This window comes from Mus caroli, unplaced genomic scaffold (genome assembly GCF_978045245.1).
Source record: "Mus caroli unplaced genomic scaffold, Mus_caroli_1 scaffold_20, whole genome shotgun sequence".
Lineage (NCBI taxonomy): Eukaryota > Metazoa > Chordata > Mammalia > Rodentia > Muridae > Mus > Mus caroli.
In genome coordinates this window covers 54,031,866-54,103,954 of record NW_028227275.1, presented here as the reverse complement: position 1 = coordinate 54,103,954, position 72,089 = coordinate 54,031,866, and the positions used below count along the sequence as shown (strand labels likewise).

At 40.4% G+C, this 72,089-nt stretch overlaps 2 protein-coding genes and 2 pseudogenes across 2 annotated transcripts; 1 reads left to right on the top strand and 3 right to left on the bottom strand.

The window, feature by feature from the left end:
• Positions 1–25,600: 25,600 nt before the first annotated feature.
• Positions 25,601–55,310, bottom strand: LOC147000195 (solute carrier family 22 member 19-like). Its single transcript, XM_085833909.1, has 10 exons — positions 54,810–55,310; positions 53,654–53,757; positions 39,681–39,835; positions 38,645–38,813; positions 37,100–37,223; positions 29,839–29,954; positions 28,906–29,120; positions 28,006–28,114; positions 26,848–27,051; positions 25,601–25,949 (listed from the first exon to the last, which is right to left on the bottom strand). The coding sequence occupies exons 1-10, from the start codon at positions 55,209–55,211 to the stop codon at positions 25,892–25,894; spliced, it is 1,656 nt and encodes a 551-aa protein (XP_085690035.1). The 5' UTR covers positions 55,212–55,310; the 3' UTR covers positions 25,601–25,891.
• On the bottom strand, positions 41,973–43,341 carry LOC110285971 (tyrosine-protein kinase Yes pseudogene; annotated as a pseudogene).
• Positions 46,924–48,692, bottom strand: LOC147000196 (zinc finger protein 280B-like; annotated as a pseudogene).
• An 8,072-nt stretch (positions 55,311–63,382) lies between the features above and the next one.
• On the top strand, positions 63,383–70,616 carry LOC147000194 (phospholipase A and acyltransferase 5-like). The gene is made up of 3 exons (XM_085833980.1): positions 63,383–63,413; positions 68,307–68,566; positions 70,303–70,616. The coding sequence occupies exons 1-3, from the start codon at positions 63,383–63,385 to the stop codon at positions 70,579–70,581; spliced, it is 570 nt and encodes a 189-aa protein (XP_085690106.1). The 3' UTR covers positions 70,582–70,616.
• The last annotated feature ends 1,473 nt before the right edge of the window (positions 70,617–72,089 follow it).

Genomic DNA, 72,089 nt, shown 5'->3' with positions numbered 1-72,089 from the left:
AATAAAAAACAATGCTTTTCCCAAAGGCAGCCTAAGCTGGTGGAATGATAGACATCACTGTCCAATTTTAAGTCCCATTCATACTTGTATCTTTCTTCTGTGCCCTAAAATAATCCTCCTGAAGGTGCAGCCTCAGTTGTAGTTGATGGCCCAGGTCTGAGGGGGTCATGCAAAGAATTTGAGGCTTGGCACTGTGAAGAGAGCCTATGAGAGGTTATTGGTGAAGCCTAGTTGGAGTGGAACACCCCCGTGTATTGGAGATGTCAATACCATGGAATGATCACCAAGAATAGCAGCCATAGTGGTGCAGAGGGCAGAGCTGGAAAAGTGATGTCAGCCCTTAGGAGAAGTCCAAAAGATCAAGTGGAATCCCAGACACCATTGAAATTGCTTTGGAGACTCAAAGATGTTAAATATGGCAGAGCCATGGGATACATGCTGAGGAAAGCTGCTAACAGGCAGTGGAACCAGTCCAGAAGAAAGCAGTTTGTTGCAGTCAACAAAGATGAAAAAGGAGTGGAGATCTGAAGACTCCTTTGACATCAGCCATGGAGATACAGAGTTTTGAGTTTGCCTAGCTGGTTTGCTTTGGGGATTGCAGTAAAGTGATTGGATGAATCTCGGAAGAGTTCTTGAATTTTGGATTTTTAACATTGTTGAGACTGCTATAGACTATGAGGACTTTAAAAGTTGGAGTAAATACATTTTGCACTATGCTATGTTTAAGTATGCCCCCGCCCACTCATGTGTTTGAACAAGTCTATGGGGAACGGGGAGTGGAATGTGATGGTTTGTATAATCTTGGGCCAGGGAGTGGCACCATTTGGAAGTGTGGCCTTGTTGGAATAGGTGTGTCACTGTGGGCATGGGCTTAAGATCCTCACCCTAGTTGCCTGGAAGTCAGTCTTCCACTAGCAGCCTTTAGATGAAGATGTAGAACTGTCATCTCTGTCTGCGCCATGCCTGAATGGATACTGCCATGCTCCCACCTTGATGATAATGGACTTAACCTCCGAACCTGTAAGCCAGCCCCAATTAAATGTTGTTTTTATAAGACTTGCCTTGGTCATGGTGTCTGTTCACAGCAGTAAAACCCTAACTAAGACACCTCCTTTCAAATTTAAATGGATTTGTTATCTTAGTTAAAGCAAGCAGTATCAATTTTTAGTGTTCCACATATATATGAAAAGCCTGTTTGTTTAATAATGCAATAATCACCTTGTCTAAAATAAAATATCACCACATAGGTAAGTGGTGAATAGTTCTGTAATTAACATATCTTCTTACAGAAGCAATTTCTTGCCTTCAGAAAATGTGCTGGGCAAACCATTGTTTATGGAGATTAAAACTCCTTCAGACAATATTTTTTTCTTTTTCTTTGGTTGTTCTTGAGACAAAGTTTCACTATGTAGTCATCCAGGAACTCTATGTAGGCTAGGCTGGCCCTGAACTGACAAAGATCCACCTCCCTCTCAAGTGCTGAGATTAAAGGTATGTGCTATAATGTCTGATTTAAAACAGAGTTTAGCAAAGTTTAAGAGTTTGTTGAATAGCTTACTCTCTTGTTAATCCAACTCTCTCAAATTATTTAGACTCTCTTCACTGTCTTATAGTTCTGCAGTCTATCATTAAGAAAACAAATGATACCACTGGCAGTGATGTGGAGCCCTTATAATCTGGTGGTTTGATTGTAAGCTAGTGCAGCCAGTATGGATATTAGCATAGAGATTCTTCAAAATACAAACCAAAAAAGAACCCTGTGATGGTTTGTATATCCTTGGACCAGGGAGTGGCACCATTTGAAGGTGTGGCCTTGTTGGAATAGGTGTGACCTGGTTGGAATGGGTGTGTCACTGTGGGTGTGGGTATAAGATCCTCACCCTAGTTGTCTGGAAGTCAGTCTTCCACTAGCAGCCTTTGGATGAAGACATAGAACTCTTAGCTCCTCCTGCGACATGCCTGCCTGGATACTGCCATGCTCCCACCTTGATGATGATGGACTGAACCTCTGAACCTGTAAGCCAGCCCCAATTAAATGTTGTTTTTTATAAGACTTGCCTTGGTCATGGTGTCTGTTCACAGCAGTAAAACCCTAACTAACACAGAAGTTGGTACCAGGAGTGGGGTATTGCTGTGATAGGCCTGACCATGCTTTTATTTGAAAGAATGTAGATTTTTGGACTTTGGATTTGGAACTTGGTGGAATGCTGTAAATGGGACTTAATGGGTCATCCTAGTAGGAATATGGAAGACTTTGTTGCTGGGAGTAATTTGAACTGTGTTGACCTGGCCCAAGAGATTTCAAAGGAGAAGAATTTCAGTATGTGGCATAAAGACTGTTTTTTTTTTGGCATTTTGGTGAAGAATGTGGCTACTTTTTACACTTGTCTGAAAAGTCTGCCTGAGGCTAAGGTGAAGAAATTTGGATTAACTGCATTTCTTGCATTGACAAAGGAAGTTTCAAAAAAGCCCAGCAGAGACTTTGTTCTCTGGTTAAGTATCACAAAGAGAAGTTTGAACAAGCATAGCAAGCTTAGAAAGGCAAAATATAAAATATATGGTTGGAGTATGAAAGGCATACCAGGAAGTGAAATGGAGCAAAATTCTGTGTTCTAGGAAATAACATTAAGGGAGTGGGACCTTGGGGCAAGACCTACCCAGCTAAATTTAGAACCAGGCATGGCGGTACACACCTTTGATCCCATGAGACAGGCATGCTGATCTCTGCATTCAAGGTCAATCTATAGAGCAAGAACCAGGATAGCCAAGCTTAGGCAGTGAAGGATTTAGAAAACATAAAGCTAGTGATAATGTAATAGTACAAGGGGATCATATTCTAGTTCCTGTAAGCAGCAGAACTCGGTAGCTTCAGCCATGTGGCTCTGGCTCTAGAGTTAAGAATGGAAGGAACTACTGGGAAAATTGATGCTGGTTAGCTGGAGCTAAGGGATTAGCAGTGATTAAGAAGAGACCAGCATCACTGAGGTGAAATCTTCTGGAAATTGTTTTCTGGGAGCACAAAGAAGCTGTGTTCCAGAGATACCCAAGGTTGTACCTCATGCTGCAGCTGGACTTGGTAATGTGTAAGAGTCACTCAGGTGATACTGCTTGTGAAGGAATGAAGGGATCATGGAGAGAAGCTGAGGCTTAGCACTGTGAGAGGCCAGGGAAGGCCATTGGAGAAGGTGAAGCCTCAGCTGTAGTTGATGGCCCATGACTGAAGGGGCAATGCAAAGGATTTGAGGCTTGGCACCCTGAAGAGAGCCTATGAGAGGCTATTGGTGAAGCCTAGTTGGAGTGGAACACCCCAGTGTATTGAAGATGTCAGTACCATGAGATTATCACCAAGAACAGCAGCCGTAGTGAAGTGGATCAACCTGAGCTTTGAGTGCTACAGAGGGCAGAGCTGGAAAAGTGATGCCATCCCTTAGGAGGAGTCCAAAATATCAAGTGGAATCCCAGACACTGAAAGAAGAAGCTGTAACATTGAAATTGCCTTGGAGACTCAAAGATGTTAAAGATGCCAAAGCCATGGGATACATGTTGAGGAAAGCTGCTATCAGGGAGTAGAACCAGCCCAGGAGAAAGCAGTTTGTTGCAGTCAACAAAGATGAAATAGGAGTGGATCTCTGAAGAGCGCTTTGACATCAGCCATGAAGATGCAGAGTTTGGAGTTTGCCCAGCTGGTTTCCTGCGTTGCTTTGGGGATTACAGTTAATTAAGTTGAATGAATCTCAGAAGAGACCCTGAAGTTTGGACTTTTAACATTGTTGCTACTGCTTTAGACTATGAGGACTTTGAAAGTTGGACTAAATGCATTTTGCATTATGCTATGTTTCAGTATGGCCCCCATAGACTCATGTTTTTGAACAAGTCTATGGGGACCAGGGAGTGGAATGTGATGGTTTGTATATCCTTGGACCAGGGAGTGGCACCATTTGAAGGTGTGGCCTTGTTGGAATAGGTGTGACCTGGTTGGAATGGGTGTGTCACTGTGGGTGTGGGTATAAGATCCTCACCCTAGTTGTCTGGAAGTCAGTCTTCCACTAGCAGCCTTTGGATGAAGACATAGAACTCTTAGCTCCTCCTGCGACATGCCTGCCTGGATTGGTCATGGTGTCTGTTCACAGCAGTAAAACCCTAACTAACACAAACCCTTAGTTACTCTATGATCTAACTATATTACTCTTGGGTATACACATGAAGGAATCTATGTCAGCATCCCAGAGAAAAACTTATATATCCCTAGTTATGGAGACCATATGCACAATCCCCAAATACAACCAACCTAGGTAGCAGTTGACAGCTGAATGTATAGAATACATGTGGGACTGAAGAGGTGGCTCAGTGTTTGAGCACTTGCTGATTCTCCAAGGATCTAGGCTTGGTTCCCAGTACCCACATGATGGTTTACAACCATCCATAACTACAGTTACAGAGTAAGGAAGGGGGAGGGAACACGATTTCCCGTCAAGTAACTCGGGGTCCAGTAGCAGGACAAACACGTGTGTGCCTCCAAGCAGCAAAGCGACACGGTCCAGCAGTAGGCGTGGCAGGACGAATGAGCAGGAAGCTCCACCCTTGAGCAAGCAGGTTCCATGCTGGGGAAAGGGAGACCACAGAACGCAAGATGAAAGTCACCCAGGATTTTCCATGGTCCTTAACAGAAAAGAACCAAATGTGAAGCACAGCAGCTGCCGCATCTCTTCCACCTCTGGGCCAGGTGTTCCTCCCAAGGACACCAGAGAAAATGGATCAGTACTGTTTCTGAATGAGTCTGTTGGCTGAAGTCATTTATAGAAGATCTATGGGACTAAACAACTATGGGCTAAGAATGTGTTTTGGGAATTGCGTAATGGAGAGATTATGTTCAAGGATGACTCTTCGATCAGATTATACAGTATGTGCATTCAGGGGGCCATGATGAGATCGGCATAGATAGTGACACAGATAGTGACTCCTCCAACTCTTTTTTTCTATTTCTTGGTTTCAATTTTAGGCCAACCCCCTCCTCATAAAGGGGTGAAATCAGCCATAGTCCACATCCTCAAGATCTGGGTGGGCTCCAAAAGGAAAGCATGGGCTGGCCCACCAAGCCACACCCTGCTGAAGGACGCTGGCCTTCCTAGGTCATATGCTCCTGCTCCATCCTTGGTGATCTTGGCTAGATCCTGGTCGTGTGTACTGTGCTGACACCATGCACAACCACATAGGATATATTAAATCATCCCTAAACACTGGAATGCAGCAAATGGACACAACAGATGTTCACTCTAGATAGCAAATGTCAATGACATGAAGTGGCTGGGAAAGTTTAGAATCCTTAACATATTATTTTGATCACTTAACACAGTAGAAAGCCATCAGGGCACTAAATCTTCAGTGTGATTCTTGCCATTGAATAGAGTCACTATAGCTTCTATATTGTTCTGTAGTTCACTGGGGCTAAAGCAGTCAAGAACTGGGAAGTTCATTTGCTGTTTTAAAAGTATTTAAAGCTGTGAGAATTCACTGAGGTCTGCTCTATGTACTGCCCCCACTGGGAGTGGGAGGTACTGCACCCTTTTGCTCTGTGTACTGCCCCCACTGGGAGTGGGAGGTACTGCACCCTTGTGCTCAGTGTACTGCCCCCACTGTGAGTGGGAGGTATTGCACCCTTGTGCTCAGTGTACTGCCCCCACTGGGAGTGGGAGTACTACACCCTTCAGTCCTGCCACCTATGTCCCAAGTTTGGTGTCTGTGTGCAGTGTGGAGGAGTGCACCTCCTGCATGCTAGGTGTGGCTTCCCACACCTCCCACTAGTGCTTCAATTTCAACAGAGAGTGAAATGTGTTCGTATGAAATGTCTCCATTTGAGTAGATATAGCTTTATTTGGAAAAAATCACATGTCTCATAATTGGACTTTGATTTAGACAATCCCATGGAGTTTAGAGTGTTTGTGGAGCATGCAGCAGTCACCACTCTCTACTTCCAGAACAGTCTCATCCTTTCCAGAAATGTAACCACTGGTTAGCACTTTGCCCCCTTCCCCGCTATTCCAGATCTATTAGATGAGTGGAACTATATAGTCCTGTCTTTTCTGAGTCCTGTTACCAAAATCGACAGGTTTATTCACGTGTAGCATCAGTCTGCAGTGTAGTTCTGCTGAGTAACATCCACAGTAGACAGATGCTGTGTATTTCTCCATCGAGCAGATGAGCTCTGAGCTGTTTCTACTTTGGGGCTTTTAACTAATGCTATGAATGTTTCAACTCCAGGGTCGTATCATGACGGCCTCAATTATATTTTCTACAATGATTTTACCACATTTCATGCTGTCATGGGATCTAGGTTCCAGCACCCCTGACTATCACAACTGCTCATATTGCTGACAACCATTCTGCTTGTGATGAAGAGGCATCTATTGGATCTTGGTTGCATTTCTCTAGTGTCTAATAACCTGAGCATTTTTTCATGTGTTCATTGGCTCTCTATGCTGCCTTTGCAGAGTGTTTATCTAGTCTGCAGTCTGGCTTTCAGTTGGGTTATCTTTTTATTTTCCTATAAGATTTCTTATTTACTGTTGACTAAAGTCTTTTAAAGATTAATTGGCATTTTTTTCTCAACTTGTTTGTCCTTTTCAATCTCTTGATACTCTATGTAGCAAGTCTTTATTTTTATACATTGCCCTTATGTGTCTTAGCCCAGGCTGGCCGGGAATCCCTAAAGTGTGAGCATTTTCAGCGCTGCACTTCCCTGAAAGCACACACCGCTGCTCTGGACTAGAGCAGTTTTCATATTGGAAAATGACAATGTGTTTTTTCTTTCAGTGTACTCTAAGAAACTATTCCTAACCCAAACTTACAGAAGCTTATAAATTTTACCTCTTACCTGTAGGCCTGTGCTCTCAAAATAATTTTACACACCTTTATTCATGACCATATTTGAAATTAGTTAAATAGAAATAATAAATTTTAGTATGGTTAAAAAAAAAAAAACTTTATCTGCAAAGCCGAGAGCTGTCACGTGCTTCAACCAGGAAACAGACACATGGCATGAGGGCCCCTGCTGGAAAAACGGTTTGTTAAAAGAAAAGAGGGAGAGTCTACAGCCTCTTAGTTTCGGGGTAAAAAAGCTGATAAATGTTTTTTTCCTGGAGGGTTCTCTATAATCGTGATTAATGTGTTTGGCAAATGATAAAGTGCCTTTTATTCTATGCTTGTAGCTAGAAAGATTAATATTTTCTGATTGGTCTAAATGTAACTGCTTCATTTGGTTCTTTTTTATTGGTAATGTGCTTTGCGTGTTTTCACAATCAGCTCATAAGTTGTTGGTTAAGATTAATAATTGCTACATTGGTACCAGATGGTTAGTCTTAAAATTGATAACTCAAGTTTAGGGTCCTTCCAACACGTGGCATAAGGCAGGCCAAGGGGGTCTCTAAAGATATTTCTAGTTAAGATAATAATTAATGTGGTTCCTATCCTAGAAAGTAAAATTAAAGATAAGATTTAAAGCAATGTCTCTTTATTAAAGCATTAAAGCTTGCATGTATTCATAGGTACTAATTGGCAGTCAAACTTCGTAATATGATAGTAATGCTTCTAATATTAATTCTATAAGTAATAAATTGTTGTAGGCAGCCGGCGCCTAAAAGATGGCGCCGGTCTCCGGTACACTGTCGCCATAAACAACGTGCCACTGAGCAGGCACTAGCTCGAATCTGGCGCCAACTCCTCCCTAGCGGGTGCATGTAAATTAAAGTGCTGGCAGACTGACCAATCCCAGGAGGACACATAGCCCTCCCCAGTGCTGGGGTGTATATAAGCAGTCCTCCCTGGGTTCCTGGGGTTCCGTAGCATTGAGGTGTTCCTGCAATAAAGCTGTTGAGAAGAATCTGACCGTGTTGCAGTTTTTCCTTGCCGGATGAGGTGAGTGCAACAAATTGTTTTAAAATTGGGTTTTACCTTCCCAGAGTTAATGTTGCAAAAGGAACTTAATAATTCTTTACAGATCTAGCCAGATGCTGTTTTAATGAAGTTCAAATTCATAGTTTATAAAGAGTCAATCAGACTGTAAAATTTATCAAGACATTACAATCTGGTTTGCCTACCTTTTATATAGTTATTTTAAATCCGAAGGTTTGTTTCTTTTTCTCTCTCCTTTGCATCTTAATGATTGTAAAGGTTTTGCTTCTAGTGAGTTTGTAATAACTAAAATATTTTGCCTCTAATATGACTAAATATTGATCTACATTATGTAAAAATTTTTTATCATTTCTTCTTCTATACAAGAAGCCAAGAGTTTTAATCTTTCAATGTATATTTTTTCCTAAGTGAAAAATGTTTTATTAACTAATGCTTCTCAAGGGAAGTTTACTTTAAATCCTTGCTCTCACCCAAAAGATTCAGAGACAATATCCTTTTATTACTTAGGGTTTTAGTTTACTACAAAAGGTTTTACAAAAAAATAAAGAAAGCTTTTATAATTGTTAATTATATTCATTGGCAATTAAATATTAGCTGTGCCCAAGACAATTCCTTGGCCAGAAAAAACATTGTAAAGTCATTTTTCTCATCCTCCCAGCTGATCGTTGACCCACGTGCGCCCAACTAGCTGCTGGCTGCTGTGAGGCAGGGTCTTGACACACACACAGTTTCCCCCTGTTTCAGCACAAATAATCTAGTTGTGTGCTGTAGATGGTGTTTTAAAATGCTGAACAATCAAACCTTAACTTGTATATTAATAGTCAATGCTATATCTCAGAGCTCACAATTGCTTAAGATTGTTCGTCCCTCAGATGCTATTAATTCTCAAATTTAAAATTGCTTATGCGTATACAACTCATAAAAATAATGCTGTCCTTTTAAGAAGGAGGTTTTTAGACATTTATTAAATTGTTCTAAATTGCCTGGACATTTTAAAACAATGCCAGGCTAAATTTATATCTCAGATATATATATATATATAGGTTGTACAAATAAAGTAGATTAGATATATAACCTCATTCTTTGTATATTCATAACAGTTATGGTTTAAGATAATATTTTAGTATTCTTAAAAATTGTGCATGTATAATTCTTTCCTTTTAGTGTCCTCAGTTACTACTTGTTTCCACATGATAGTGTTAATTCTTGAGGACTTTTACTTAATAATTTGCTACAAATGACTGCTCTTATTTTTAGTTAATATATAAATAAATTACACACATGTGACTCTTAATAACTTTTCAAGCTTTCTAGTTACAACTGCTTCTTAAGAGAAATGATTGAAAGTGCAATTAGTCACTGCCCCTTTACAGCCAAGTATTTAAAATGTTTTGTCAACAAGTTATTAATTCAAAAGATTAGATATTGTAAAACTATAAAACTTTAACTTCCTAAAAGACAAAAAAGGGAGAAATTGTATCCTCGTACATACTATTTAGTGCATTCCCATGCACACTATTTAAATCATACCTTTATTTTCAAATTTTGAAATTTAAATGTCAAAAAATTTAATAAATGCTTTATAGTATCTTAAAAGGATCTACTTATTGGCTTATAGATTGATCCTAAACAGCTACCTCATTAGGGAAAGGGAAAAACAGGTTCTCTCCACAGAACGCTGCAAAAGCATGATGGTTAATTCGTGTAACTAGCTGGCAGGTAAGTTGACTCAGTGCCCTGATTGAAATGACTAAGAAACTAAATTAGATTCATGTTTTAGATCCATCCTTGCTTGCCATTTTCCCAGTTTGGACTAGCTTCAAACCTTTTAACTTTATGGCAAAAGTACATCAGAGACTGTATATTCTGACTTATTAATATTAGTCATTTAATAGAGTCATAATGATTTTTCTCTTTTCTTCAGTGTGACCAGTCATTCTAACTCAATCTTAGACTGGTCTAATATTCAGTCCAATATTAGAGATTCCTATTGTAGAACTATTATTCTTAATCACCTAACAAAGTTAATTCAGAGCACATCCCCCACTTCCATAGAGTCTCTGGCCTTTTTACTAATTCTAAAACTAGCCCAGAGACTGAGCTTGAGCCTTGCTAATTTGCAACTGAATAAAGTACCTGGACTTCTCCAAAAGAAGATTTGCATTGCTATTTTCTCATTGTCTAGATTTCGTTTTTTTCAAGCAGGTCAATCAACACCTTCAGCCAGACTGCAGAGGGCGTGCATCCCTCCCGCCTCCAAGAGCATACAGGTGGCAACTGCTATTTTCTTTTCTTTCTTTTTTTCTTTTTTTTTTTTTACATTTTTTTAATTAGGTATTTTCCTCATTTACATTTCAAATGCTATCCCAAAAGTCCCCCATACCCTCACCCAACCCCCTCCCCACCCACTCCCACTTTTTGGCCCTGGAGTTCACCTGTACTGGGGTATATAAAGTTTGCAAGACCAATGGGCCTCTCTTTCCAGTGATGGCCAACTAGGCCATCTTTTGATAGATATGCAGCTAGAGTCAAGAGCTCCGGGGTACTGGTTAGTTCATAATGTTGTTCCACCTATAGGGTTGCAGATCCCTTCCAAGGACGTTCCAGCATGTATTGTGGCTTTCGGTCTGAGTTGAGATTTAGGTTTACTACAAGGGCTAGAAAGGCAGATATTTCAAATATTAGAAGAGATTGGTTTTTATTTCTGATAGACTGGCTTAGTCCCTTATCTGGTCTCTGGTTTTCCACCCTTGCTGTTATTGCAAGGTCCCCTTAGTTCCTCAGGCTGTGGGAATAACAGAGATGAGGAGGGTGACCTCCAGCTCCTAATATAGCCTAAGAGCCACAAATTGTGGTGTTACTAGTGACATAATTCTTGTCGAGGCCTTGCTAAATCTGAGGTTGACAATTCTCCTTTAGAAGCTGCACAGTACTCAGAATTGTGCATACTGATTCGTGATCATACGAATACAGTATGGGTACTACTTGGGTGCAGAAATTTACTGCAGGGGAAGGTCCAGCTTGACCATTTCTGGGTTCCCTGTGTGATACACCCGGTTTAGATGGAGGCTGGTATCTAGTTCCAGTTACAACCAAAAATATCTTTCTAAGGCTCTGCCTCCCCTCCCCAAAAGATACCAAGAGCCACAAGTGTGGGTTGTGACAGCACCCACGGGAGGAATCGGGTCAATTTCCCCCCAAGCCAAGGTTAAAGCCCACTCATTTGATCACCTCAGTTAAGCGTGGCCTTATTAAACTTAATTAATAGGGGGGAGAGAGGTTGGAGATCATACTGTCAGAAGGGCAAGCCCTTCACAGCCTCCCACCCTAAAAAGCCAATTGGCCTTGTACTACGGAGCCAGTCGTCACCCCCTCCTCCTTGTTCCCTGCCTGTCATCCAAGAATGCGGAGAAATATCCACGTACTCTTCTTCAGTGTTATTCATAATAAAGTGCCTTTCAAATTCGTACAGTCTTCGCCTGAGTTCCAATGCCCTAAAAAGACCGTGTAGCTGACTACTTGGTGTTCAGTAAAAATTTCAACAAGGAAGTTACCTATTCAGTACTAATTAGCATTATAAAAGTCAGAGCCAACAACTCAGGGCTAGTCTGCTAGTTGTTTACTAGGACAAAAAAAAAAAAAATAAAAGACAGTCTTATCCAGATACAGTTTACCCTAAGAAAAGTTAAATCCCACAGAGATGGGTTTCTTCATTAAGCCCTAAGAATTCAGGCAGAACTAAAAGATAAATAAATTTTATGCCTCAGCCCAGCCTTTTCTTTTTTATTTTTACAACAGGGAGGAGATGTAACCTCCCCTCCCCAGCCTGAAACCTTTTTGCTCAGGTTTCAGTGTTAGAGAGCATCAGGGTGGAGCTTGCCGCCCTGTCGTCTTGCCACTCCCAGTGCCTGCCTCCTAGCTGTTCCAGAGCCATCACGTGTTCATCTGCAACCTTACTCCAAGATGACTTGGCGGGAATCGGGCCCCTTCCCCTCCTTCATAACTCGGTGCACGAATTAGTAAAATTGAGCTTTGATCAGAATTTTTGTCTTAGCTACATCTTTCTCTCATCCACCTAGCTCCCTTTTCTCTTCCAGGATTCCAGGATGCCTTCCCAGAATAGAACCCAGACATGTGAGCTGCTGGCTGGACACAACAAATACATGCAGGAAAACACTCTCACATAACACAAATAAACCTAGAAAAAAGAAAATGTGGTATGGTAAATACACAATGAATATTTTTTCAGCTGTGAAAAAATGAAATTATGTCACTTGCAGGAAAATTGTCACATTGACTTTATTTTATTTTATTCGTTTCACAGAGGAATGCATCTAAGGTTTTCACTGTATCTCAGAATGCTCTTTAGAATTGAGCTTTAGAGAAATGGAGAAAAAATTAGGGGCTGTGGTGATCCTATATTAGAACAAGCACATTTAGTTCGTGTAAGATTGGCTAACAGGGCAGATTGTTATACCCGTCTCCAGTGGGTGGCACTATTGGAAGGTGGTGGAAATTGGGCAATTGTGAAATTGATGTTGATTTCACGTTCCTGGTAACCTGGTCTCTTCCTCTTTTTTGTTTTATTACCATCATGACACCAGCAACTTAACCACAGCACAGTCTGTCCATTGTGGTGTTCTGCACAGGACAAGGCAATAGACAAAGGAGCCTGTGGTGGTTTGTATATGCTTGGCCCAAGAAGCAGCACTATTAGGAGGTGTGGCCTTGTTGCTGTAGGTGTGTCACTGTGGGAGTGGACTTTGAGACCCTCCTCCTAGCCTTGTGGAAGCTAGTTTTCTGCTGTCTGCCTTTGGATCAAGATATAGAACTTCTTGCTCCTCCAGCCCCACATCTGCCTGGATGCTGCCTTGCTGATAATGGACTAAGCCTCTGAACCTGTAAATGTCGTCCTTATTAGAGTTGCCTTAATCATGGTGTCTGTTCACAGCAATGGAAACCCTAACTAAAACTCAGCCATACCTGGAATCCTCTGAAACCATCAGTAAAATCTATGGTTCTCACTTTTAGCTTTTACATTATTATACATTTTTCAGTGCAGCACTTAGCAGGTGTCTACACTATTATTTTTAATCTTTATATAAAATTAAACTAGTTTTTAAGGCATTTCACAAATCTGGTGTCATCAGTTATTCTATTCCACCAATTATTTTCCCCATAATAACTCTGAGAGAAGCTGTGTTTGTAACCTAGTCTACCCTCCTGCTGTAGATTAGCTCTAGAATGTCTCCCACAGTCTCATCAGTTGAAAAGGTTAGTATTATTTCAAAAGAACTGATAATTTTCAGGTGGCTCCTTCATGGAGGCAGAAGACTCATAGGTGTGATTTGCAGGTGTTTTATTTGTGAATTTATCTCACTTTTCTTCTCTTCTTTTCTTTCTTTTCCTCATCTTGTACCCCCTTCCCCTGCGGTGTCTCTCTGCTTCTGTCTCTCTCTGTATTTATCTATTTCTCTGTATCTCTGTCTCTGTCTGTTTCCTCACACCTGTCTTTTTAGCTGCCATAAAATGGGCAGCTTCCCTTCAGCAACCCTTCTCTTTCTCATGTTCTGCCTCACACAGGCACTGAAAAAGTGGACTAAAGTGCCATGGAACTGAAGCCAATGGTACAGGATCCTGTCAGGAGCCATCTAGGAAAGGATAAAAGCTAACAGGTGATGTTGTTATCTCCTCTAGGCTCCACCCCACAGTTACCTGGCAAAAGGCAGGTGTGTCTGACTCACTATAAAAGTGACTGCTTGCCCCTTTCTCACTCTCTTCTCCTCTTGTTCCCTTACCCTCCACCCCCATGCTTATGGCTGGCCTCTATTCTTCTGCTCCTCTACCCCACCCCTTTCTCCCACACAATACCAGGCCTCTAGCAAACATATCCCTGCCTTCTGATCTTTTTTACAAAACACAAGTGATCTCCCTGAGATGATTTCACCATGGACTGTAGACTGAGGTGCCTTGAAGGTGAGGTAAAGTGACATTTTCAGGACTTGGCTTCTGCTATTGATATGCCTTTATCATCATTATTCAATTAAATTAATATATAACCCCCTGGCATTAGCCCACCCTATTGGGCAGATTTTCTGCAGATCAATGAGGATGTGCTGTCTTGTAGTGATGCTGTATAGACAGATGATTTTTAAATTCTTTTTTTCTTTCTTTTTTTATTGTCATTTTATTCTTTTTTCATTTATTTATTCATTTACTATCATTTCCAACTTTTAAAAATTAGGTATTTTCTTCATTGACATTTATGCTATCCCAAAAGTCCTCCATACCCTCCCCCCACTCCCCTACCCAACCACCCCCACTTCTTGGCCCTGGCATTCCCCTGTACTGAGGCATATAAAGTTTGCAAGACCAATGGGCCTCTCTTCCCAGTGATGGCTGACTAGGCCATCTTCTGATACATATGCAGCTAGAGACACGAGCTCCGGGTGTACTGGTTAGTTCATATTGTAGCTCTACCTATAGGGTTGCAGATCCCTTTAGCTCCTTGGGTACTTCCTCCAGCTCCTCCATTGAAGGCTCTGTGTTCCATCCAATAGCTGACTGTGAGCATCCACTTCTGTGTTTGCCAAGCCCCAGCATAGCCTCAAAAGAGACAGCTATATCAGGGTTCTTTCAGCAAAATCTTGCTAGTGTATGCAATGGTGTCAGCGTTTGGAGGCTGATTATGGGATGGATCCCCGAGTGTAGCAGTCTCTAGATGGTCCATCCTTTCGTTTCAGCTCCAAACTTTGTCTCTATAACTACTTCCATGGGTGTTTTGTTCCCAATTATAACACGGGGCAAAGTGTCCACACTTTGGTCTTTGTTCTTCTTGAGTTTCATGTGTTTTGCAACTTATATCTTGTATCTTGGGTATTCTAAGTTTTTGGGCTTATCAGTGAGTACATATTGTGTGAGTTCCTTTGTGAATGGGTGAACTCAGTCAGGATAATACCCTCCAGGTCCATCCATTTGCCTAGGGATTTCATAAATTCATTCTTTTTAATAGCTGAGTAGTACTCCATTGTGTAAATGTACCACAGTTTCTGTATCCATTCCTCTGTTGAGGGGCATCTGAGTTCTTTCCAGCTTCTGGCTATTATAAATAAGGCTGCTATGAACATAGTGGAGCATGTGTCCTTCTTACCAGTTGGAACATCTTCTGGATATATGGCCAGGAGAGGTATTGCAGGATCCTCCGGTAGTACCACGTCCAGTTTTCTGAGGAACCACCAGACTGATTTCCAGAGTGGTTGTACAAGCTTGCAATCCCACCAACAATGGAAGAGTGTTCCTCTTTCTCCACATCCTTGCCAGCATCTGCTGTCACCTGAATTTTTGATCTTAGCCATTTTGACTGGTGTGAGATGGAATCTCAGGGTTGTTTTGATTTGCATTTCCCTGATGATTAAGGATGCTGAACATTTTTTTCAGGTGCTTCTCTGCCATTCGGTATTCCTCAGGTTAGAATTCTTTGTTTAGCTCTGAGCCCCATTTTTTAATGGTGTTATTTGATTTTCTGGAGTCCACCTTCTTGAGTTCTTTATATATATTGGATATTAGTCCCCTATCTGATTTATGATTGGTAAAGATCCTTTCCCAATCTGTTGGTGGCCTTTTTGTCTTATTGACAGTGTCTTTTGCCTTACAGAAGCTTCACAATTTTATGAGGTCCCATTTATTGATTCTCGATCTTACAGCACAAGCCATTGCTGTTCTATTCAGGATATTTTCCTCTGTGCCAAAATCTTCAGGCTTTCCTCCACTTTCTCCTCTATAAGTTTCACTGCCTCTGGTTTTATGTGGAGTTCCTTAATCCACTTAGATTTGACCTTAGTACAAGGAGATAGGAATGGATCAATTCGCATTCTTCTACATGATAACCGCCAGTTGTACCAGCACCATTTGTTGAAGATGCTGTCTTTTTTCCACTGGATGGTTTTTGTTCCCTTGTCAAAGATCAAGTGACCATAGGTGTGTGGGTTCATTTCTGGATCTTCAATTCTATTCCATTGGTCTACTTGTTTGTCACTATACCAGTACCATGCAGTTTTTATCACAATTGCTCTGTAGTACAGCTTTAGGTCAGGTATGGTGATTCCACGAGAGGTTCTTTTATAATTGAGAAGAGGTTTTGCTATCCTAGGTTTTTTGTTATTCCAGATAAATTTTCAAGTTGCCCTTTCTAATTCTTTGAAGAATTGAGTTGGAATTTTGATGGGGATTGCATTGAATCTGTAGATTGTTTTTGGCAAGAGAGCCATTTTTACAATGTTGATCCTGCCAATCAATGAGCATGGGAGATCCTTCCATCTTCTGAGATCTACTTTGATTTCTTTCTTCACAGACTTGAAGTTCTTATCATACAGTTTTTTTCACTTCCTTAGTTAGAGTCATGCCAAGGTATTTTATATTATTTTGACTATTGTGAAGGGTGTTGTTTCCCTAATTTCTTTCTCAGCCTGTTTATCTTTTGTGTAGAGAAAGGCCATGGATGTGTTTGAGTTAATTTTATATCCAGCTACTTCACTGAAGCTGTTTATCAGGTTTAGGAGTTCCCTGGTGAAATTTTTAGGGTCACTTATATATACTATAATATCATCTGCAAATAGTGATATTCTGACTTCTACCTTTCCAATTTGTATCCCCTTGATCTCCTTTTGTTGTCGAATTGCTCTGGCTAGGACTTTAAGTACTATGTTGAATAGGTAGGGAGAAAGTGGGCAGCCTTTTCTAGTCCCTGATTTTAATGGGAATGCTTTCAGCTTCTCATCATTTATTTGATGGTGGCTACTGGTTTTCTGTAGATTGCTTTTACTATGTTTAGGATGGGCCTTGAATTCCTGATCTTTCCAAGACTTTTATTAGGAATGGGTGTTGGATTTTTCAAATGCTTTCTCAGCATCTAACCAGATGATCATGTGGTTTTTGTCTTTGACTTTGTTTATATAGTTGATTTCGTTGATGGATTTCCGTATATTAAACCATCTCTGCATCCCTGGAATGAAACCTACTTGGTCAGGATGGATGATTGTTTTGATGTGTTCTTGGATTCGGTTAGTGAGAATTTTATTGAGTATTTTTGCATTGATATTAATAAGGGAAATTGGTCTGCAGTTCTCTATCTTTGTTGGGCCTTTCTGTGGTTTAGGTATCAGAGTAATTGTGGCTCCATAGAATGAATTAGGTAGAGGACCTTCTGTTTCTATTTTGTGGAATAATTTGAGAAGATTTGGAATTAGATCTTCTTTGAAAGTCTAATAGAACTCTGCACTAAACCCATCTGGTCCTGGGATTTTTTTGGACTGCTTCTATTTCTTTAGGGTATATAGGACTCTTAAGTCATTAATATCATCCTGATTTAACTTTAGTACCTGGTATCTTTCTAGAAATTTGTCCATTTCATCCAGGTTTTCCAGTTTGGTTGAATATAGCCTTTTGTAGAAGGATCTCATGGTGTTTTGTATTTCTTCAGGATCTGTTTTTATGTCTCCCTTTTCATTTCTGATCTTGTGAATTAGCATGCTGTTTCTGTGCCCTCTAGTGAGTCTGGCTAAGGGTTTATCTATTTTGTTGATTCTTTCAATAGTTCTTCTTGTTTCCACTTGGTTGATTTCGCCCCTGAGTTTGATTATTTCCTGCCATCTACTCCTCTTGGGTATATTTGCTTTCTTTTGTTGTAGAGCTTTTAGGTGTGTGGTCAAGCTGTTGTGTGTGCTCTCTCTAGTTTCTTTTTGGAGGCACTCATAGTTATGAGTTTTCCTCTTAGAAATGCTTTTGTTGTGTCCCATAGGTTTTGATATGTTGTGGCTTCATTTTCATTAAACTCTAAAAAGTCTTTAATTTATTTCTTTATTCCTTCCTTGACCAATGTATCATCGAGGAGAGTGTTGTTCAGTTTCCCCGTGAATGTTAGCTTTCTATTATTTATGTTGTTATTGAAGATCAGCCTTAATCCATGGTGATCTGCTAGGATGCATGGGACAAATTCAATATTTTTGTATCTGTTGAGGCCTGTTTTGTGACCAATTATATGGTCAGTTTTGGAGAAGGTACCATGAGGTTCTGGGAAGAAGGTATATCCTTTTGTTTTAGGATAAAATGTTCTGTAGATATCTGTTAAATCCATTTGTTTCATAATTTCTGTTAGTTTCACTGTGTCCCTGTTTAGTTTCTATTTCCATGATCTGTCCATTGATGAAAGTGGGGTGTTGAAGTCTCTCACTATTATTGTGTGAGGTGCAATGTGTGCTTTGAGCTTTACTAATATATTTTTAATGAATGTGGATGCCCTTGTATCTGGAGCAGAGATATTCAGAATTGAGAGCTCATCTTGGAAGATTTTTTCCTTTGATGAGTACGAAGTGCCCCTCCTTGTCTTTTTTGATAACTTTGGTTTGGAAGTCAATCTTATTCAATATTAGAATGGCTACTCCAGCTTGTTTCTTCAGACCGTTTGCTTGGAAAATTGTTTTCCAGCATTTCACTCTGAGGTAGTGTCTGTCTTTTTCCCTGAGATGGGTTTCCTGTAAACAGCAATATGTTGGGTCCTGTTTGTGTAGCCAGTCTGTTAGTCATTGTCTTTTTATTTTTATTGGGGCATTGAGTCCATTGATATTAAGAGATATTAAGGAAAATAATTGTTGCTTCCTATTATTTTTGTTGTTAGAGTTGGCATTCTGTTCTTGTAGTTGTCTTCCTTTAGGTTTGTTGAAGGATTACTTTGTTGCTTTTTCTAGGGTGTAGTTTCCGTCCTTGTATAGGTTTTTTTCTGTTATTATCCTTTGAAGGGCTGGATTCGTGGAAAGATATTGTGTGAATTTGGTTTTGTCATGGAATACTTTGGTTTTTCCATGTATGGTAATTGAAATTTTGGCTGGATATAGTAGCCTGGGCTGGCATTTGTGTTCTCTTAGTGTCTGTATAACATCTATCCAGGATCTTCTGGCTTTCATAGTCTCTGATGAAACGTCTGATGTAATTTTAATAGGCCTGCCTTTCTATGTTACTTGACCTTTTTCCCTTACTACTTTTAATATTCTATCTTTATTTAGTACATTTGTTGTTCTGATTATTATGTGTTGGTAGGAATTTTTTTCTGGTCTAGTCTATTTGGAGTTCTGTAGGCTTCTTGCAGGTTCATGGGCATCTCTTTCTTTAGTTTTGGGAAGTTTTCTTCTATAATTTTGTTGAAGATATTTGCTGGCCCCTTAAGTTAAAAATATTCATTCTCACCTACTCCTATTATCTGTAAGTTTGGTCTTCTCATTGTGTCCTGTATTTCCTGGATGTTTTGAGATAGGATCTTTTTGCATTTTCCATTTTCTTTGATTGTTGTGCCCATATTCTCTATGGAATCTTCTGCACCTGAGATTCTCTCTTCCATCTCTAGTATTCTGTTGCTGATGCTCACATCTATGGTTCCAGATTTCTTTCGTAGGGTTTCTATCTCCAGCTTTGTCTCACTTTTGGTTTTCTTTATTGTGTCTATTTCCCTTTTTAGGTCTTGTATGTTTTTGTTCAATTCCATCATCTGTTTGGTTTGTTTTTCTGTTTTTCTTTAAGGACTTTTACCTGTTTGGTTGTGTTTTCCTGTTTTTCTTAAAGGACTTCTACCTCTTTAACAGTGTTCTCCTGTATTTGTTTAAGTGAGTTATGAAAGTCCTTCTTGATGTCCTCTACCATCATCATGAGTTATTCTTTTAAATCCGGGTCTAGCTTTTTGGGTGTGTTGTGGTATCCAGGACTGGCTGAGGTGGGAGTGCTGAGTTCAGATGATGGTAAGTGTTCTTGGTTTCTGTTAGAAAGATTCTTACATTTGTCTTTCGCCATCTGGTAATCTCTGGAGTTAGTTGTTTTAGTTGTCTCTGATTGGAGCTTGTTCCTCCCATGATTCTGCTAGCCTCTATCAGCAGACCAGGGAGACTAGCTGTAGTGGCTATTCTTGGTTGTCAACTTGACTATATTTGGAATGAACTACAATTCAGAATTGGAAGGCTCACCAGTGACCCTTATCTGGAGGCTTGGAGATAGAAGTTTCTGATCTGGATCTTGGTATGGAGATCTTGAGGCATAGTGGCTATGGATTCCAGAAGATTAAATCTACAAATTCAAGGTCATCTGGGATTAAACGTGTGGTGGAACACACCTTTAATCTGGGCTACACCTTCTGCTGGAGACAATATAAGGGCATTGGAAGAAGGGAGTCTGGCTCTCCTTTGACTTCTTACCGTGTGGGACTGAGTAACTGCTAGATCCTTGGCCTTCCATTCACAGCTACTACTGAACCATCGTTGGGAATTGGGCTGCAGACTGTAAGTCATCAATAAATTCCTTTACTATATAGAGACTATCCATAACTTCTGTGAGTCTAGAGAACCCTGACTAATACCCTAGCTCTCTCTTGAGTTTCAGTGGTCAGAGTACTCTCTGTAGGCCTGCTCTCCTCTTGCAGGGAAGGTACACAGATATCTGGCATTCAGACCTGCCTCCTGGCAGAAGATGAAGGCCTGAAACAGGGCCTGTCCCAGAAGCTGTGTCAATTCCGTCTGTCCCAGAAGCTGTGTAGCTTCTGTAGTTTTCACTTTCACCTGTGCAGACTAGTCTCTGAGAGATCCAGGACCAAAGATGGCTCTCCCAGGTGCTCTGGCAAAGCCCTCCCGGGCTGGGCGGAACCTCTCCTCTGGCAGGGAAGATGCCCGGATGTCTGGAGCCCTAAACAGGGTCTGCCCCAGAAGCTTGACTTTTAAATTCTCAATGATGATTCTATAAGAATTCCTAAAATTATACTAGTAATTATTAAGCCCTTTATAATAGAACTGCTATTGAAGCCTTCTCTGATATGAAAAATGAAATTAGAACTCTGCCAGTCTTCTGTGTCAGGAGTTAAGTGCTTCTGAGATAGAAAGCTGGCATTTATAATTTAAAATACATTCCTTAGAGCTGCAAAACTATTAACCAAAGGTCATAAAAAGGAACAAACAATATATTGTAGGTTCTAGGACAGAAGATAAAATATTGACTAGGTTTATCTATACAAATTTCAATGTTAACTTACACACAAAAAAATTGTACTTTTAGACTTCTCAACGAACCTATGGAGCTAGTGACACATAATGTCTAGCTAAATAACTAGTCTTAATGGAAACACATGTAAATATCTCTGTTGTAAACTTTTTAATCACTTTATAACTTGAATTTATGTTTGAACTTTTAATGAACTTTTGTAAAAAAAAAAAAGGATGGTTGGAACATGTGACCTTTTTTCTAGGAAAGGTACAAAAACCTAGGAATAATGACATTATGTAGCAGAAGGAGGGAGCAAAATTAGAGGAAGAAAGAGAAGACAACAGTAGAGTAACTTGAAATTAAAAGTCTTGGACAAATCAGGAATTCAAGACCCATACCTAAACATAGTAAAAACAATATACAGCAAACCAGTAGCCAACATTGCCCCCTTCTCACTCCCTTTCTCTAAATGGAGAGAAACTTGATGCAATTCCACTAAAATCAGGGACTAGATAAGGCTGCCCACTGTCACCCTACCTATTCAATAGAATACTCAGAAGTTCTAGCTAGAGCAATTAGACAACAAAGGTCAAAGGGATACAATTTGGAAAGGAAGAAGTCAAAATATCATTCTTTGCAGATGACTGGTAGTATACTTAAATGACCCCCCCTCCCAAATTCCACCAAAGAACTCCTAAACCTGATATCCAGCAAAGTGGCTGGATATAAAATTAATTCAAACAAATCAGTAGCCTTCCTACACTCAAAGGATAAAAAGGATGAGAAAGAAATTAGGGCAATGACACCCTTCACAGTAGTCACAAACAATATAAAATATCTTGGTGTGACTCTAACCAAACAAGTGAAAGATCTATATGACAAAAACTTCAAGTCTCTGAAGAAAGAAATTGAAGAAGATCTCAGAAGATGGAAAGATCTCCCATACTCATGGATTGACAGGATTAATACAGTAAAAATGGCCATCTTGCTGAAAGCAATCTGAAGATTCAGTGCAATCCCCATCAAAATTCCAACTCAATTCCTTATGAGTTAGAAAGAGAAATTCTCAAATTCATTTGGAATAACAAAACCCAGGAGAGCAAAAACTATTCTCAACTATAAAAGAACTTCTGGGGGAATCACCATCCCTGACCTCAAGTTGTATTACAGAGCAATAGTGATAAAAAATGTATGGTAAAGGTACAGCGACAGACAGGTAGATCAATGGAATAGAATTGAAGACCCAGAAATGAACCCATACACCTATGGTCACTTTGAAAGAGGAAAATTACTGACCACCAGAACTTCTCACCCCAGAGTACATTCTGAACTCTCACACCAGAGTCAGACCCCCTCTCAAATGAAAACTGTTCCGGGGACATTTCTGAGATAAGGGTCTCCTGGAACGAACCCAGTCCAACCCCTCCCAACTAAGGACTGTGCCAGGGACATTTTTGAGATAAGGGTGTGAGTAAAAACCTCAGTTCCAATGAATCAAGTACATGGCCAAAGTGTGGGACGCGGTTGCAAAAGCACTTTGGAAAAACCCTTGGCTGAATCACTTAGTGACGTAAAACCTGTATTTTCCCTGCCCTGCTCCCCCCCTTGCCTCCTTCCTATAAAAGCTTGTGAAAAGTTTGGGCTAATTGTCGAATCCCCTCTACACCATGCGGGGTGTGTGGGTTTCGACCCCAGAGCTCTAGTTCATGTATTTGCTTGCTGTTGCTTTATAGGGCTCTGGTTTATGTGCTTTTATGTGCTTTCTTGTCGTTGCTGTATTAAATCTTACTCTCTATACATCTTAAGTACCGGTCTCAGTGTCTTCTTGGGTGCGCGGCTGACCCGAGGCTTGAGTAAGTGCCTCCCTTTGGGAGTTTTGGAGTCTTTCAACTTGATCTTTGACAAGGGAGCTAAAACCATCCAGTGGATAAAAGACAGCATTTTCAACAAATGGTGCTGGTTCAACTGGTGGTCAACATGTAGGAGAATGCAAATTGATCCATTCTTATCTCCTTGTACAAAGCTCAAGTTCAAGTGAATCAAGGACCTCCACATAAAACCAAATACACTGAATTTAATAGAAGAGAAAGTGGGGAAAAGCCTCAAAGATATGGGCACAGGGGAAATTTTCCTGAACAGAACATCAATGGCTTGTGCTGTAAGATCAAGAATCGTCAAATGGGACTTCATAAAATTGCAAAGCTTCTGTAAGGCAAAAGACACTGTCAGTAGGACAAAACAGCAATCAACAGATTGGGAAAAGATCTTTACCAATCCTACAGCCATTAAAGGCCTAATATTCAATATATACAAAGAACTCAAGAAGTTAGACTCCAGAGAACCAAATAAACCTATTTAAAAATGGGGAACTGAGCTAAAGAGAGAATTTGTAACTGAGGAATATTAAATGGCTGAAAAGCACTTAAAGAAATGTTCAACATCCTTAGTCATCAGGGAAATGCAAATCCAAACAATCCTGAGATTCCACCTCACACCAATCAGAAGATAAAAACCTCAGGTGACAGCAGATGCTGGCTAGGATGTAAGAACATCCCTCCATTGCTGGTGGGATTGCAAGCTGGTACAACCACTCTGGAAATCAGTGTGGTGATTCCTTAGAAAATTGGACATAGCACTATCTTAGGACCCAGCTATACCACTCCTGGGTGTATACCCAGAAGATGCTCCAACATGTAATAAGGACACATGTTTCACTATGTTCATAATAACCTTATTTATAATAGCCAGAACCTGGAAAGAACCCAGATGTCCCTCAACAGAGGAATGGATACAGAAAATGTGGTACATTTACACAATGGAATACTGCTTAACTATTAAAAACAATGATTTCATTAAATTCTTAGACAAATGGATGGAACTAGAACATATCATCCTGAGTGAGGTAACTGAATCAGAAAAGAACACACAAGGTATGCACTCACTGATTAGCCCCAAAGTTGGGAATACCCAAATTACAATTCAAAGACCATATGAAGCTCAAGAAAAAAGGAAGACCAAAGTGTGGATGCTTCAGTGCTTCTTAGAAGGGGGAACAAAATACTCACAGGAGGAAATATAGAGACAAAGTGTGGAGCAGAGACTAAAGGAAAGACCATCAAAAGACTGTCCCACCTGGGGATCCATCCCATATACAGTTGCCAAATATGCAACCTATTGTGGATGCTGGGGAAGTGCTTGCTGACAGGAGCCTGATCTGGCTGTCTCCTGAGAGGCTCTGCCAGAGCCTGACAAATACAGAGGAGAATGCTCGAAGTCAACCATAGTACTGAGTGCGGGGTTCCCAATGGAGGAGTTGGAAAAGGGACTGAAGGAGCTGAGGGGATTTGCAGCCCCATGAGGCGAGCAACAGTGTCAACAGGCCAGAACCCTTGGAGCTCCTGGGGACTGGACCACCAACCAAAGAGTACACATGGAAGGACCCATGGCTCCAGCCGCAGAAGTGGCAGAGGATGGCTTTGTTGAACATCAGTGGGAGGAGTAGCCTTTGGGCCAGAGGGGGTTCGATGCCCCAGAGTAGGGATATGCCAGGGCGAAAGGCAGCAGTGGGTGGGTGGGGGAACACCCTCATAGAGTCAGGGGGTCGGGGAATGGGATAGAGGGTTTCCGGAGGGGAGACCTGGCAAGGGGATAACATTTGAAATGTAAATGAAGAAAATATCCAATAAATGGGAAAATGAAACAAAAAAAGAGAGAGAGAGACAACAACTTAGAAATTAAGAGAACACATAGTGTGGTAAGTCCCTTTCCTTTTCCTTTTCCTTAGATATAAAGATTAGAATCCTTTTAAAATTGTCTCCTTTTTTCCCTCTCTTCCTGACTGACTTTCCCTAGCTGACAAGGAGTTAAATTCTCAGCTTTAGGGTGTGGTGGGCAGAGGACCTGTAGAGAAAAGAACAAAAAACCTCTTTACTTAATTCCACCCCCAACACACACACACCACCCACCCACCCACACACACACACACACACACACACCCAGAGTTAAGCAGCAGGTGTCAATTTGCCAAGAGGCTTGCAACTTCTGGCCTTAAGAGAAACTTAAAATGAAAATAGGTACATGTTTTTATAGAAAGCAACCTTAATTTCCAGTGAGACCAAGTCCTGCCCCACCCCTCTTTCCTCTAGACTGCCTTCTATCGAGAACCAACACTCTGGAGCTTGTCTCCAGCTGGAGCCACCACAAATTTTTCTCCCTTGAGTTAATTTTCTCAGTTATCACAGTAACAATGGGCCGATGGCTGACAGACTTTCCCTGGGGAGTACACAGGGTACTCAGCCCAGAAAGATAACCCATGAAGAACACAGTAGTTGCAACAAAGATTGCCTTGGTGATTTCTTGGGGTTACCAACAGGAATTTGAGTAAAAGGTTTTTTACAGGGACAGGGATGACTCGAAAAGAGCAGCTACGTCACTGAAAGTCCCCTCAATACTTTATGCAAGTTGTCACGGTGGTGGCTTTCTGAACAGTTTCTGGGCAGTTCAGTAGTTAAATATCTGCTTTCAAGCTTGGCTGCTGGGTTTTCTCCCACAATACTATTTACTTCTTTAAAAAAGCTAGATGAAGGCCTTCCAGAACCTTCCAAATCTTCTTTACCTTCTGAGTCTCATGAAGCCTCCCTGCGCCCTGCTTCCTGCTCGAAGACTTGGAAGATTTCAATTCCATTGAACTGCCATACATCACAAACATGTACTGTATACTGAAACTTGACCAGTATCACTGACTATAAAAATTTCGAGTTAATGTTTCTTCAATATATTGTGATTTTATTCAAATTTCTTTATTATAGTTATTTTATACATGACAAACTAGTATAATTTTAATTTAACTCATTATTTATACAACGATTTATATGGAAAAATCTTGTTAACATCTAGGTAAAATTCTGGACCATGATATGCTGAATGATATGTTTTTCATCTTTCTCCTTGATCAGAGGCCGGTTGGAATTCTTTATAATGGTGTCACTTTGGCAACCACATCTTTCTTTGCCTCTTTTGAGCTTTTCCTCCTGGAACAAATACAGCAAACATGGTAAAGAAAAACAAAATGAGAAAGGACAAAGAAAAGAGGGATCTTCCTGCATTCTTTAGAGCAAGCTCATTCTTTACCCATCAGCTTTAGGAACTCCATGGTTCTTCACAAAAGGTTGGAATAAATCATGTGAATAAAAGACTGAAGTCTCCAGAAACTTTCTACTTTGGTTATAATGACATTCTCAAATGAGTTTTGGGAGAAAGCCTGGGAAGGACACCAAAGTTTTAAAATTTTCTCTTTTTCCTTTCATGGTCATTTTATAGACTATTCAATTCTTCACTGACATGAACATTTCATTTCTAGTGGAAACAATATTGTCTGAATCACACAGCAAACATAAGAGTACTTCCCTGAGATATGACTTCATGAGTGTCAGACTCTTCAGTCTTGTATATAATCTGTAAGTTAGATACTGACTGTCACATCCCATGTCAATAGAGACTGTTTCTGAAAACTTACCAGCATTCACTTGGCTGAGGGGGACTTGGCCTGAGGGATGAAATGATACTTATATTTATGTGTGATTGAAATATCTTCAAGGATATGTGCTCTATATTATGGCAAAATAGAAGGCACACAACCTTGTCAAGATATGTTTCACAATGGGTCAGAGTAAAACAGAGGACATACAAACTTGTATTTATCATTAATTCTTCTAGCACCATGCATTCAGGGCTGGCCCTTGTGATGTAGAGTTTCCAGACACCTATGAAATCCATATAGAAAGGGATGTACAAAAGGTCCCTATGCCAGCACCAGTGGCCATATGTGAAAAAGCCTAATTGTCAGCCTGCTAGTGAGAATGTGGCCCTGAATTCTCATTTATCTTCCTCAACAAAGTCCTCTAAGGGGAAGGTAGAGGTTTTACTCACTTATTTTCTATATCTTGGATTGAGTCAGGCAGAGGCTGATTCTTGGTCTCAGGAAGAAGAAGGGCAACGAGGCCACCAAGGATGGGAAGAATCCCATAGATGATCCAGGGCAAGGAAGCAGAGTATGTCGTGAGGATCATAAATAGAGGAGACAGCGCTCCTCCAGCACTGCCAGCAATTCCAACGACTCCTAAAGCAGTTGCCCTTGGAGCATAAAGCATTAATCAGAAGTAATCTAGCAAGTTCACACACATAGAATTTGTGACTTTATATCTCATATTAATTACAAGTCAATGAGCTGTGTAATTGAACTTAAGGATGCTGGTGACTTATTTTTACCATTCAAACTTCTGTTTTATTTGGTGTTATTTTTGTCAAGGACAGAGTATTAAGGCACTTGTTTATTACTTATAATAAAATATGTTATGAGGGATGAGTTCTACATGTTTTCTGTTATGTTTGTATGCTACACTTTAGCATTCATGTATGCATATATGTGTGTAGGGCCATAGGTATAGATTATGAACTAGAAAAGGTAATCATGAGAGGGGAAGATACGGTCTTAAGTAGTGGGAGGGATCTGTAGTAAATATGTGACATGAAAGGAAAAGGGGATATTGAGGGAATATAAGTAGGGATGGAGGGATAAAGGGAAGTTAGATGAATAAAAAGATAGTACCTTAAAATGTTATATTGAAACCCAAGTTTTCTATGGTAGTTTAAAGCCCTGTAGCCACAGCAGCAGCAGCAACAACAGCAAAGACATGAGGATAGGTGATATATCAGTGTGGAAGAAGGGAGTTAGCAAGAGTAGACAGAGATAAGAGAAGACAATGAAGAGTGAATGCCATCATGTCTGCATGAAGTTATAAAACATTAAAAATGTACACAACAAAAGACCAATACAAAATAAAACATTTAAAAAGCTACACTTCTTTAGGCACCTACCTTTTTCTAGGTGACTCCAGCTTGTATAGGAGAGGTGTGACTACTGGTACATTGGTCTTAAACTTATCTGGCAAAAGGTAACTTTTCAGGAGATTGAGGCCATTCTTGTTAGCACCACAACTGATTGATTAACTACCCAGCAGTTTTGCTCTTGTCCTTTCAGTAAAAGTGAATGAACTGAAAAAAGTCTGCTCTGACCTTGAGTCATACCTGATTATGGTGGGGACTAGCTCATTTGCATGTACAAGAGAACTCGTAATACAGGCAGAAGAAATTGCTCCTCCTAATGTTGATAAAAATACACGCAGTGTCTGCATTTCTGGAGAGAGGAAGACCGGTGAGAGTCTAGTGAGACAGACAGATAAATCTGAGTGTAGAAATGTGCATTTCTCCAACCCTGAATGGAATATAATTTTATTGGGAGTCTGTGTAGATCTAACATATAGTGAAGGGAGACTGCAGAGAGATAGGAATTACCCATGACTACAAGATGAGAAAGGGACCTATCTGTATAGATTGGTTTATGATGAAGTAAAGCTTCTGAAAACAGCTTGGACATTGTGTCTCTGATATTTGCTCATGAGGTGGAGAGCACGGTGAATGTGGAAGATCATATCTACCTTTTTCTCTCTAGGATTTCAGAAATCCTTCATGTAGAATGTAGGACTGCCATGGGGAAGATTATAGAGGACTGTCAACTCATTCAGATGCACACAGCATCTAAATCTATGTGCAATATTATAGAGTGGAAGGACAGAAGGTCTACAGTGGTGAAAGCTGGGAACTGACTTGGAATAATGTCTAAAGACTCAAGGATAGGACTGCTGTTTGGAAAACTGTCAGTTGCAAAACTATTCATTTGGTTAAATTTCTACTCAATTAAGAAAGTCTTATAAGTCCCAGCACCCACATGCTATGTCACAACAAAAATTTATTGAAAAATTGACAATTATTGCCCTATCCTAATGGGAAAATGTGTCCTCAATGTCTAGACTGCTTACAGAAAATCCATATGCTATCTTTCCCCCAATACTTTACAGATAGGATCTAAAAAATTCTGAGAAAAAGGATGGATTAATTTTCTTTGCTTATCCTGTGTCCTTTTCTCACCTTGAGGCAAAAATACAATAGCCAGAATGGAGATTCCCAACACAGACATGAAAATCAGTTGCGTCATTCTGCGGCCCATATACTTCATTGAAAAATTTCCAAGAACATTGGCTGGGATGCACACCACACCATAGAGACACTGCAGTAGGAACACATTATTGCTTAGGTATTGGAAGTTGATAAGCAGGCCTAATGAAGACATCACTGACACAAATCTGTAGGGAACAAAGAAAAATGTTATATCATAAGGCTTGGAATGGTTGTCCCATACATGATAATATAGTTAGCTTTGGCAGCTCATTTTAGTTAAAGTATTGAGGCATCTGTTTTATGGAGAACATGTGGGAGATAATTTCGTAATCACAAAGATACTCTATGATAATGAATGTATCATCACTGTTATTTTTTTAAGGGGTTAGGGAATTCTTGTGATAGAAGCTCAGTCCATTCAGGATTTTGGAGGTTTTTTTTTTTTTTTTTTTTTTTATCTTGACCTTAATGAAAGTTATAACTTTATATCAGTATATATCCATTGAAATGCATATACTTATGTAGTGGAAACAGACAAATGAGGAAGCTTAGATTCCAAGTTTTCCTCTGGCTGAAGTTCTAAGCAATAGTTTCTGATAATGAACCTTCAGAGTGATTGGATAAACTCACCACAGCACACTTTGCTCTGCTGTTATAGCCCAAACCCTTTGGTTCCCTCAGTCTGTAGAAAGTCTTCATCACTTATCTCAAAATTGTTAATGGGAAAATTAATGGCTATACTGTCTTTTGAGGCAGGGACTCAATATATAAGGCTTGGGCTGGTCTCCAACTCCATATGTAGACCAAACTGGCCTCAAATTCACATACATCTTCTTGTTTCTGTCTCCTGAGTGTTTGATTAAAAGCATGAACTAATAATAATAAGCTCAGTGTGAAGCCTACCTCACAAAGGCTAGGAGACAGATCCGCTTGCGAAGGTTAGGTGTACAGAACAAGTCCAGTGGGGAGGGTTTTGTCTGTGCTGCCTCCAACTCCTCCTTCATGATAGTTTTCACAACCTTCAACAACATTGACAAACTGTTGTCACATATAGAGGACTCTCTCTCTCTCTCTCTCTCTCTCTCTCTCTCTCTCTCTCACACACACACACACACACACACGCAGAGAGTCTCCTAAATATATGAATCTAATCTGCTTATAGATAACCATAGAAATATGCAACCTCGGGGGGTGGGTGGAGGTCAGGGGCCCTCTAGAATGTATCAGAGATCTGGGAGGTGAGAGACTTTCAGGACTAGAAGGGAGGGACCTTAGATGAAATGCCCTACAGTGGGGAGAGGGAACTTATAGAGCACACCTCCAGTAGACAGGGCATCAATTGGAGGGAGGGTGTTGCCATCCCACAGAAAAAGACTCTGACCCAGAATTGTCCCTGTCTTAAAGAACTGCAGGGACAAAAATGGAGAAGAGACTGAGGGAAAAGAGGTCCAGTGACTGGCCCAACTTGGGATCCATCTCAAGCGGGGAGTGGGGGGGGGCTCCAAAGTCTGGCACTGTTACTGATGCTGTGGTGTGCTTACAGACAGGAGCCTAGCATGGCTGCTCCCCAAGAGGCCCAACAAGCACCTGACACAGATGCTTACACCCAATTAATGGACTGAAGTCTGTGACTCCTGTGGTTGAATTAGTGAAAGGCTGTAAGAAGTTGAGGAGGAGGAGGGCAACCCCATAGGTAGACCAGCAGTCTCAACTAACCTGAGTCCCTGAGATCTCTCAGATACTGAACCACCAATCAGGCAGTATACACTAGCTTGTCTGAGAACCCCTACACATATACAGCAGAGGATTGCCTGGTATAGTCACAGTGAGAGAAGATGAATTTAACTCTTGAAGGACTTGAGGCCCCAGAAGGTGGGAAGGGCTGGTGGAGTGGGGAGTGGGGGGAAGACACCCTCTTGGAGACAGCAGGGAGGGGAGGAATGATGAACCGTTGGAGGGAGAACCAGGAGGGGATAACAATTGGACTGTAAAAATAGATTAAAGATAATTTAAAAATAAAATAAAATAAATACACATAAAAAGAAACAGAAACAAGAAAGTATTTTAAAATAAAAATATAATTACATAATTTGTATCCTTTCCTCTCCTCCTTCTACCCCATGGCTTCTATTTCTTTAATTATTGTTATATACACACACACACAATCTCTTAAATATATGAATTTAATCTGCTCATGGATAACCAATTTGGGGCTTTCCCCTAGGGAGTCTCTTGCTCTAAGCATTTCTTAGTTTGCTGCAGATCTTTGTCTATAGTTGAGGCTCCATGGAATTCCCTTCTTACACTGGTGAAGAGACTGTAAGAGCAAGAGGAACAGAAAATTTTCTGTGAGATCTTTCTTTCCAAAATATGTCAGAGAAACTACATTCATAAACTCTCAACATGGTTGTTTAAATGAAACTTGAACAAGGATGACATCAATATACATGCTAACACAGAAGGGAAAATCCCACTGAATTTTAATGATTGAAAAAAAAAATACTGTTAGCCTGAGCATTGTGGTGGACTCCTTTAATCCTAGCACTCAGAAGGCAGAGGCAGGAAGGCAAAATGCCTCAACCTCCAACCTTTTCCAAAAGGAAAACAAATAGTGTTAAGAGGATCAACTCTCTGCAGAGAGTGTTTATTTTCACTTTGTGGTTATCCTATTTTGAAGCACATCATGGCATGCTATGTCTCTGTGAGTAGCATGTCTAGACTGAAGTCAGAGGATGATATTAGATTAAATTGTTTGTTAGAGAGATCTGGAAGAGTTTGCTGGTATAGGGTAGCAGAATGTTAGAATGCTGTGAACAGATCTAATGGATGATTCTGGTGGGAGGTCAGAAGATTAGAATTCTGATAGAAATGTGAATAGTGGAGATCTGTGTCATGAGATTCCACTGAATATTGAGTGAGTTCTTCTGTTCCTGTTGAGATCTGGGCCTGGCTTACCCCACCTGCAATTGTCTGGAAAATCACCCTGCATGGTCCTTGGATTTTGTGAATTCTTCAACCCCTACCAAGACCTTGCCCTGTCTAGTCTCTACTACAGTTATATTGCCATATTGTTCCTTTGCTCCCCATGAATTCCCTGGACCCCCATAAGCTGGCTCATATTTAGTAAGAAATTCCGTCTCTGCATGAGCTACACTCTTGGTCCTGCTTCCCTGGGCCACCTTCAAGTCATAAGCCCATTTTGAGATTTAAACTAAACCAAAAGGACCTAACAGACATCTACAGAACTTTTCACCTAAACACCAGTGGATACATATTCTTCACAACAACTCTTAGAAATGTGTCCAAAATAGGCCATATGTGAGTGTGCAAAGCAAGCCACAACAAATATAGTAGTATTGAACTAACACCCTTTATTTTATCTGACCACAGCAAGAAACAGCACACAAGATGCACAAATTCATGGGGATTAAATCACACACCGCTGAATGACAAATGAGTTACTAAAGATAGTAAGAAAAAAAAAGTCTCTCGAACTGAACAGAAATCAATACACAGTTTACAGGAATCTACAGGGCTCCACAAAGACAGTCCTGAGAGGAAAGTTTATAGCCTATAATACCCATAACATTTTTTGAAAAATCCCAGCCAAAGAGCTTATAGACTTAAAGCTTTGGAAAAACAAGAACAACACAAACTCTAAGGAAGTAGGTGTGAGAAGTGATTAAGATCAGAATAGAAATTAGTGAATAGTGTTAAAACAAGAATACAAAGAACAAATTAAACTAAGAGCTGGTCCTTTAAAAAGATAAACAAGACTAATGAGATCCCACTTATAGTAATGAAAAGAAAGAGTTAATGTCTGAATAAAGTTAGAGGTGAAAAGGTGACACTAAACGATAATAATAAAATTGAGAAAATCATAAAGACATACTACAAAACAAATATAGCACCAAATTATATAGCATAAAAATGTAGGTGAAATTATAGATGCATATTGCCTACCAAAATTAAAACAAGATTAAAATGAATAATTTAAAAAGATATACAAACTGCTAAGTTTTACATGGATTCACTGTAGAATTTCCAATATTCAAAGAAAAACTAGTATCAACACCATTCAAATTATTCCATAAAATAAAGGGAATGGAAGGCTTATGAAGATTTTATGAAGCTAGATGACACCAAAAGCTTCTCAACAAAATAGTGGCCAACAGAATTAAAAAGCATCATGATCAACCTGGCTTCAGAGATTCAGGGATGCTACAACGTAGGTAAATTAGTAAATATAATTCCATAAAAGGACTCGACAGAAATCACATAATTTACTTTAATAGAGAAAAAGTGTTCAACAAAATCTAATATCTCTTCAGTACTGAAGTCATGGAGAGGCTAGGAATGGACCATATCTCAATATAGAAAAGGCTAGTATACAATAATATTATATAATACAATAATAATACGTGAAGGTTAGTATATCACTAACCTGTAAATGACCTTGTTGGTTTCTTTTCTATTATTTGGTAAGTATCTTGACTAAAACAACTCAAGGGATAAAGGTTTGTTTTGGATTACAGCTCCATAGGATCAGAGAACATCACGATAAGGAAGACATGGTATAAGGCATGGAAGACATAGAGGCAGGAATAGGTTGAGAACATTGTACCTGTATAGGAAGCAGAGAAGGATAAACAAGGAGGACCAATCTATAAAGTCTCAGAGCCCACCAACAGTGGCTTAGTTTATTTAGTAGAGCTCCACCTAAATGTTTCATAACCTTCAGGAAGATTGTAACCAGCTGATGATCAAGTAGTGAGACACATGAACCTGTAGGGTACATTTTATACAGAAACCACAAGATGCCCCTGACTTCCATAAGGTCATGGCCAGCTCATGATGCAAAACACATTTACTACAACTTCAAAAATCCTTGTAATTTAACAGTCCCAACATTGTTCAAAAGTTTAAAGCTTCTTCTGGGACTCAAGGTAATCTCTTAACTCTGACCCCCTGCAGAATCAGAATCAGAGTCTATACCAGCACAGCAGCATATAGTACACATTCCTATTTCAAAAGAGAAGAAGAGTGGCAGAGTGAGGAAATAATAGGCCAAAGCCAAGACCAAAAACCCAGTCAGAAAATATCACATCTTATAGCTCCGTGTACAATGTCTGAGACTTCAGTTTTAAGGGAATTAGATGGTGGCACACCTCCAGCTATATATCGTTTATCATACACAACTTCTATCTTGAGTTAGTTCCACTCAGTGCATGGGGCTTTTATAGGCAAACATTCCATAGTTCAGGTTCATGCAATGGCCTATCAAGGTGACACTGCAGTGACTCCAACTCTGCCCCACACTGTCTGGCTTCCTCTGATATCTATAACTGTGAAACACAATTTAAAGAACGACTCTATCTTAGATTCTTAGCATCTGCAAAGCCAACACCACTGTCATGCTGCCAAGTAGTTACCTGCTAAGGATGAAGCCTGGTCTTGTTGGACTACACTTATATCTGCCTCCATATGTCTGCTTTTGGGGAATAGCTTATCAGGCAGTTGCTTTTGAGGAGCAGGAAATCCTATGAACTGCATTATCAGTTCAAACTTTGTACTTTTAAATAAATTTGAATTTTAACAAGTGGTAATTTTAACAAGTGGTATGTAGGGTCTTGCCCCATGGTGTGTTTTCCACTGCTCCAGATAAACAGGATATTCTTTAGCAATTCCAGTTTCTTTTTTCATAACATGCATAGGTTGCAAAGTTTAAGCTTCTTAACATATTTGCTTCTTGACAAACTGCTCAGTTTTTTCCCTTTCCCACAGCAGACCTGTACAATGCACTAAAGACTAGCCATATGATAGTCAGAAATGGTCTCTTGTTTTACAAAATTCTCCATAAAACATATTCATCAATTATTTTTAAGTTTCCCAGGCCACACCAGAATGGTCTGTTGACCTCAGCTTATGCTATGCACACTATTATAGCTCAAAGTTCGAAGTCTTTCTGATTTTTCCCACAAATGAGTTTCAAAGGCCTAAGGACTCCATGGTCACGACCATCACAGCAGTGACTCCACTCTTCATACTATTTTTCTGTTGTGGTATAGATGCTCCAATAAAAGAAATATAAGAAAGTAAGGATTTATCTTGGTTCACAGTTTCAGAATATAGTCTTTTATCATGGGGAAATAACGGCAGCAGGACACTGATGAGGCATCTGATCATACTGTATTTGCATGTGAGAAGCAGAGAACAACGAATGCGCATGCTTATCTAGCTTCCTCCTTTTTATGTAATTGGGGATCCAAGCCCAAGGAATGTTGCTGTCATTTTTTGGATTTTCTATTACTTCAGTTAACCTAATCAAGTCAATCCCAAGATCAGTCCCAAGAGGCCAACCTAATTAAAATGTTCAAACAGAAGTAAGCCTGGGAACTTATCTCTTAGGATACTCTAGATATTTTCAAGTTTACAATAAAAATTAACCACCATACAATTTTATTTAGATTTCTTAACAGAACTGATGCTAAAAAGCTATCTAAATATGCTATATATTCTGGTTGTAGGAGATAGAAAAATCAAGCTAGAATTGATTTAGAAATTTTGTCCCTGCTGGTTAGCTTTTGCAGTGCTGGAAGGTTCTATGTAGGCTACTCTAGATGGCAATAAAATTACCATCATAATTTTAGTCAGCTGTGGATAGTTAGGCTACATGACTGATCATTTCTTGGCAAGATGTACTCACTGGTATATCAATGACATCACTGTCATGATGGTAAAAAGATAATTTGTGATTGTATTTGAGGCCTTCTAACAGGAAGGTTTTTAATTAATTATTTTATTTATTTACATCCCAAATGTTGCCCTCTTCTGGTCTCTCTTCACAGATTTCTTCTTTCCATCACCCATTCCTTTGCCTCTGAGAGGGTAACCTCCCAGGTATCCTCCCACCGTGGGGCATCAAGTCTCTACAGGATTAGGAGGATTCTATTCCTCTGCTGATATATGCCAGGGGCCTTGGAGCAGCCGTCTATACTATTTGGTTGGTGGCTCACTCTCTGGAAGCTCTTAGGGGTTTAGGTTAGTTGACACTGTTGGTCTTCCTATGGGGTTGCCATCCCCTTCAGTTCCTTCAATTCATCCCCTACTCTTCCATGGTGGTCTTAACAGGAGGGAATTTATATTGGTGCTTTAAACTCTGTCAAAAGCCCACAACTGTGAATGTCACAGACCTTAGTGGGGGAGCTTATTATAACTATTTTGCTAATAGAAATGATGTCTGATAGAATTGCCTTCCAAATGTTTTTGTTCATGTCTATAGATGAAGTATTTGGACAGAGGAGCTTCTTTTTCTGTAGTTGGTGACAGTTACTGCAGGGTCATAACTGGTCAACGTGCTGAGAATAAGCTACTGTTCAATATTCAGTCATAAATGGGATGTCTATATCACCCTGTCAGGGAACACTGTGAAAGTGAGAGCAGAGAAAAGATCAAGGGCAGTGGAAGGGCTAAGATGATGTGTAGTGTTGTCTTCTTGACCTCGAATGGCTAATGCATTTTAAATTCTCAGCATCTATATATAAGACCTGCATGAGAGTAGACCATCAACTTCCATAATGGAGAGTAGAGAAGTTCATGAAACCCTGCCTCTCCTTGAGGATTTACAGGTAGTTGCTATTGCTAACGAGGAAAGGCTCACACATTTCTCCTGAGGATGTATTAATAGTTGCTGGGAGACTTGAGATAGCCATGTGTTAAGTTGCCCAAGCTATTGTAATTAAATCTTCACAATTCATAATGATTCTGTAAGAAAGTTTAATTAAAGTTTCTTGATGAGAGAGATTAATTATTAAAGTAGGAATGTGGCACCACCCACAGAGGATCAGGCCCTTTTACATCAATCCCTGATCAAGAAAAGGCCCTATATACTTACCTATGGGTGAATCTAATAGAGGCACATTCTAACTTTAGAGTCCCTCTTCTCAGATAACCTTAGCTTTTTGTCAACTCAGAAACTTCAATAACAAAAAATAATCAGCAGAGAATTCAAGGAACAAAATGAAGTAAAACAGAAGTGAGTTTAATTTTTTGAATGAAACATTCTTTTACAGTGTTTTCTGTCACCTGGCATCTTGGGCACTAACTTCCACAAACTTATCAAGTTTGTGTTTCCTTTGTGTCATAGTCAGTTCTCATAGCTCACCTCCAAGGTTATGGCATCTCCAGAATTCTTTATTCTGTTTACGCATGCAGCTTTTTTAAGTTCCTTTAAGCTCTTCTGGGGTTTGTTGACCATAATCAGCCATCGAGCTGACTCTGACAACCACCTGCTCAAGACATTGGGTATAAGATAATTCTCAATTCCCTTATACTTTTAAAAACCACATTTATCATTTTACAAGTGGCATGCATCCTTGAACAATTATATCCTTTAATACCTACTACTCATTCAATTATATTAATAAATATAATCTAGCACTGTCTGGACCTTCACTAGGAAAATGGGAAAGAACTCATGCATGCCTTATGCTTGCACTCCCAAAGTGCAGACTCGAAGTCATGTTGGTCTGGGCGCTCTTACTTGAATATATATTTACATAGGGTTCACAGAACTGCAACATGAGGGACACTTGAATACACATTTTCCAAATCCCTTGGTAAGGTAAACATTTATACTTTATTTGTTCTTATACTAAAAATGAACCACTGAATAAAGTGCAGTCATTGCTGCTCCTAGCAATCAATGCTTTCTGGCCACAAAAGCAAGCTAACACAATCTTCACTTCTAATCTATAAAACGGGAATGGCAGCTTCATAATTTTGATGGCTATGTTGTAAGAATAAAGTGTATGGAAGAACCTGATGGAGGGTTCTCCCTCTTCTCTGTATGAACTCATCTCACTATATTAATCATATGTAAGCATTTTCTAGTCCTTCCTAATAAATATATGCCTCCTCTGTTGATATAGCACATCTTGTCTTTTTTTTTTTTTTTTTAAAGTGGAAAGCAAGGGAATCCAAAGAGCCAGTGGGAGAACTGGGCCATTCTGCCTACCACTTTAAACTAGAGAAGTCATGATTTTCTTTCATTAAACAGTTGTAAATATAAACTTAACTTGCCTTTTATTTAATATCAAAGTCACCATAATTTTCAACACATTTCTTTTTGTTTGCAAAGTCACTCATAGAAATACAAGCTACAACAGAGGCAGTCTGATCTTGAAGTGTTTATTACTGCCTGGATAATTTAGACTTAGTAGCAAGGACATTGCAGAAAGATGGAGAACATTCTGGTAAAGATTAATTACTAATTTCTGTCTTTGTGTGTGTGTGTGTGTGTTTTCTCTAGTAAATAAAAATATACTGTGCATGGTAAAATTTGAACATCAATTAGTATACATTCTTTTTGCTGTAAATATGCCAAATCCAAGTGAACAAAATATGGAACTCACAGATAAGTAGGATTTTCAAATAAGAATGAATGCTTGTCAGAGAATGCATGTCTTTTACTCAACATACATATGATTATGATTTTTGTAAAACTACTTATTGCTTATCTTAAATTCAAGTTGAATCCAACTTTCTCACTTTTATATGACAGAGATACTTGTCATCTTGTCATATAAATTCAAAGAGGAGTGAACACTGTCTTGCGTGGACCAAGGACAAATGCATTTCTTATGTCCTGCCTCCATGTTAATTGTCATTCCTGGATTCCATAACCCAGAGCAGGAAAGAAGGCTCATACCTTGTGGGAATAAGGAGAAAGAGCATTGGAACAGAAAGAGCCAGCTGGAGATGCTGCCAGTTTCGAAAAGCAAAAGCCAGGCCTCCCAACAGTATTTGTCCAACTCCTGTGGCAATAAATATCAGTGCCATTACCAGAGCTTGAAACTTAGGACTTGTCCATTCTGATACTGAAAGAAAAGAAAATGAAGTTTGACTTCTAAGAAAGTTGGGAAGGATACCCAGGTTCTACCCAAAACTTATACAATGCTCATCACAAGCTTTGACTTTCTGAGCGTCTCTCACCTCCCAGGTCTCTGGAACATTCTAGAGGGCTTCACACCTCCTGGCTCCCGAGGTTGCCTGTTTCCATTCTTTCTGCTGGCCCTCAGGGCTTCAGTCCTTTTCTCTCACCTAATACCAGACCAGGTTCCCCTCTCTCCCCCTTCCCCACCCCCCATCCACTTTCCCTCCCAGGTCCCTCCTTCCCTCCCCACTTGTGATTGCTTTCTTCTCTCTCCCAAGTGGGACTGAGGCATCCTCACTTGGGCCCTTCAGCTTGTTGACCTTTTTGAGTTCTGTGACTGTATCTTGAGTATTCTGTACTTTTTTTTTTCTAATATCCACTTATTAGTGAGTACATAGCATGCATATCCTTTTAGGTCTGAGTTATTTCACTCAGGCAGTCTCAATTAATCTGGACTCCCAAGATCTCTCAAACACTCGACCCCCAAACAGACAGCATACACCAGCTGATATGAAGCTCCCCCCCACCCCGACACACATACAGTAGAGGACTGCCGGGTCTGTGTTCATTCAGAGATGTTGGACCTAACCCTCAAGAGACTGGAGGCCCCAGGGAGTTTAGAGGTCAGGTGGGGTGGAGGGTGGGGACATCCACGTGGAGACAGGGGGCTGGGGAGGAGGTATGGGATGTGGAACAGTCGAAGGGTGGATCAGGGCAGGGGGAATAAAATATGGAGTGTAAAAAATAATAAAAAAAAATCTTAGTCATAAAAACCAAACCAAAAAAAAAAAAAAAAAAACCTTTGACTTACTGAGCAAAGCACTGTTTGTCTTCAGGGATGAGGAAAAAATCCCTGACAGGAATCGAAGTGAGCAGTAGATGAGGAAGGAGGGAGCAAAAGCTACACAGGTTTCAGTGATGGCCATTTGAAATAAAGAACACGTCAAAACGAGCTTCCTCCCAAACCTGAGTAAAAGGAAGGATTTGATTACAGGGACAGGAACAGTTTGTATAAACAACAAAGACAAGATATTAAAAATGAACAGACATCTTCTGAAGCAAAAGGCTTCTTCCCACCCAATCTTCTTTTTTAGATGGGGGTCTTAGTATGTAGCTCTTGATAGCTTCCTTATTATGTAGTGAAACTTACTAGTAGCCATAGTATGGAACTTGCTATGTAGCCAAAGCTGGCCTCAAATGTTCAGAGACCTGCTTGCCTCTGCATTCCTTGCACGAGCTGGGGTTTAATGTGTGTACCAGCACCTCTGCTCTTCTCAATTTCTTACCACTAGCTTTTCATGTGAGTTAAGCCATATATGACAGACTACAAAACTGGAATTTTAATACAAATACGTTGTACTAAATTAAGTATTTAGCATATCTATTAGCTATTTATTCATTGCTGTGACAAAGTAACAGAAGCTACTTAAAGGAAAGGCTGGTTTAGGCTCACAGCTTCTGAAGGTGCATGGTGTCAGGAGCGTGTGACAGGGTTCTTCTCTTGGAGTAGAGTTCACACAGAAACCAAAGTGAGTATCTCGTGCAGCAGTAACCTCAAGCCTGGCAACCCTGCCAATCATTTCCCACATCCCCAAATTCCATAATCTCCTAAAACTTCTCCCTCAGCTAAGGAATCAAATATTCAAACACGTAAACCTATGGTGTCTCAAGATTTAAATCAAAAGAGAAACTCTGAAATGAGAATGAATCACTTTTATATAATCACTTATTTCAATCTTTTGAGTATTGATTTTATAGAATCTATTGATTATTTCTCTGAACAAAAGTCTTTGCATTCACTATCTTAGATTTTACCTTCTCAAATTTGTATATTGGTATATCAAAGATAACAGTATACCTTTCAAAAAAGGATGTCCCTTCTCTACTCTCTTCTCTTTATACTCCTATAACTCATATAGGAGCTTGCGGAAGTCCCATAAGCCCACTGAATGCCACTTACCCATAAATCTCTTTTGGTTTCCTTTTTTCTTTCTTTTCTTTTTAAAAAGATTTATTCATTTATTTTATGTTTATGGGTACACTGTAGCTGTCTTTAGATACACCAGAAAGGGCATTGGATCCCATTACAGATGGTTGTGAGCAACCATGTGGTTGTTGGGAATTGAACTCAGGACCTCTGGAAGAACACTCAGTGCTCTTGCCTGATGAGCCATCTTTCCAGCCCCTCTTTTTTTTTTTTTACAGTTCTGTTTCTGTCCTCTAACTCATTATTGTATTTGGGTCATTTTCCACCAGTCGTCTCTAGAGAAAATATTAATTGACTGTATTTTTAAATCCAGATTTCTGTTTTATTCTTTTTCTATCACTGATGTTCCCACACACTAGTTTCCTAGTTGCCATTAGTACTTTGTCCATGTTCTATTTCATTCTTTTACATATATTTTAGATATATCTTTTAGAGTATTTGACTAGTAAATCTCCCACAGAGACCGTTCTGAGCATGTTTCATTTTGAATAGTGGTGGATGTTCCACCTCAGTTTACTCTGATCGCAAAGTTGGTCTTCAACCGAATAGGTCATACTTCTTTTTTTCCTTGACATATCTATTATTTAATAATTCTTATAAAATTGTATTTGATTGTTATAATGTAGAAGATTCTTATAATGTAGACATTTGGGATTCAGATTCTTTTTTTTTCTCCTTTGACTTTAGACTTTACTGTGGTGTAACAGCCAAGTTTTGTACATAACCATAAATAGCTTTCTCGTGGCGATTCTGAATTTGGGGAAGAAAAGGCAACGACTAGTAACCAGTAGTCCTGTTGCTCTTTTTTACCATGCTACACCCACAGTCACACTATCTAGCTCTACTTTCTCTGGACCCTGAAATAAGTTGTAAGATGCATCATTGGTACTTTAGAGCTTAACACTTGGAGGAAAAAAAAGTGGTTTTGTGTAACCACATCTGAAATTCCAGTTTCCATAAGAAACACGCAAAGTGAAGAGCACCTCCTCTTTCCTGTGCAGGAAGAACTCACACAAAGTCTCTATGGTTTTGTGCACACAGGTTACTTGGATTACAATTTTTCTCCTAAAAAGTTTTGTTGAGTTTATCAAACTGTCACAAAGTGTGTCCTTTGCCCTATGTTGTCACTGAAGTCTTAAATTTCTTTATATTATATTGTCTAAAGTTTTTATGTGTTTTTCTTGGGATGTCAAGATAGCTTCTATTTTTTTCTCCTGGTTGGTACTGCGGCTCTGCAGCAGTGACATAGTCTTCCAAGGACTGAACACATTCAAACATTGGCCTTTCATCAGGATCCATCTTCCAGCAAAGATTCATCAATTTATGGAGGGATTCTGGACAGCCCTGAGGGCAAGGCATTCTGTACCCTGACTCTACTTGTTCCAGCACCTCACAGTTTACCACACCTGGATATGGCACTCTTCCTTTTGTTACCAGCTCTGCCTGTAGAATTCCAAATGACTACACATCTGACCATACAGTGCAGGCTCAGGAGCTGTCCACTTGATTGGAAATTTTGAACCTTGTCTTGCTGTGTACTTACTGTCTTCAATTAATTCTGCTAAGCCCAAATCTGCTATTTTGCATACAAGATTTTCTCCTACAAGAATATTAGCAGCTCAGAGATCTCAGTGAATATAGTTCATTCTTTCAATATATGCCACGCCATCAGCAATCTGCGCAGCCATATCAACCAGCTGTGGAAGCTTCAAATACTTTCCATCTCCTTCTTTATGGAAATCTAACAAGCTCCCTTTTGACATAAACTCAATGTCAATATAAATTGGCTCTTCAGAAACAACTGCATAGAGTTGAACAAGTTTATCTGAGCTTTTGAAGGAATGCTTCTGGCATCAGTGTACCTGGCTTTAGTGTTTTGATTGTTACTTTTGTAGTTCCATTTCATGTTTCCATCCATACTTCACCAAAGCATCCTTGACCTAGTTTAATCTCTAGTCGCAAAGACTCTCGAGGGATTTCCCAAGCATCTTTTGCTAGACGTTGAGTCTGGGATTTCACAGTCGGAAACACAGTTGTTAACTTGTGGCATAAACCATCAGCATGTTCTGTGTAATGCTTCATCAGTTTCTGCAGAGTAGCAAACTAAGCTCTGGTTGTGATGTAGAATTTACCATTGTCAAGTTTCCTGATTTTGTAATGCTTTACCCCTTACCTCATCCCAATCACGAATTGAGAGGGAATAAGCACCTTTAGTAGTTTCACTTTCTCTTACTAAGAATATACCTTGCTGATTCCCAGGATTCAGAAGTAACCTTTCGGCATCTTTTCTCCCCATTTTGCCTAAATACAACTCTTCTGCCTGAATGGAATCTGCAGGTGCTACATAATTGCTAGGGATATAACCATTCTTTCTGGTAGCAATTGCTACCCACCAGTCTCCTTCACTATTGTTAATTATTTGAAATATTTCACCCTTCTTAAAGGAAAGGTATTCTGTAGTTCTAGCTTCATGGAATTCAGATTGTTATTTACACAAAAATGTTATTCATTCATTTTGTTTTTGAAATACAATGGCCTGTAACTTTTGATGACTTTATCAAACTGTCACAAAGAGTGTCCTTGGCCCTATGTTGTCACTGAAGTCTTAAATTTCTTTATATTATATTGTCTAAAGTTTTTATGCGTATTTCTTGGGATGTCAAGATAGCTTCTATTTTTGGTGACAGACTGCATTTGCTTACTTTAATATTAGAACTAGTTTGATGTGTAAGCCTAAAATCTCTATATTGTTTGAAAATGGGTGTCACTTCTAGTTACATGATAGTGTTCTATTCATATGCATGTTTTCTGGGTTAATTAAAAATAAGATGATAGAGTAAATGCATACTTGTATTAAAAAGTACCAAATATGAAAAGTAAAACCTCCGAAAAAATAGAGATGATAAGAATGAATTAAAGATCAAGATCTAAAAGTCAACAAATTCTTTGACTAGATGAAATAATGCCATCAATTAACATACTCTATGTAAGAAAGAAATGATTGAAGAAACTATATTAGGATTGGACAAGATTACAGTTTTAGGAAAAATATTTATCTAAGTTCCGGGGTATCTACCTGTAATTCAATAATTTGGTAAATTGAGGTAGATGGATCATGATTTCAATGTTCCTCTAGTACACAAATAATTCAAGGCCAGTGTAGATTATACAGTAAGACACTAATAGGAATTCTGTTTGCTTTGTTTCTTACGCTGCAAAGGTATAGGAATTCACATCAGTTCAGGCAGAACAAGCAGTCACAGTTTATCTTTATTAGGAGAATGAGCAAGAGCATGAAGTCCACTTCAGAGTGGATACCACATTATGCATATGATAACAGAAAAGCTTTCCCAGTTTGTGTGTCTACTAGATGTCTTTCTTTTGTTACTTCCTAGAATGGTCTGAGGTTTCTCCTCCTTGAAAGAGAAGGAAGCTTCTTAGAAACTGTTTTATTTTATTAGATATTTTTCTTTATTTACATTTCAAATGCTATCCCGAAAGTTCCCTATACCCTCCCCCGGCCCTGCTTCCCTACCCACCCACTCCCACTTCTTGGCCCTGGTGTTCCCCTGTACTGGGGCATATAAATTTTGCAAGACCTAGGGGCCTCTCTTCCCAGTGATGGCCGACTAGGCCATCTTCTGCTACATATGCAGCTAGAGACACAAGCTCTGGGGGTACTGGTTAGTTGATATTGTTGTTCCACCTATAGGGTTGCAGACCCCTTCAGCTCCTTGGGTACTTTCCCTAGCTCCTCCATTGGGGGCCCTGTGTTCCATCCTATAGATGACTGTGAGCATCCACTTCTGTATTTGCCAGGCACTGGCATAGCCTCACACAAGAGAGCTATATCAGGGTCCTTTCAGCAAAATCTTGCTGGCATATGCAATAGTGTCTGGGTTTGGTGGCTGATTATGGGATGGATCCCCGGGTGGGGCAGTCTCTGGATAGTCTTTCCTTTCGTCTTAGCTCCAGACTTTGTCTCAGTAACTCCTTCCATGGGTATTTTATTTCTTATTCTAAAGAGGAATGAAGTATCCACACATTGGTCTTTCTTCTTGATTTTCTTGTGTTTTGCATCACTATCCCAGCAATCAAAACAATAGGTAGTGAATAATCACAAGAATCAGAATTTAAGGGTGGATCTTTCCCACCTACATGACCTTATTGTTTTAGATACCATCCTATTCTCATTAGTGATAGAAGACACATTTGCTGTGATCTGATCATGTTCCTCCAAGATTCATACTTTGAAACTTACGGGCCAGAATGATAGTACTAAGAAATTGGATCTTTGAGACTTCATTAATTATGAGAGTAGTGCCTTCATTTATGGGATTAGTAACCTTACAAAGGAGAATTGATGGAGCTCTATGAATGGCATGCCATGTGAAGGCACTGTGTTGGCATCTTCTGGTGTGTGAAAATGTAGCTACTTGCATGATAGAAATGGGTGTCTATTTAATGTTTTCAGGCATATATTCCAAATTTGTATACCATAAATTGTGTTGACCATTGTCATTAGATGAATTACTATACATGGATGAAAGTATGATTTTTAGAAATCTGCTTTGAGGCAACGTAGTTCTTTTCTACCCACATTCTTAGCCTTTCCTCCCGGCCCATATCCGTTTCTTTCTAGTACCCATCAGTCCTCAAAAGCACTCTCTACCAGAGTCCCCACAGCCTCACACTTGCCTAGCATCAATAGAGGACAACAGCAACCAAAGAACAAAACACCCACCCCACAAAGAAAAACACAACCATGAGCTACCAAGACAGTATGCCTCCAAAAGAACCCTATTGCAGTTAGGCTCTGAAAAAAGCAATACAGCTGAAGCCCAAAACAAGGACTTCAAAATAGCAATTATAAAGATATCTAAGGACATTAAAGAAGATATGAATAAATATCAAACTTAAGTCTGTAAAAATTGAACAGTTAAATAAAATAATGAAAATAGAATAAGACATAAGAGTAGAATTTAACAAATAAATAAAATCATTAAAGAAAATCAAAATTGGAATAAAACTGGAAATTAAATTTAGGATGTGAAATAAAAACCACAAAGATAGCCAAGCGTGGTGGCACACCCCTTTAATCCCAGCACTCGGGAGGCAGAGGCAGGTGGATTTCTGAGTTCGAGGCCAGCCTGGTCTACAAAGTGAGTTCCAGGACAGCCAGGGCTATATACAGAGAAACCCTGTCTCAAACAAACAAACAAACAAACAAACAACCCCCCCCAAAAAAAAACCCAAAAAAACCCCCACAAAGGTAAGTATTCAGATTAGAAGACATGGAAGAGAGAGACTCAGGTTGAAGACAAGAAATAAGAAATGGATATCTTAAAGGAAGTGTTAAATGTAAAAATAGCCAGGAAATCTGGGATAAAACCTCTAGGAAATCTGGGACATTCCAAAGGGACTAAATCTATGAATAATAGTTATAAAGGAAAGAGAGGAATCTGAAGTTGAAGGCACAGAAAATATTTCCAACAAAATCAGAGAATTGTCCCCAACTTAAAGAAAGAGTTGCCTAGTAAGATTCAAGACGTATACAGTACACTAAATACAAGAAAAAAATTCCCCATGATACTTAATAGTCAAAACACTAAATGTACAAAATAAAAAAAGGTTATTAAAAGTGGCTAAAGAAAAAGACTAAGTAACATAGGAAGATGGGCCCATTAGAACACACCTGACTTCTCAATGGAGAATCTAAAAGCCAGAAGGGCCTGGATGCATTTCTACAAACTTTGAGCAACCTCAGATTACTATGCCCAGTCTAGACTACTCTACCCAGCAAAACTATTAATCACAATTGATAACCACTATCAATTGACAAAACTATCAATTACAAATTGAGGAAGAAAAACATTCTGTAATAAAACCAAATTCAAACAATTTCTATCTACCAGTCCTACTCCACACAAGGTTCTAGAAGGGAAACTTAACTCTGAAGAGGTTATCTACCCCGAAGAAGACACAAGGATAAATCATCCCAGAATTGTAAAAAGAAGAGCTAATGCTACTGAAGTTGTTGAAGATTAATCGTCAGAGGATGCTCTACAGTTCTATGAAAAGTTGTTCCTCCATAGGCTAGTGACCAGCCAAGTAGTATGATAGGCAGGAGAAGGCAAGTCTTCATTTAGGACATATCTTGCACACAAAAGTGCTTCAAGTAAGACTCAAGCAATATTAGTGTGATCAACTTGGAAATTACACATCCAGCAAAGGGAAATTATATAGACAGTATAACCACTTAAATAGGAGATAAGACACAACGTGTGACTAGGGATCTGGTTCAGTGGCAAAGCCCTTGGGTTTAATCTCTAGCACCAAGGGAACGCACCAGGGCATCAAATTGCAAGCTTTACATATTCAACCACACACATGGACTGAAAAACGAAGACCCCGGAAAGGGTTTAAATTCTAGTCACCCTGGTCTGTTTTTTGTGCTATGTCCAATATTATTGGGCGAGTTCTTATTACAGCTTGAGAGTGGAACTAAGTTCAGCCCAAGCCATAAACTGGACAGATGCCATTTTCCCAAACATTTGGTGGTACTGGGTCTTATGCTCCATTTTTTTTCCTTGAAGGTTAAAAACGGTAGCCAGCACTGGGAGTACTGGTGGCCGCTCTTTTCCCAGTGGCCTCTGTAATGGCACATGTACAGCAGCCCAGTTCTGGAGATCTTAAGACAAAATGGACAAAGGAGGTTCTCAGTGTGGCACTCCAGCTGGAACAGGGAATCGAACTGCCGGTGGCAGCGCAGACAGGTGGTGTGGCTCTCCCAGGCGTCCTCACTCCTCTGCCTCTCGAGCTCCAAATGATGTTTGGTGTGATTCATAAATTTAACTTTTTTTTTTAGAGCTTTTGAGCAGCTGGGGCATTTAAAGGTTGTGTGAGTTTTTTGTTCTGGCTTCCCATCTCCTTTATACTTTCCATAATAAAAGTCACTAAGTAACAGGGTCAAACTTCCTCTCTTGGGATCAAAAGTCTCTTGACTTGCTAGACTTGAAAAGTCTGTTTCCACCAATCCACTTTCCTGATGAGGGTGGACCGAGTCCTCTGAAGGAGGTGCCCCATTCACAAGACGGCTCAGAGAGTTGGGAGCATCAAAGGAAGGCATCCTCTGTTGCACATTCGAGGTGTGGAAGGTACTGGAAAGGGGGCAAAGCTGAAGAAAGTGGTTCTACAATCTCAATACTATGTTCAGGCCTCTGTGGATTTATGGAAAAATGGCACATACAAACTCCCTTCCATTCAAATCTCCTGAAAGCTCTGCCTTTACTGGGACTATTCTCTGAACTTGAGAGTGCGACCAGAGGCGAACAACACGTTGACGAGCTACTAGGCACAAGCTGTGGTGAATTACTTTTATAATCAGACTCGAGCAAAGGCTCAATAGCAATAGGCTTATCTGTTGATTTTGATTCAGCTGGAGACGCCAGCAAGACAACCACTGCCTCTGATGTGGGGGCGGAAGGAAGGACTCGAAGGCTGCAGTCTTTGAGTCATGGTCTCTCTAAGTCGGTCATGCTTTTTTTGGTTTGTTTTTTTTTGTTTTAAACCGTGAACCTGGGGTGACTGTTCAAAATGTTCGAGTTGACTGGTTGGAAAGTTGAAGTTTCTCCAATAAAGATCAGCTCAGCATCTTCTTTTACATTCTCCAGCCCTACAAAGATCAGCCCGGCATCTTCATCAGCATCTTCATGGAGGACCTGAATGGGTTCTTATGAACTCTGCTGTGGTTCTGAATCGTGTTCTTCATCATCTAACATGGATGGCTGCTCCATTTCTAATGTGGTTCCTGACAAGTGTGGTCACAAGACCCACCACTTCCTCCATACACACTGCCACCGCAGATATACACTAAAACTTTTAATAACTTCAGAGAGTCCAAGTGCTGAATGGGTCTCACAAAGTGGTCCTCCCTCCTCCTCCCTAGTGGTAGAGATTGCAGGCAGGCGTTGCTGAGCCCTGTAGTGGGGTATGCAGCCTCCAGGACTTTAGGTGAGCTGAGCGCCACAGGGGCCCTCGGTGGTGGGAAAGGAATTTAAGGGGAGCAGACCCAGTCCCGGGATGGGGGGCTTGTGGGAGAGGGGGGCGCATGTGTATGCCTGGAGCTTCCAGGAGAGGGTCCCTGGGCTCTCGGCCTACTCATGCTTACTTCCTGGAGACACGAAGAAGGCCCTCACCTGGCGTCCCCTCCTGGTCACTCCCAAAGAGGTCACCAGCACCACACCCCTGTCCTTACCTCCCAGCCAGGACCAGCATACCAGAGCCTCTCTGGACACCCCGGCTCATGAGGCACTGAGCTGGAAGCCCCCACACCATGACCTTTTCTTTTCAGTTTCTTATGGAACCTCTACAAGATGGCCCATATACGCAGACACAAACCAAGTTTCATTAGATGCAAGAAAATTGAAAAGTGTTCCTGTCTGAAAGAACTGCATCCTATCTGGCCACCCTGGATTAAAGCTAGATGTCAACAACAGCAGTAACAGGAACTTTCCATACTCATAGACCCTAAATGAGTCACCACTGAATGAAAAAGTGGGTCAAGACAGACGTCAACAAGGACAATGATAGCACAGGCACTAAGATCAACAATTAATAAACGGGACCTCATGAAACTAAAAAGTTTCTGTACAGCAAAGGACACCATCTTTCAGGGAAAGTAGGAACCTACATAATGGGGAAAGATCCCGACCAATTACACATCTGATAATATCAAAATATATAAATAACTAAAAAATACACATCTGTTAATATCAAAATATATAAATAACTAAAAAATACCCTTAACAACAACAACAACAACAACACAACCCATTTAAATTAAGGTGCAGAACTAAGCAGAGAGTTATTTTTTTCTTCAGGTTTGATTCTTTTTAGTTTTTTTTTTTTTTTTTTTTACAGTCCAGTCATTATCCCTCTCCCACTCTGCCCTACAACAGTTCCTCATCCTATCCCTCCTCCCCCTGTCTCCAAGAGAATGTTCCCATCCCCCCAAACCCATGCCAGGCCTCCCCACTCCCCAGGGCCTCAAGTCTCTAGAGGGTTAAGCATGTCTTCTCTCACTGAGAAATACTAGAATCTACTATAGACCTTAAGGAAACAACAAGACACAAATGCAGGTCTTCCCTAGTGTGACAGTTTTAATATTTTAAAAAAGTCTGAATATCTACCATTTTGTAACACATGAATCAACCTATTTCAATTGTCTTCCTTGTCACTCTGCAAATGAGCTGTAGTACCACTTCTTAGTGTTCTATGTCACTGGCTTCATAACTCATCAAAACTTTCCTATCATAGTTGCTTAATGCATGCATTCATGCTAATCAATTTTCTATACCACATAGAAGAGGAAGCAATGAAAAGAGAGAGAAGAGAAGAGAGGGAAGGAGTACAGTGGGAGTGGGAGAAAGAGCTAAACCTAGAACCAGTTTCTACTTCTTCCTTTGTCTCTATATTTTAATCTAATGACATAGAATGAAGGGACTAGTTACCAAGATGTTATTTGCACACAAAGAGCACAGGAACCAGTAGGTTCTAAGGATTGGAAAACATTTTGAAATAGTCTTGCGGGTATTTAGAAAATTTGGTCTACAGACAAATGGAAAACCCAGCTTACAACTGATGTCCCAAGAAGGAACTATGGATATCATTCCTAAATTGCAGATTTATCTTTGTGGTCTTCTTGTTAGAATTGTAGATGTAGCTCAGGAGAGGCCCATAGAAAAATACATGGACAAATCAGTTATCTTGACTTTTTTAAATACAAGAATCTTGTTCATCAACTACACTAAAATTCTCATTAAAGATGAGTTTATATATATGAATTTATATGTATGAATGTGGGAATTTAAAGCAGAACACTGAGATATATGTAAAATTATGTGCATATTATACATAATATGTACCATACATGTGACTTTTTAATGTGTCCAACATAATGAGTGCTACTTTCTCTGATATAAATACCAGTGCCACTCTTCTAAAACATTACTCAAAATTCTCAGCTTAGTGGAATAAGGGATTTGGGAACTAGAAAATAGCATCTTGAGTGAGGTAACTCAGACCCAAAAGGACATGCATGCTATGTACTCACTAATAAGTGGATATTAGCAAAAACAAACAAACAGACAAACAAACAAACAAAAAAACAACCCCAGAATACTCAAGATACAGTCCACAGAACTCTGGCAGCACACAGGCAGACATAGCACTGGAGAGGTAGCTGAGTGTTCTACACCTGGTTTGGCAGGTAGCCAAAAGAGTGGAGCCTGGTCTGAGCATTTGAAACCTCAAAGTCCAGCTTCAGTGACACACTTCCTCCAACAGTGCCACACCTGCTCCAACAAGGTGACTAAGCATTCATATCTATGAGCCTATTGGGGGCATTCTTATTCAAATCCCCACAATGTGGATGTTAGTTTTCAAGCTTCCCAAATGCTTTCAATAGCACAGAGCACATAGTAAGGACTGGGGAGGAAGAGAACATGTCCAAAGAAGGGAAATAGAATATACTGTTATGGAGAGACAAAGGGAAAACTATAATAAGAGGATTAAATAGAGAAGGTTATAACAGAGAAAGGTAAAGGAGGCAATAGGGGAAAGACAAGCAACACTAAAGGACAGTAAAAATATATGTAACCCTACTACTGTAAAAGCTCCCTAAAACACATTCATGTGTGAAAGGAATCTAGATGGAGTTATCAAATAATAGGGAGACAATTTTCAAACTTGAGAGCTCATGCCACCAAGGAAACCTCCACTGCCAAGAATGGGTTACATTTTGTTGGGTTGTTAGCAAAGGGGCCTCATGGAAGCCCCCAAACAACACAGAATTGAGAAAGAATCGAGAAAGAGCTATCAGTCTTTCAATCTTGTCCATGTCTAGGCTAGGAGAGGTTTCCTATGTTGTCAAGGATATTGGTTACTCTTCACAATGATGGTAAGACCCCATTTCTGAAGACTACACTTGCATATATCAGCGAACATGGAGAAGTCAAACTGGTGTCTAACTAGAAGGTTCATTCCTAAGGATTAGCGTTCAGGGCATTAGAAGGTTTTCCGTATGCTACCCAAGGAGAGAAGTAATCGTCACTAGCTCCTAGCTCCAAACCCTATCATCTCTGACAGGGACATGCCTGCAGGATGTGCTGGTGCAACAGTGGCACAAATATTAAGGGAGTAACCAGCTACTTTCTGATTGGATGTAAGGCCCGCTCCATGATGTGGAACTCATATCTAAGACTAGTAAAGTGGACCAGTACCCGGCAGTAGGTAGGTCAAAGGGGAATGCCTACTACTATTCTACAAAAGGAACATAGCAATGAAATGATTTCTACGGACATATTGTGAAACCCATAGATCAGTACCTTGCTTAGCCAGTAGATAGGAATTAATACAGGGACCCACAACTGGACAATAAGCAGAGTGAGAGGCTTTGGAACCCTCATTTCTATATAGGATGTTTTCATCAGACTTCTACCCTCATGGATCAAGAAGTGCTGCACTGTGGAGTCACAGTGCTCCACTGTGGTGTCATAGTGCTCAACTGTGATGACACAGTTCTCTATTGTGTTGTCACAGTGCTCAAAGGTGGTGTCTCATGCACACCTCACCACAGCTACATGGAAGGGGATGGAAAGATTGTAAGATACAGAGGGTAGGGATGACTTTAAGGAAACTGTCTTCCAGACACAACAGGATTGATGTACATATAAACTCACAGAGACTGGCAGAATGCACACCTGCATAAATTCAAGCCAGATAAAGTTCAAGTACTAAGAGAGGCAAGTGGACACAGGCTCTTACCCCTAATCAAGATGCTTACTGCAATTTATACCCACTGGCAAGGGAAAAATAGGTTTTCTCCAAAGGAGACTCATCAAATATATTAACTGAACTACAGGGTTGGTTCCATGTCTATGAATAGTTGGCTAACACAAAATGAACTCAATGGTATTTAAAAAAGAAAAAAAAAAACAACTTTTAACTTCATTGTGCTTTGCTTGGGCATTTTTTTGGTCTCATTGGTCTTTTGATTGTTTATTTCCATTTTTTGTGTTTTGTAAGTTTTGTTTGTGTTTCTTTTTTATTTCACATTCTTGTTTATTTTAAGAAAAACAACATAAAGGTGGACAGGCAAGGAATATCTGGGAGAAGTTAGGGAAGGGTGAATGATCAAAATATAGTGTATGAAAAATTCTTTTCAATTAAAGGAAAAAAATCTACTTTGGCAGAAGAAAAAATAAAAACAACAGGCATATCTTCCCAGCCACACTCATTGCACCTTGCCCCACATGTCACAGGTATCAAAGGACATCCCAATGTCATGCTTGAGCAGTTAAAACTGTTTCTTCTTCTATTCTCTTGTCACTATGACTTGTTAAGGCAATTTCTGAGAAGCCTAGTGACCCAGATCAAGAGTGATAATATTTCACATAACTAGTGAAATATAAGTATTTCACTAAAATATTCAAATAGGGTGAATTCTATATGACAAAACTCATTTGCTTCATTCCCATAATGAACTCTTCTTATCTTTCTATGTCATGTTGTTTCACTTCTCTAAATCACATCTTGAATAGCTATGTCTCTGCCCACAGTACAGTTTAAACATGTAAAACACAGTACATGGACTTTTCCATTTGTGTTCAGTGATCTCTAGGCTCAAAGGTACAGATCCAAGAATATAATCTGCAATGAATCCTCCTTAATGAAAAAACAATTTAGATGATGAAAATCCTCATATATAGAGAGAGCTGTAAAGCACAGATACTTACTTGTCTGATAAGTGGCCACCCATGATATGTCCTATAAAGATACCAGTCATGTATATAAATTTAGCCACTGAATTCAGTGCCTGAGATCCACACACCAGGTCCCACTGGAAGAGAAGAAAATCAACATGGCAGTGAAATTTGTTCCTTTTATTCAACACTAGCTCCCATTTCCACTGTACCAGCCCCCATCTTCCTCTCTAGCTTCATCATCATTTGATTTCTATCATCCAGTCTCAGCTTAAACAAACCTGTTTCCAGGAATCTTCCTGTAATTCTGTAAGTTATATTAGTGATTTTAAACCTGTACTAAAAAATTCTCGAATGGCTGGGAGTTAAACTTTGGAAGTAAAATAAAGGCAGCACATGCCTTTAATTCTAGCAGTTGGGGGTCAGAGGCAGGCAGATTTCTGAGTTTGAGGCCAGCCTGGTCTACAGAGTGAGTTCTAGAACAGCCAGAGCTACACATAGAAACCATGTCTCCAAAAAACCCAAACCAAGCCAAACCCCCCCAAACCAAAAAATAAGTTCTCAAATATGGCTATATCATGCAGCAATTTGAGAGCACTGAAGAACCTTTTGTGTCAGAGAAAATCTGCCATGACTTCTTTAGGTTTATGTTTTGTGACAATATTGGTGATGGGACCTAGGGCTTTTAGTGCTTGGGGACGTATGCTAACCGTCAGCCACATTCTAGCCATAAAAGAAGGCAGAGTATTGGTTTTTTGGGGGGGGGGTAGTGGTAAGATTTGAATCTTCAACCTAACACATGATACAGTATAGCACTGAACCACATTCCTACCCAGACACTGTAGTTTAGTATGGTCTTCCAAATATTTAAAAATTGAAATTAAAACTTAATGATACTGACTTGTCATAATGTTTATGAGACTACATATGAATTATCTGTTTAAACTGACTTGGCACAAAAGTTGCTTCCGAAATAATGGCCATTCCTATAATGAAAAAGACAAGGGGAATAAATTCATATCTTAATTTATCTTAATCAAATTTAAAAAATTACTAGATGCATCCTAGTAAATGGAGAAATAACTATACTTACTAAAAAATATAAAGGCTATTCTTACAATATGTGCTCTGTTTAGGCTATTGGGAAGGTCCCATCATAAAGTCTTGATGGGGAAAGGAATTGACTGACCTGGGTCACTGTGGTGGAGAGGAAGGTGCTTTGGTCATACACCCAGCCATCCACACAGGGCTCTGTGTCTGGCTCTGTTACAGTGGGGAAGGTGCCATTCAGATGAAGGAGATGCCACTGTGGTTGAATATAGCGACGGCATTTCTCTGGCCTCAAGTTGGAGTCCAGTGGGATGGAGATCCTCAGGAGGTCATCTTGGCTCAGGATACTACTGCCATTATCAGACACAGTGTTATTATCGAGGATGGGGACCCAGCAGCGATGACTAGGAATGGCTGCAGTGAAGTTCTCCAAAAGAGTGTGAGGAGCTGTCAGGGCATGGCAGATTAATACAAATATCATGTGAAGAATCTGGAACCTCCCCAGGCTGCCAATCTGAATTATAAGGTCCTGAAAGGCCATCTAGGGCAACCTCTCTCTCTCTGTCTCTCTCTCTTTCTCTTACTAAGCACACTAAATATCTACAGAGCTGTTCTTAATGGGTCCCTCTTCTAAGTAGGTGTTAGGTAAGGAGCTGACTGCCTTAGAGTTACCAAGAGCAGTAGTCTGATGATTGGCTTTCTGTAATTGAATCTGTTAAAGATTTACTTCATGAGAAAGTTTGGCAGTGCATAGCTTCATGATCACCTGTGGACATTGATCTTCAAATTCTCTGAAAATTCCAGAGTTAACTTACTATGTTTTATGCAGTCCTTAACAGAACATGTAGTTTTCCATAATCCAAAGTGAAGTGGTTTTCATTTTTCTACTTCATAGAAGTATTTTTTTTTAGTACTGAATTTGTGCAAACGAATTAATGAAAACCTTTAGAAGTTAAAATTTGGAAGTGAAGTATTGTGTTTTATGATAATTCCTAGAAGGTTACTCTTTGGAAAGGATTAGGAGATCTGGCCTTTGGAGAGATGTGTCACTACTGGTGGGTTTAAGGCTTCAGAATCTGGCTGCCATTCCCATGCACTCTTTCTGTTTCCTCTTTGTGGATGAGATATGTGCTTTCAGATGCTGCTCCAGTGTCACACTTTCCTGCCTACTGCCACGCTTCCCACTATGATGGTGATAGACTCTTATTCCTCTGGAACTGTAAGCCCCAGTTAACCATGCTTTCTATAACTTGCTTTGGTCAGTAATTTATCACAACAATAGAAAAATAACTAATACATGGAATGTGCATGTCTTCATCTTTGCTTCAGGTTAATTCATGCCATCCATTCCTATTATAATTACATTACCCAAACTGATAGAAGGACCGACACAGAAGAGGGTGAAAGTGCAACTTGAATTTTTTCTAAATCTTTTTTTTAAAAATGAGATATTTTCTTTATATACATTTCAATTTTCAAATGCTATCCCGAAAGTTCCCTATACCCTTCCCCCGCCCTGCTCCACTCCCCACCCACTCCTGCTTCTTGGCTGGCATTACCCTGTACTGGGGCATATAAAGTTTGCAATACTAAGGGGCCTCTCTTCCCAGTGATGGCCGACTAGGCTATCCTCTGCTACATATGCAGCTTGAGACAGGAGCTCTGGGGGTACTGGTTAGTTCATATTGTTGTCCCACCTATAGGGTTGCAGATCCCTTCAGCTCCTTAGGTGCTTTCTCTAGCTTCTCCATTGGGGGCCCTGTGTTCCATCTTATAGATGACTGTGAGCATCCACTTCTGTATTTGCCAAGCACTGGCATAGCCTCATACAAGATGGCTATACCAGGGTCCCTTCATCAAAATCTTGCTGGCATATGTAATAGTGTCTGGGTTTGGTGGCTGATTATGGGATGGATTCCCAGGTGGGGTAGTCTCTGGATAGTCCATCCTTTTGTCTTAGCTCCAAACTTTATCTCTGTAACTCTTTTAATGGGTATTTTGTTCCCTATTCTAAGGAGGAACAAAGTATCCACCCATTGGTTTTCCCTCTTCTTGATTTTCTTGTGTTTTGCAAATTGTATCTTGCGTGTTCTATGTTTCTGGGCTAATAAACACTTATCAGTGAGTTCATATCTAATGACTTCTTGTGTGACTGGGTTACTTCCCAAAGGATGATATCCTCCAGATACATCCATTTGTCCAAGAATTTCATAAATTCGTTGTTATTAATAGCTGAGTAGTACTCCATTGAGTAAATGTACCACATTTTCTGTATCCATTCTTCTGCTGAGGGACATCTGGGTTCTTTCCAGCTTCTGGCTATTATAAATAAGGCTGCTGTGAACATAGTGGAGCATGTGCTCTTATTACCAGTTGGAAGTTTGTCTGGGTGTATGCTCAGAAGAGGTATTGCTGGATCTTCTGGTAGTATTATGTCCAATTATCTGAGGAACCTCCAGACTGACTTCCAGAGTGGTTGTACAAGCTTGCAATCCCACCAGCAATGGAGGAGTGTTCCTCTTTCTCCACATCCTTGCCAGCATCTGCTGTCACCTGAATTTTTGATCCTAGCCATTCTGACTGGTATGAGGTAGAATCTTAAGGTTGTTTTGATTTGCATTTCCCTGATGATTAAGGATGTTGAACATTTTTTTCAGGTGCTTCTCCACCCTTCAGTATTTCTCACTGAATACTTGAAGAATTCTTGAGAATTCTTGAGAATTCTTTGTTTAGCTATGTACCCCATTTTAAAATGGGGTTATTTGAATTACTGGAGTCCAGCTTCTTGAGCTCTTTGTGTATATTGGCTATTAGTCCCCTATCAGATTTAGGATTGGTAAAAATCCTTTCCCAGTCTGTTGGTGGCCTTTTTGTCTTATTGACAGTGTCTTTTGCCTTACAGAAGCTTTGGAATTTTATGAGGTCCCATTTGTCGATTCTTGATCTTACAGCAGAAGCCATTGCTGTTCTGTTTAGGAATTTTTCCCCTGTACCCATATCTTCGAGGCTTTCCCCCACTTTCTCCTCTATAAATTTCAGTGTCTTTGGTTTTATGTTGAGTTCCTTGATCCACTTAGAATTGAGCTTTGTGCAAGGAGATGAGAATGGATCAATTCGCATTCTTCTACATGATAACTGCCAGTTGTGGCAGCACCATTTGTTGAAAATGCTGTATTTTTCCACTGGATGGTTTTAGCTCCCTTGTCAAAGATCAAGTAACCATAGGTGTGTGGATTCATTTCTGGGTCTTCAATTCTATTCCATTGATCTACCTGTCTGTCACTGAACCAGTACCATGCAATTTTTATCACAATTGCTCTGTAGTACAGCTTAATGTCAGGCATGGTGATTCCACCAGAGGTTCTTTTATTGTTGAGAATAGTTTTTGCTATCCTAGGTTTTTTATTATTCCAGATGAATTTGCAAATTGCCCTTTCTATCTCAGTGAAGAATTGAGTTGGAATTTTGATGCGGATTGCATTGCATCTGTAGATTGCTTTCGGCAGGATAGCCATTTTTACTATATTAATCCTGCCAATTCACGAACATGGGAGATCTTTCCATCTTCTGGGATCTTCAATTTCTTTCTTCAGAGACTTGAAGTTCTTATCATACAGGTCTTTTCACTTCCTTAGTTAGAGTCACACCAAGGTATTTTTTATTATTTGTGACCTTGTGAAGGGTGTTGTTTCCCTAATTTATTTCTCCACCTGTTTATCCTCTGTGTAGAGAAAGGCCATTGATTTGAGTTAAATTTATACCCAGCTACTGCACTGAAGCTGTTTATCAGGTTTAGGAGTTTTCTGGTGGAATTTTTGGGGTCACTTATATACACTATCATATCTGCAAATAGTGACATTTTGACTTCTGCCTTTCCAATTTGTATCCCCTTGATGTCCTTTTGTTGTCGAATTGCTCTGGCTAGAACTTCAAGTACTACATTGAATAGGTAGGGAGAAAGTGGGCAGCCTTGTCTAGTACCTGATTTTAGTGGGATTGCTTCGAGTTTCTCTTCATTTAGTTTGATGTTGGCTACTGGTTTGTTGTAGATTGCTTTTATTATGTTTAGGTATGGGCCTTGAATTCCTGATCTTTCCAAGACTTTTATCATAAAGGGGTGTTGGATTTTGTCAAATGATTTTTCAGCATCTAACGAGATGATCATGTGTTTTTTGTCTTTGAGTTTGTTTATATAGTGGATCACATTGATAGATTTCCGGATATTAAAACATCCATCTCTGCATCCCTTGGATGAAGCCTACTTGGTCATGATGGATGGTCGTTTTTTTTTTTTTTTTTTTTTTTTTGTTGTTTTTTTATTACGTATTTTCCTCAATTACATTTCCAATGCTATCCCAAAAGTCCCCCATACCCCCTCCCCCCACTTCCCTACCCACCCATTCCCATTCTTTTGGCCCTGGCATTCCCCTGTATTGGGGCATATAAAGTTTGTAAGTCCAATGGGCCTCTCTTTCCAGTGATGGCCGACTAGGCCATCTTTCGATATATATGCAGCTAGAGACAAGAGCTCCGGGGTACTGGTTAATTTATCATGTTGTTCCAACTATAGGGTTGCAGATCCCTTTAGCTACTTGGGTACTTTCTCTAGCTTCTCCATTGGGAGCCCTGTGATCCATCCAATAGCTGACAGTGAGCATCCACTTCTGTGTTTGTTAGGCCCCTGCATAGTTTCACAAGAGAGAGCTATATCTGGGTCCTTTCAGCAAAATCTTGCTAGTGTATGCAATGGTGTCAGCGTTTGGAAGCTGATTATGGGATGGATCCCTGGATATGGCAGTCTCTAGATGGTCCATCCTTTCATCACAGCTCCAAACTTTGTCTCTGTAACTCCTTCCATGGGTGTTTTGTTCCCAATTCTAAGAAGGGGCACAGTGTCCACACTTTGGTCTTCATTCTTCTTGAGATTCATGCGTTTAGCAAATTGTATCTTATATCTTGGGTATCCTAAGTTTTGGGCTAATATCCACTTATCAGTGAATACATATTGTGTGAGTTCCTTTGTGATTGTGTTACCTCACTCAGGATGATGCCCTCCAGGTCCAACCATTTGGCTAGGAATTTCATAAATTCATTCTTTCTAGTTTCTTTTTGGAGGCACTCAGAGCTATGAGTTTTCCTCTTAGAAATGCTTTCAGTGTGTCCCATAAGTTTGGTTATGTTGTGGCTTCATTTTCATTAAACTCCAGAAAGTCCTTAATTTCTTTCTTTATTCCTTCCTTGACCAAGGTATCATTGAGAAGAGTGTTATTTAGTTTCCACGTGTGTGTTGGCTTTCTATTATTTATTGTGTTATTGAAGATCAGTCTTAGTCCATGGTGATCTGATAGGGTGCATGGGACAATTTCAATATTTTTGTATATATTGAGGCTTGTTTTGTGACCAATTATGTGGTCAATTTTGGAGAAGGTACCGTGAGGTGCTGAGAAGAAGGTATATCCTTTCGTTTTAGGATAAAATGTTCTGTAGATATCTGTCAGATCCATTTGTTTCATAACCTCTGTTAGTTTCACTGTGTCTCTGTTTAGTTTCTGTTTCCATGATCTGTCCATTGGTGAAAGTGGTGTGTTGAAGTCTCCCACTATTATTGTGTGAGGTGCAATGTGTGCTTTGAGCTTTACTAAAGTATCTTTAATGAATGAGGCTGCCCTTGTATTTGGCACATAGATATTCAGAATTGATAGTTCCTCTTGGAGGATTTTACCTTTGATGAGAATGAAGTGCCCTTCCTTGTCTTTTTTGATGACTTTGGGTTGGAAGTCAATCTTATCAGATATTATAATGGCTACTCCAGCTTGTTTCTTCCTACCATTTGCTTGAAAAATTGTTTTCCAGCCTTTCATTCTGAGGTAGTGTCTATCTTTTTCTCTGAGATGAGTTTCCTGTAAGCAGCAAAATGTTGGGTCCTGTTTCTGTAGCCAGCCTGTTAGTCTATGTCTTTTTATTGGGGAGTTGAGTCCATTGATATTAAGAGATATTAGGGAGAAGTAATTGTTGCTTCCTTTTATTTTTGTTGTTAGAGTTGGTGTTCTGTTTTTGTGGCTGTCTTCTTTTAGGTTTGTTGAGGGATTACCTTCTTGCTTTTTCTCTGATGTGGTTTTTGTCCTTGTATTGGTTTTTTTTTCTGTTATTATCCTTTGAAGTGCTGGATTCGTGGAGAGATAATGTGTGAATTTGGTTTTATCGTGGAATACTTTGGTTTCTCCATCTATGGTAATTGAGCGTTTGGCTGGGTATAGTAGCCTGGGCTGGAAATTGTATTCTCTTAGTTTCTGTATAACATCTGTCCAGGCCCTTCTGGCTTTCATAGTCTCTGGTGAAAAATCAGGTGTAATTCTGATAGGCTTGCCTTTATATGTTACTTGACCTTTTTCCCTTACTGCTTTTAGTATTCTATCTTTATTTAGTGCATTTGTTGTTCTGATTATTATGTGTCGGAAGGAATTTCTTTTCTGGTCCAGTCTATTTGGAGTTCTGTAAGCTTCTTGTATGTTCATGGGCATCTCTTTCTTTAGGTTTGGGAAGTTTTCTTCTATAATTTTGTTGAATACATTTGCTGGTCCTTTGAGTTGAAAAATCTTCATTCTCATCTACTCCTATTATCCGTAGGTTTGGTCTTCTCATTTTGTCCTGGATTTCCTGGATATTTTGAGTTAGGATCTTTTTGGATTTTGTATTTTCTTTGATTGTCGTGCCGATGTTCTCTATGGAGTCTTCTACACCTGAGATTCTCTCTTCCATCTCTTGTATTCTGTTGCTGATGCTCGTATCTATGGTTCCAGATTTCTTTCCTAGTGTTTCTATCTCCAGTGTTGCCTCAATTTGGGTTTTCTTCATTGTTTCTACTTCCCTTTTTAGGTTTTGGATGGTTTTATTCAATTCCATCACCTGTTTGGTCTGGTTTTCCTGCAATTCTTTAATGGATTTTTGTGCTTCCTCTTTAATGTCTTCTACCTGTTTAGCAGTGTTCTCCTGCAATTCTTTAAGGGATTTTTGTGCTTCCTCTTTAATGTCTTCTACCTAGTGTTCTCCTGCAATTCTTTAAGGGATGTTTGTACTTCCTCTTTAATGTCTTCTACCTGTTTAGCAGTGTTCTCTTGCAATTCTTTAAGGGATTTTTGTGCTTCCTCTTTAATGTCTTCTACCTGTTTACCAGTGTTCTTTTGTATTTCTTTAAGTGTGTTATTAAAGTCCTTCTTGATGTCCTCTACTATCATCGTGAGATATGCTTTTAGAACTGGGTCTAGCTTTTCCGGTGTGTTGGGATGCCCTGGACTGGGCGAAGTTGGAGTGCTGGGTTCTGATGATGGTGAGTGGTCTTGGTTTCTGTTAGTAAGATTCTTACGTTTACCTTTCGCCATCTGGTAATCTCTGGGATTAGTTGTTATTGTTGTCACTGTTTAAAGATTGGAGCAGACTCTGTGTTCCACTCACCAGAAGTCTCAAAATCCTGTGGCGGGTGTCCTGGTTAGCTGGCGGGTGTCAGCCGACCCTGCGCTCTAGCTACCCAGGTGCTGGTCAGACCCGAAGAGGCTTGTGGCCCATCTCAGGCCAGTTTTCTGCTTCCCTAACTAATGCAGTCTCAGGTCTCTCGCGCAATTGGATTGGAGCAGAAGCTGTGTTCCACTCACCAGAAGTCTTAAGATCCTGTGGTGGGTGTTGTGGGTAGCTGGCGAATGTCAACAGACCCTGCGCCCTAGCTACCCGGTGCTGGTCTGACTGGAAGAGCTCTTGGGCTGGTTCTACTCCCTGTTAGTAGCTTTCCTTGGTAGGTATCCCCTGGCTCTGGGATCTCTAACATCTTAGGGTCTTCAAGGCAACCTCAATTTCACAGCTTCTTGTTCCAGTGTCTGGGATCCACACATGATCTTCTGTGCTCCTCCAAATGACTTTGGTCATTTCTACAATGCTTCTCTCTGTAGCACTCTAGGCTCTGGTTGACTTCACTGCTGCTGCTGTTGGTGGTGATCACCCCATGGTACTGGCATCTCCAGTACACTGAGGTCTTCCTCTGCAAGTAGGTTTTACTTTCACCAATAGCCTCTCATAGGCTCTCTTCATACTGCTAATCCTCAATTTCTTTGTGTGACCACTTCCATTCTTTGCCTTCAATTGCCACTGAGGCTGTTCCTTCACCAATGGCCTTTCCTGGCCTCTCAGAATGCCAAGGCTCAGCTGCTCTCCATGGGTTTTTCACGGCTTCAAATCCAGTACAGCCTGGGTGATTCTTACATATGACCAAGTTGGGCTGCCAGCACAATCTCTCTCTGTGGTACACAGCTTCTTTGTTCTCTATGAATACACTTCCCAGAAGATTTGATCTTAGTGATGCCAGTCTCTTCTTAATCACCACTAATTTCTTAGCTCCAGCTAACCAGCATCATCAATTATCCTGTAATCCCTTCTATTCTGGACTCTAAAGCCAGAGTCACATGGCCAGAGCTGCCAAGTTCTGCTGCTTGCTGGGGCTGGGATCTGGTCCTCTTCTATTACATCTTGACTAGCGTTCTGTTTTCAATGATTTAATTCACTGTTTAAGCTTGGTTATCCTGGAACTTTCTCTGCAGACTGACTGACTTTGAACTCAGAGATATGCATGCCTCTGTCTCGTGAGTCCTGGGATTAAAGGCTTGCACCACTCTGCCTGGACCTAAGATTTTCTTTAATTCCTTTTCATTACAGATCTTTATAAGCATGGCCACTATGCCTCACGTCCTGGATCAAAGTGTGTGTCATCCCAACTCAAGGTCCAGATCAGACTTGAGATCTGGATCAAAGGCAGTCTTGTGTTTTGACAACTGGCCCAGGCTGGGGTTGTTTTTGATGACATATATCAATACCTTCCCTAGGAGCATCTGCCACTTCACCCCTTCTTTCATCATGGGCTGTGTATGAGATTGCAAAAACATTAATCTAAGTGTCCCATTGCTGTAAAAGATCCCTTCCCCATAAATTTATGGGAATGTCATCCACATAAGGTCTTAACTTTTCTATTTGACCTTCTGGTCCCTCACATTTAACCCACCACACACTTTGTTTTGTCTGAGATAATTTTCCAAGTCCTAGAAACCTTTTGAAGTGGCTATTCTGAATGACAAGATTTTTTTGAAATGATAGTTACCTCAACTCCTGTATCCACCAAACCTTCTATTTCAATACCATTTGCTTGCAATTTTAATTTTGACCTCTGGTTACTAACTACTGCTTGCCAGAACATGTTTTCCAGCACTCTTAAACTCTCCTGTTCTTGCTACTGGAGCTGTCTTGCCTTCGATGTAGGGGAACAGTAGCAGATGAGCAATCCTATCACCTGTATTAAATCACATCTCTCTTTTTATATAGGCCATCATTTTAATTTCTCATTTGAAATCCTCATCTATAATTCTTGGATATACAACAAATTCTTGGAAAGTCAATCCACTGCTTTCCAAGATCACTTCTACTGTCCCTGAGGGGAAAAGGGCATGAACTCCAGTAGTTATTTTATAACTTTGGGTTTTAGTGGATAATGTTTACCTATGGCCAAGTCTACAGCAGCATTAAATCTCCAATGCTGAGTGAACATTTTTAAGTCTGCATGTTAGTCCTTGGCCCACAAGAGGCAAACAGCTCATACTTTTTGCTATGGGGTCTCATGCCTTTAATTATCTAATAACTTTTTTACATTCAGTATTAATATTTTTATACTCTGAGACCCATCTTTGTAAAAAAAAAATATCAGTGATGGCTTCTCCAGAGCTTTGCATAATCTTTGTAAATGAGGTGGACCTTTTCCCAGCCTCCTCAACTTTGTCCCAACCTGATAAGGGACATTGTTCTATAATAGCATCATCAAATTGAATCTGTTCTTGTATATCACAGTGCCACCCTTAACCTAGAAACTGGTCTTTGAATATATTCATTCCTCGCTCTAGTTCACTGTCCAACATTCACAGCGTCTCCCCTCTACCATGTTAACCATTGCAGCTGTGGCCTGGCAGCTGGTACATCTGTCAACAATCTCTTCCAATTGTGGGGGATAATTCTGTTTTGAATGTCCCAGTTATCTAGAGTTTGTTTCATATAGAGTGAGTGCATCCCATATAAAATCATATAAAAGGCCTCTTTAAAATGCCCTAGATTTGTCATTTCTATAGGATGACATCCTATCTCATCATAACCTGTTCCATAAGATGTTCCACACCATTACCAGGAATATGCTGTATGACCACTGGGAAAGCTGGTAGTGATTTAGTTACCCAGGGCCACCCCTTCTCCCACCCTGGCAGTATGGTTGGTTTGATGTTAACTCTTAGTTTTGAAACATCCTCCCACTGTTTCAGCTTTTTGTCTGACCTGACTGCCCTTGGTAACAGTTTCTTTCCCTCTATCCTCCAGTGGGGAACTCCTGTTCTCTTACTCAGTCTTGTTCTTCCTTTTCAGACCCTCCCTGTTTCCCCAGTGCATCCACTTCCACCTGAATTTCTCCATTGCACAGCCAACTCTGTAACCTTTTAGGAAATGAGAGAGCAGAGTGAACTCTTTTGTTTTCCCATTTCAGCAGGTTGGTTTTTTTTTTTTTCTTTTGCTTCTCAGGTCTCCACATTTCCACCTGCAATTTTTTCGCACAGCCATTCTCCAAACAGTTTTTGAAACAATATAGGAAGAAGAAAAAGAAAAAATCAGAAAATCCCAACTGAGAGGAAACCAGGGAATATTCTAGCAGCATCAGCTACAATAACATTTTTGCTGACCTCTTGAAAAGAAATATCCATTCCTCCATGCCCTGCCATTTCTTCTATGGCATTTTAAATCAAATTTTCCATTCTGACTAACCCCATGTCTGGGAACCACTTATAGCTGTCTTTTGCTACATTGTAGGTTCTTCTTTCTTCCACCCCTCTCCACCATTTTTCTATCCTTTCATTCCCCTAACATCAGATAAGAGAGAAAAGAGGATAGAGAGGAGAGGAAAGGAAAGAGATTCTTGAATAAAGTCAGGGATCAGAAAGGGGTGACATTGACTTCCTGCCGATTAGGGGCACCAAGTTTCTTGGTGGTAAGTTTGATCTTCACTGTCAGGATATTCTTCTTGTTGGTTCTTCTTAGTACACAACTACTTAAACCAACCGTCAACAACCAACCAACAACCTACCCTGCCTCTTGGGTGTAGCATGTAGTTTTTGCTACCCAGCTTTAAGCTCCTGGCAGACCACGCTAATAGTCCTGCTCAGGTTCCCTCAGATCCAAGGATGAAAGACACACACACACACACACACACACACACACACACACACACACACACACAAAACTATCTTATCATTGATAAGCTAGCCTGCTTATGTGCTATCATCTTATCTTATCATCATCTGCTAGCCTGTCTGCAGGAAAACTGGAAGCCCTGCCTCTTCTTTCCAGCTCATTGGCCACTAGCATCTTTATTGATTAATCAAGAACCAGTTGGGGATATTTCCTTCAGTGTTCACACAGACTCTTGATCAAAATATCAGAACCACCCCCTACACTCAGGGGCCCAGCATTTATGTGCCATTTAATAAGTTCCCAGAATTCCAAACATCACACAATCACAGAACTATCTGCAGCTGGCAAAATCACAGCCCTGCTTGAGAACAAGGCAAATCATAGTCAGCTGCTGTGGACAATCTAAAGAAGTCCCCTATCTCACACCTGGGGTAATCTAAAGTAGCTCCATATATCACACCTGGGGTTAAAATGAAAACATATAATATTTCTGTTTTTTTTTTTAAAAGAAACCAAAACTTCAAAGTTGACTCTACAAACCCCACTTGTGTAACTAAAGAGAGGGTTAGCAGTGATCCCCTCCCTATCATCTTGCCTCTAAATTTCAAGTATGTCATCTCTGTGCCCATTCATGATGACAGTGGCTCGATAATCACACTCTTTGTGTGACCACTGCAGGGACGGAGTAGGGTTGCTAGTGCAGGTATTAGATTTTGTGAAACCAGTAGATTTTCTTGGAATGCATAGGAATAGAATAAGAGATTTTTTCCCCCCTCTTGAGCAGCTTAGAAACACATGTACTGTGTGCAACCATCTAGTTGGCTCCTGATGAAAAAGAAATAATAAAACGTTCTGTCCTTTAATTGATATAATGGTAGATATTTGTGGGATACAGTGCAAAAGCTTTGCAATATATAATGACCACATACAAATTATTAGCATATCCATGTCCTTTAATTTTTTCTTTGCAAGACATGCAAAGTCTTGGTGTGTATGCATGTTTTCAAGCACTCACAGGTGTGGAGGCTTGAAGTTGACATCATGTCTCTTTCTTGTTCATGGTCTCTCTGAATCTTACAACTCACCAATTCTGTCTAATTTATCTGGCTGAAATCTAGTCCTGGGGCTCTCCATCTCTCTTTCCCAAGTATTGGAATTATGGGTGGCTACCTTTCTTGCCTGACTTTTGTTTTTGTTGTTTTTCAACAGGTTTTCTCTGTGTAGCTCAGGCTGTCCTGGGACTCTAGAACTCACTCTATAGATCAATCTGGTCTTGAACTGGGAGATCCACCTGCCTCTGCTTTCTGAGCACTGGGAACTTTTATCTTAATGCTTGTCAGGCAAATGCTTTATTCACTGAGATTCCCCCAGCCCTATCATTTTTTTTTGATGAGAATATTGGAAATCATTTTTAGTAACCACCCATGTGGCCTCAGACAGGTTTCCCCACCATCTTGGAGCTTCTATGTCTTCTAAACAGTGAGTGTGAGACAATATGGCAGCTTTCAAATGTTTCTTTTTCCTGAAGCTGCAGAGTCCCTCCTTGGTGGTAAGCCTTAATGAACCCTTCCCATGCCGCATATGTGACTAGTCACAAACAGCAAGAGTCTCTGCGTGGATGGTGGTAGAAGTGAGCACAGAGTTGCAAATACTAGCTCCACCATTCCCTGGCAGTGGCTGAGAGGGAGGCTTGTTATGAAAACATTTTTATGCACAAGACAGATCCTTGAATGACTCACAGATATTAGAGATTAGATCTGCTTAGGAAACAAGACTCAGCTTCTAAGACAGGATCAGGCCAATGTGGTCTAGTCCAGGACCAGTGATAACGTATTTCTACAGTTACTAACAAGAGATTCTTCTGGACGTGAACGGGCACGTGACTCAGGGCAAATGGTATCTTGGCATGGGGTGGAGTAGCATTGCAGTTGCCATAGTTGCTGATGTGCTTTCGGCACAAACATGAGGTTCTGAGTTCAGATCCCCAGCACTCATGTAAGAAAGTCTGTGTATGCTGGAGATAGGTGATCCCCAGAGCCCACTGGCCCACCTGTCTAGCCAATAACCAGGTGACCTGTTGATTCAGTGAGATGCCAGGTCTTAAAAAATACAATGGAAAACGTGATTAAGGAATATTATTGTGACACTGACTTCTGGCCTCCACGCATGCATGTGCACCCACAAGTAAAGTATCTTTCTGGGAAGTTGGTCCTCCACGGTACATTTAATACAACACCCTCTCCGCTAACATACTCTAGATTGATGTGTGATCCTGAATCTCAAAGAAAGTGGCTTTGCCAAGGTCTTAGGCAGAGCCAGCGCATCCTGTCCCTTCCTTTACTCCTTGTGCATTTCCAACTTTTGTTCTTGTTCTCAGGTGAGTTTGAGGCAGGGAGCATCACCTCTATCTTCAGCAACCGAGCTGTGGTGAAGTATAGCCGGCTGGAGGATGTGTTGCACGGTTGCTCCTGGAAGATCAACAACAAGCTGGATGGCACATACCTGCCGCTGCCGGTGGACAAGATCATGCAGCGCACAAAAATCATGATAAACAAGATAGTTCAGTACAGCCTAATTGAGGGGAACTGTGAGCACTTTGTCAATGACCTCAGATATGGTGTGCCCAGGAGCCAGCAGGTATGTCCCCGAGCGCCTTCAGTGGCTCCTCACTGTCTGCCAAGCTTATCAAAGATGGCCAGACAAAGCTTGGCAGACACCAGGTTCCTGATACTGCTTGTTGTGCTGTGCTAACAATGTGAAGAAACATTACGCCATCAGGAACACCACCCACTGGTGTCTCAGCTGAAGACCAGGGGTGGGCTCCATCATTACCCACTGGTGTCTCAGCTTAGGGAGACCAGGGGTGGGCTCCATCATCTCCCACTGGTATCTCAGCTCCCTAAGTTGCTTCCTTTTGAAGCTCCTCCTTCCTTTATAAAATGGGTATAGATCATGGTAGATACTTGGCTGTTGGAGCTGAGAAGCTGTAACCTGTGGGCCACCATGGGTGTAAAAACTGAGTTTTTCTCCCAGGCTCCCAGTATAAGGACTCTGAGGCTCAAATGTATTTACAGATACTTAGGCCATAAGCTTTGGCTGTTCCCTGGTTAGATCACAACATAATATCCCATTTATTATAATCTATCTTCTGCCATGTGACTGGTTGCCTCTGCTCAGCCCCCAAGCTCCTCCAAATTCCCAGGTGAATCCTCCCATCTTGGCTCTGTCCCAGAATTCACTCTTCCTACCAATGGTCCCACCTTCTATTTCCTGCCTAAGCTTATAGGCTAATCAGCACTTTACTGGCAGGTGCTGTAGCCATACAGTATACAAGAGATTATTGTATATAATTGGTGCTACATATTATTATTTTAAAATTTGGATTAGTACCTGAATCTGCTAAATTTGGAGACTGTAGAAAGTTTACATAGAAGTATCTAGGTATTCAGTTTTTCTTTAAGCCATTAACCAGGTCACTGGCATTCCTCTCCTCTGTTGGGCCAACTGGTGGCTGTGTGCTATGTGTTGAGCATAGATGTGCCTTTTGCCAACTCTTGTCACATGGCCTGCCTGGCTCTGTAACCTACCTTCTGCCCCAGACAGGCTAGTAATAAGCCACTCCTTGGCTCTCAGAATTCCTTTTTGTTTAATGGCTGCAGCCTATCCCACGGAGAAATCCTTTGCTCCATATATACTACTTGGGAGGAAGACCCTATGCTGAATGGCTTCCAGGAAAGCAAAAGGCCAGAGGCTCCATGGCCTGGGGGAAGGGAGACTTTACTGCTTTGTGTACCTGCCTTCAGATGCCCCTTTGCTGAGTCTCTGGAAACTTTAGATTTTGGGAGATGTAGGGTATTACAGGTGGTCTCCTTCCGTAGGAACATACTCCAGTCAGGTTGGATCCTGGAAGGGAAGAGAGGAATAGGAGGAAGGAAGAGTGCCAGCTGCAATTGGTACCCTCTATATCATGAACCACTGTGCTTTGCAGGTGGAGCACGCCCAGGTGGAGGGAGCGAAGGCTGCAGGAGCTGTCCTCTCAGCAGTAGTAGATAGCATAAGACCCAAACCCATAACTGCTTGAAGGTGCTGCAATTCTGAGCGGAGGAAGAGCTACTAGCAGCTGCGGAGCAAAGACCGCCTTTCTTCTTCCTCGCCTTTCTCACTCAGTAGCCCTGTTAAAAAAGATTGTGAGTTCCTGGAAAACTGGAATGTGTTTTGTTACTTCCTCTGGCATTTGTCCGCTAAAGCTGACGTGGACCCTTAGACCATCAGCATGGGAGGATCTGATATCTGCTATGAATCTTGCATGTGTCCGGCACTGTTAGAGCCATTTCATGTATTTATTTAATCTTAACCCTTTACTTGTTCCTTAGGTCTATTTTGTGGAACTGGGAAACCATTGGAAATATTCTGGGAACCTCCTTAGAAGTTTTCCAGTAATGAAGAACTCTCCCCAGAAACTCTTCCTATTGTTCTCAGCTATCTCTGCCTTCTTGCATGTATTTCGGCCCTATCTTTTCAGACCCACTGTGTCGCTAGGGGGAGGAGGGGTGAGAGGACATCAAGGAAAGCTGCGGCTTCAGGGACTTAAGCTGGACTTAAACCTGGCTGGAGAGGTGGCTCAGTGGTTACGTGCACTTGCTACTCTTTAGAGGACCTGAGTTTGGTTCCCAGGACCCACGTTGGTAACTCTAATGTTATCCTCTGACCTCATGGGCATAGCAGTCATGTACACACACTCACATACAGACACACATACATATACATGCTTAAAGATGAAAAAGATTTGCCAGGTGGTGGTGGCAGCAGCGGCGCACATCTTTAGGCAGAGGCAGGCAGATCTCTGTGTCTGAGGCCAGCTTTGTCTACAGAGTGAGTTCCAGGACAATCAGGGCAACACATTAAAACCATGCCTAGACAAAAACAAAAAAATATTAAAGAAATTGAACACTTTTATAGTATACATTATCTCTTTAACAACCACAGCTGGACTCAGCATCATCCTGGCACCCCTCCTGGACACATTCCTAAAATGTCCTCTGCCAGATAAACCACTTCATAATCTCTCAATTTAGTTTCACTCAGATTCTCAGCACATGGTCAGAATGAAGCAAGATCATTTTTCCAAATAACACATAAATAGTCCCCAGCTCAGTTCCTGTTCAAGTCCTTGTTTCCCTTTGAAGCCCCAGGAACTGGGCATTTCTCTCAGCATTCTTTGCTATGATCCCACCAGAATTGCCCACTAAGCTCCATTTTCTAACCCCAGGTTCCAAACTCTTTCACCTTCCATCCACAGAACAGTCTCAAAGGAAGAAGAGCCATATGGTGAGGTTCATTATAGCAGTGACCTCACTTCTTGGAAGCAATTTCCGACTTAGGGTCTGCTCTTGTTGCTATGATAAGTTCTCAGATAAGGCAACTCAAAGGAGAAAGGGTTTATTTATTTAATTTACAGTTCAAGGTTATGGTCCATCAGGGTGAGGAAGCCATGTGGCAAGAACTGGAGGGAAGTGGGCACATTATGTCTGTAGCCAAAATAAGGAGCAGTGAATGAGTGCATGCTTGCTGCTGGAAAGTTCCCCTTTCTTCATGCAGTCCAGGGCCAGACCATGAAATGGTGCTGTTAGAATGACGCCAGAATGAAGCCATCCAGGTTGGTCTTCCCACCTCAGTGAACCCAGCTAAGAACATCCAGCCATGCTCAGAGGCTCATCACATGCATCAACTTCATTCTTTACTGTTTAAAATTTTTGGATTTAGGTTGGGTGGTGGTGGCCCCTAATCCCAGCACTTGGGAGGCAGAGGCAGGTAGAACTCTGAGCTTGGGGCTAGCCTGAACTTGGTGAGTTCCAGGATAGCCAAGGCTACATACACAGAGAAGCCCTGTCTAAATCAAATCAAAACAAAACAAAACAAAACAACATAACATACAACAAAACAAAACCTTTTTTATTTGAAGCATAATTAATGAGACTATTAAAAATAACTTATACTTTACAATTGCCAGAAACCTTTGAAATTTCCATTCTGACTGATTTCCAATGGATATTTAAAGCATATAAGTCAATGGTGTGAATGAAAGGAATGATTTTGATGGAAGATCTGAAACTGTTCCCATGGATTTTACTCCGTGGAGCACTGAAGTCACCCAAAACAG

Excerpts from the sequence above, each read along its gene's own strand:
- LOC147000194 (XM_085833980.1), top strand. The coding sequence starts at position 63,383 with ATGGCCACTATGCCTCACGTCCTGGATCAAA. Across the intron at positions 63,414-68,306 it reads GCCTCACGTCCTGGATCAAA|GTGAGTTTGAGGCAGGGAGC; the intron begins GTGTGTGTCATC and ends TCTTGTTCTCAG. Across the intron at positions 68,567-70,302 it reads GTGTGCCCAGGAGCCAGCAG|GTCTATTTTGTGGAACTGGG; the intron begins GTATGTCCCCGA and ends CTTGTTCCTTAG.
- LOC147000195 (XM_085833909.1), bottom strand. The coding sequence starts at position 55,211 with ATGGCCTTTCAGGACCTTATAATTCAGATTGGCAGCCTGGGGAGGTTC. Across the intron at positions 29,121-29,838 it reads TGTCTCCTAGCCTTTGTGAG|ATTTGTGTCAGTGATGTCTT; the intron begins GTAGGCTTCACA and ends TGTTCCCTACAG. Across the intron at positions 25,950-26,847 it reads ATCCAAGATATAGAAAATAA|GAGGAAAAGCTCAAAAGAGG; the intron begins GTGAGTAAAACC and ends TATTTGTTCCAG.